Source organism: Engystomops pustulosus, chromosome 4 (genome assembly GCF_040894005.1).
Source record: "Engystomops pustulosus chromosome 4, aEngPut4.maternal, whole genome shotgun sequence".
Lineage (NCBI taxonomy): Eukaryota > Metazoa > Chordata > Amphibia > Anura > Leptodactylidae > Engystomops > Engystomops pustulosus.
The window spans coordinates 222348355-222420443 of record NC_092414.1 but is presented as its reverse complement, the minus strand read 5'-3'; the positions used below and the strand labels follow the sequence as shown (position 1 = coordinate 222420443).

At 41.0% G+C, this 72089-nt stretch overlaps 5 protein-coding genes across 5 annotated transcripts; 3 read left to right on the top strand and 2 right to left on the bottom strand.

Moving 5' to 3' along the window:
- Positions 1 to 7807: 7807 nt before the first annotated feature.
- Positions 7808 to 11410, bottom strand: LOC140128733 (olfactory receptor 1E5-like). The gene is made up of 3 exons (XM_072150431.1): positions 11405 to 11410; positions 9671 to 9805; positions 7808 to 8731 (listed from the first exon to the last, which is right to left on the bottom strand). Exons 1-3 carry the CDS (start codon positions 11408 to 11410, stop codon positions 7808 to 7810), a joined length of 1065 nt encoding a protein of 354 aa, XP_072006532.1.
- A 5503-nt stretch (positions 11411 to 16913) lies between these two features.
- Positions 16914 to 32882, bottom strand: LOC140128732 (olfactory receptor 5I1-like). The gene is made up of 7 exons (XM_072150430.1): positions 32855 to 32882; positions 30980 to 31057; positions 24887 to 24972; positions 24439 to 24501; positions 23373 to 24278; positions 23006 to 23049; positions 16914 to 17088 (listed from the first exon to the last, which is right to left on the bottom strand). The coding sequence occupies exons 1-7, from the start codon at positions 32880 to 32882 to the stop codon at positions 16914 to 16916; spliced, it is 1380 nt and encodes a 459-aa protein (XP_072006531.1).
- Positions 32883 to 40106: 7224 nt separating this feature from the next.
- On the top strand, positions 40107 to 41081 carry LOC140128731 (olfactory receptor 10C1-like). Its single transcript, XM_072150429.1, has one exon. It carries the CDS (start codon positions 40107 to 40109, stop codon positions 41079 to 41081), a length of 975 nt encoding a protein of 324 aa, XP_072006530.1.
- Positions 41082 to 48866: 7785 nt separating this feature from the next.
- Positions 48867 to 60949, top strand: LOC140128730 (olfactory receptor 11L1-like). The gene is made up of 4 exons (XM_072150427.1): positions 48867 to 48900; positions 49903 to 49987; positions 59411 to 59486; positions 60026 to 60949. Exons 1-4 carry the CDS (start codon positions 48867 to 48869, stop codon positions 60947 to 60949), a joined length of 1119 nt encoding a protein of 372 aa, XP_072006528.1.
- Positions 60950 to 64766: 3817 nt separating this feature from the next.
- LOC140125819 (uncharacterized) lies at positions 64767 to 66592 on the top strand. Its single transcript, XM_072144689.1, has 2 exons — positions 64767 to 65544; positions 65735 to 66592. Exons 1-2 carry the CDS (start codon positions 65357 to 65359, stop codon positions 66471 to 66473), a joined length of 927 nt encoding a protein of 308 aa, XP_072000790.1. The 5' UTR covers positions 64767 to 65356; the 3' UTR covers positions 66474 to 66592.
- Positions 66593 to 72089: the final 5497 nt, after the last annotated feature.

The window sequence follows — 72089 nt, the reverse complement described above, 5'->3', positions numbered from 1 at the left end:
GAAGGGGGAGGGGTAAGAGGCAGAGACCACTACAGGCATCAGCACTTCCTGTCCAGCAGCATCGTGCTCAGCAGCATTTCTAGGAGACAGCAGCAGAAGATCGTCAAAAAATATAAGCTCTGTATCCAATGGGAGGAGTGACATAGCAGAGCTGACTGTGTGTTTTATTGATTAGGTGAGTTAGCAGAACTGATGTGTCACTGTGTTTTACATCCATCCATGTGTCAGTTACTAGTACAATGTTCAGAAGGTAAATGAAAGTGTAGATAACCCTGTACCCTTATGATCTAAACACATTGTCAGCACACAGCATCTCATAGCACAGAGGGATCATGAAGTGTCTGCTCAGAGAGTCCCCGCTCACCCTCTGGAATCTTACACTGACAATCACAGAGTGATAGGAGCTAAAACAGCAATAAAACTGAGTAACATTGTAAAGTAAGGGGCTAAAAATTATCTTTAATTATCTTTATTGTGTAAACATAAATAGGGGATTAAAATTTGAGAGCTTTCTTTCATGGCAAACCCCTTACTGAGAATTTGTCATTGAAGTCCAGCTCAGCATGCAATGACTTCAAGGCCTTGCATAGTCTACTAGGGATTCTACGGGGTTAATATGAACATTTTTTTTCCAGGATGGGATAAGGAAAACATTGCGCAAGGCGATCTCCATCATCTCCATTGAAATGTATGGAGCAGAGCGGTCATGGGCCACTCTCTGCTCCATCACTCTCATGAAACGAGGAGGGGACCTCGGGGACCCCATTGCACCCCTCGTTTTTGTGATCTGTAAGGGTCTCATCACTGAGACCCCCTCCAATCAGCAAGTTGGGCCCTAGCCTCACAATATATCACTGCCTTCCTTAGACTGAGAAACATGTTATATACCATGGGCTATAATAACCCCCCAAACACCATGTCCCCCCTTCATCCTGTTCCACATGACCATGTATCCCACCTTATTCCCCACAATCCAATATTTTATAAATGCTTTGGCAATGCTAAATTGTATTTGGTCCTACCAATAAAGCTTCTTTGAATTGAATTCAGTTGATAACTACTGTATATACTCGAGTATAAGCCGACCCGAGTATAAGCCGAGACCCCTAATTTTACCACAAAAAACTGGGAAAACCTATTGACTCGAGTATAAACCGAGGGTGGGAAATGCATTGGTCACAGACCCCCCCCAGTATATAGCCAGCCAGCCCCCTATAATATACAGCTTGCCCCCAGTAGTATACAGCCTGCCCCCAGTAGTGTACAGCACTGCCCAGCCTGCCCCCAGTAGTATACAGCCTGCCCCCAGTAGTATACAACCGTGCCCCCAGTAGTATACAGCCATGCCCCAAGTATACAGCCGTGCCGCCAGTAGTATACAGCCCTGCCCCCAGTAGTATACAGCCGTGCCCCCAGTAGTATACAGCCGTGCCCCCAGTAGTATACAGCCACCCCAGCCTGCCCCCAGTAGTATACAGTGTCACCCCAATAGTATACAGTCAGCCCAGTATAAAAAAATAAACTAATATACTCACCCTCCGGTGGCCAAGATGCGCAGTGCTGCTTCCCCGATGTCATCGCGGCTCCTCTTCTGGCTTCCCGGTTGCTCTTCTTGCTTCAGCGTGCTGGGCGCCGCCATTGTTCTCTCCCGGGCGGCGCCTAGTATGATGCGCCGCTGCTGACGTCATACTAGGCGCTGCCCCCGAGAAGAGCATGGCGGCGCCCAGCACGCTGAAGCAAGAAGAGCAGCCGGGAAGCAAGAAGAGGAGCCGCGATGACATCGGGGGAGCAGCACTGCGCATCGTGGCCACCATTGGGTGAGTATATAAGTTTATTATTTTTTTTGTCCATTTTTAATTAATTTTTGGGAGTATTGACTCGTGTATAAGCCGAGGGGACGTTTTTCAGCACATTTTTTGTGCTGAAAAACTCGGCTTATACACGAGTATATACGGTATATAGACAGGAGATAGATGATGAGCAACTTCACCAGGGAATTCAACCAAGAGCTACTAAAGAAGCAATACATCCTCTGCCCACAAAAGTCCACATGCAGGGGGCCCATTTAGGATAGGGGGCCCTGGGCAAATTCTGTACACATTCAAATACCAGCTCAGCCTTTGTGTTCCTGTGTTCCAGTCTTTATTGGTTGATTTGAATTGGGTTTACTGGACATTGCTGCACTAAATGCCAATAAAGACTAAGCTTATCGTACCAAAGAGTTGGATCAAAAAATATCAAATACCAATAGAAGTATATAGGGCCCAAGATAAATCATACTCAGTACTGCTCAATTCAATGAAATCATTATACAAACTTTATTAACTGGCCATAAAAAAAAAAAAATATTAACACACATTAAAATCCACAAGAACAAAGACGTGGCATTGGTCAACAATATTTCGAGCATTATCCAAGTATCAAAAATTACAGTGTATCCAACTTCGGCTGTAAATAATCATATTACCCACCCGGGTGTTGCATGATACCAAAATTGTTAAACCAATGGAATTTGACCACCGCCACAGCACCCCGACGTACGTTTCGCGGTCCACGACACCCCCTGGAGGAAGCAACGGCGAAACGTACGTCGGGGTGCTGTGGCGGTGGTCCTATTCCATTAGTTTAACAATTTTGGTATCATGCAACACCCGGGTGGGTAATATGATTATTTACAGCCGAAGTTGGATACACTGTGATTTTTGATACTTGGATAATGCTCGAAATATTGTTGACCATTGCCACATCCTTGTTCTTGTGGATTTTAATGTGTTTTTAATTTTTTTTTTTTTTGATGGCCAGTTAATAAAGTTTGTATAATGATTTCATTGAATTGAGCAGTACTGAGTAAGATTTATCTTGGGCCCTATATACTTCTATTGGTATTTTATGTTTCTGATTGGTAATAGGAGCTGTTTATCTAGTATTGGGTTTTCTCTTCTTGGTATTTACTGGATCAAAAAATACTTTTTTTCTTTCAGCGGTCCTGGGTAAATGCCCAGTTTGCTGCTCCCCTAATGCTGGCCCTGCCTCTATCACCCAATGCATCTACAGTTTGTGCGTTTGTTACAATAACAATATTCTAATAATATTCTCATGTACACACATGTTGGATGGTTGAGATGCTATATGTTAATTTTCTGAAGAACAAACAGTAGATGTCCCCAGTAGAGATGGGCGCATTTGTTAAAATTTGTTTCGTCCCGATTCGCCGAATTCTTCGAAAAAATTTGATTCGACCCGAATCGAATCAAAACGTATCACGTTAAAAAAACAGGTATTTCCTTGCTGCAGAGAGCCTGTAGGGTGTTGTAGAACGTTGTGCCATGCTTAAATATGCATAGGGAGCGTGGTTTGGTCTTCAAACAATGCTGTGTTTTAGTATGACACGCACATGACAGCCGCCTCTCTTAGAATCGCTTCACTCTTCACTTCCATGTGCACTTACATAGGCCAACTTCACCAAATAAGTACAACGGGAAAGCAGCCTGACAAGGTAATGTCTGTGCCAGCTCGAAAGGACCGAGCTGAGGGCCAAGATCCCACTATAACATCACAGAGTGCACTCTTTTTACACTGACATCAGATGATTCCATAGATTACGACAGAACCTGTTCTGTTAAACGCAGATACATGTGGAAAGCCCCTAAAAAGAGTGCAGAGGGTGTCGGCAGTAATTTTGCATTGACGTCACTGATCATTTTGCCCTTCTTTTCACTCTATAAACTATGTGGATTTGACACGTGAATCTGGCTGTAAACTAGAGCCCCCAAAAGGTATGGCAATGTGCGTTATACAGATAACCCACAACTGACAGCTCACTACTGCAGATGCATGAATGTCAAACAGATTTCTTCCTATTCGATTTTGTCACTAAGTAGAACTGCTATTTGGGTTAAATAGAACCCCCTTAGAGAACAGCGAGGGATTGCAGCAAGAATCGCACAGTACAATAGCAGCAGCTGGACGCTACAACATGAAGTGTGAAGTGCTGAGACAGAAAATGGCTGGGTTTTATAGGGCTGTGTGCAGGGGTGAACCAAGCCTTTCTGCTGCCTGAGGCGAGCCATAGACCGACGCCCCCCCGCCATATATGTAATATATCAGATACAGCGTAAAAATCAGATACAGCGTGCCGCCATGTAGTGTAAAATGCATACAGTGTGCCGCCATGTAGTATTGATTGTATACAGCGTGCCACCATGTAGTATAAATGCATGCAGCGTTCCGCCATGTAGTATAAAATGCATACAGCATACCGCCACGTAGTATAAAATGCATACAGCGTTCCGCCATGTAGTTTAAATGCATACAGCATGCCGCCATGTAGTATTAATTGTATACAGCGTGCCACCATGTAGTATAAAATGCATACAGCGTTCCGCCATGTAGCTTAAAATGCATACAGCATACCGCCATGTAGTATAAAATGCATAAAGAGTTCTGCCATGTAGTATAAAATGCATACAGCGTACCGCCATGTAGTATAAAATGCATACAGTTTACCGCCTTGTAGGGTAAAATGCATACAGCGTGCCACCAAGTAGTATTAAATGCATACAGCGTGCCGCCGTGTAGTGTAAAATGTATACAGTGTGTCGTCGTGTAGTGTAAAATGCATACAGCGTGCCGCCATGTAGTGTAAAATGCATATAGCGTGCCGCCATGTAGTGTAAAACTAAAATTGACATGGCGCAGAAGCCCTTATAAATATCCCCAATACTGCATAAAAATATATATTCACACACATACAGTATATACAACATCTGCGCACATACTGAGTATACATACAGCAAATACACATATATAAACAGTATATAGAGCAAATATACACACACCCCTATACACAAACACACACACCTATACATGCACACAATTCTATACATACACACACACCTATACATACACACACACACTTATACATACACACACACACCTATACATACACACACATATATACACATCTATACATACACACACACCTATACATACATATACACACACTTACCTATACACACACACACACATATATACACATCTATACATAGGAGTTGTCTTACTTTTTTCTTCTTTTCTTGTTCTGGCCGTTTCTGCCCTGTCCTCCATTCTGGAGCGGATAGCAGACAGAGGAGAGCGGAGACCGGGGAGCGGACAGCGGAGACTGGGGAGCGGAGACCAGGGAGCGGAGACCGTGGAGCTTGGAGCGGAGACCGAGGAACTGGGAGCGGAGACCAGGGAGCTGGGAACAGTGACCGGGGAGCGGACAGCGGAGACCGGATAGTGGAGACCAGGGAGCGGGGTGCTGAGAGCGGGGAGCGGAGACCAGGTAGCTGGGAGCGGAGACCGGGAGCAGAGACCTGGGAGCTGGGAGCGGAGACCGAGGAGCGGGGAGCGGGGACCGAGGAGCGGGGAACGGAGACCAGGGAACGGAGACCAGAGACCGAGGAGCGGGGTGCTGGGAGTGGAGAGCAGGGAGTGGAGACCAGGGAGCGGAGAGCGGAAAAATGTGGGGAAAAAAAACAACTTTGTTCCCCCGAATCAGCATAAACTTCGGCTTCGTGACGAATCGAATTTTTCCTGAAATTCTAACCGAAGTTAGAATAATTAGAATCTATTTGCCCATCTCTAGTCCCCAGCCTTCTACCAATAAAGTCAGGTCTGGTGCCTGATAGTGAAGATACCAATGGTGAAGCAGAAGGTCTCAACTTCAATTTACTATGTAGATACTGTTGCAAGAATTAACACCTAAGGGGCTAATAGTGGAACACAGATGAAATGCAAATACGTTTTATAATAGTATTAATCTTTATATATCGTCATCAGATTCCGTGGCTTTACAGATTATAAGGAACATATACAAATAAAATAAGACAATACAGAGTAACAACAGTCACATGGAACAATAGGAGGGAGGGCCCTGCTAACAAGAGCCTACAGACTATGAGAATGAGGGGGTGACACAAGAGCTTACAGTCTATGAGGATGAGGGGGTGACACAAGAGCTTACAGTCTAGGAGGATGAGGGGATGACACAAGAGCTTACAGTCTAGGAGGATGAGGGGGTGATACAAGAGCTTACAGTCTATGAGGATGAGGGGGTGACGCAAGAGCTTACAGTCTATGAGGATGAGGGGGGACACAAGAGCTTACAGTCTATGAGGATGAGGCGATGACACAAGAGCTTACAGTCTATGAGGATGAGGGAGACACAAGAGCTTACAGTCTATGAGGATGAGGGAGACACAAGAGCTTACAGTCTATGAGGATGAGGGGGTGACACAAGAGCTTACAGTCTATGAGGATGAAGGGGTGACTAAAGAGCTTGTATAATGGTCCAGCCATTTTTGTAAGGGTACGGAATACAAATAATTTAATAAATAAAGACGCTGCTGCTTGAACCAGCCATCAGCCGCCATCTTATATGCAAAGTCCATAGTCCGTGGGACTGCAGAGAAGCATTTCCTGGATAACAGACAGAGTACGCAGAACTGGTTGATAAAGTTGCATGTAGTGAGCGAGATAGGGCTTCCTAAATAAATGAATTTTAAGAGAACGTTTGAAGCATTGGGGGTTGGGTATTAGTCTGATAGACAGGGGTAGGGCATTCCAGAGAATTGGTGCAACTCTGGAGAAGTCCTGGAGACGTGCGTTGGAAGTTTGAATTAAGGAAGAAAATAATCTAAGATCACTGGCAGATTGAAGAGCACGGGTTGGACGATAGACTGAGATGAGACAAGAGAGATAGGGAGGTGTAGCATTATTCAGGGTTTGTGGATGAGGGTTTTCATCTTAAACTGTATTTGTAAATAGACGGGCAACCAGTGCAGGGACTGGCACAGACTGGAGGTATCCGTGTAGCATTTGGTCTGAAAGACAAGCCTGGCTGCTGCATTGAGATTAGATTGAAGAGAGAGTTTAGTAAGTGGAAGACCAATTACTAGAGAGTTACAGTAGTTGAGACGAGAGTGAATCAGAGCGACAATTAATGTTTTAGAGGTCACAATTGTAAAAAATAGTCAGATTCTAGAAATATTTTTAAGGTGCATCCAGCAAGAGCAAGCAACAGATTGAATATACGGTGCAAAGGAGAGGTCAGAGTCCATCACAACCCCAAGACAGTGACCTGCTGCCTTGGGGTTATAATAACATCACAGACAGAAATGGAGAGGTCATAGTTAGGTCGCTTAGTAGACGGTGGAAAGACAACAAGTTCCATTTTGGAAGAATTAAGTTTCAAGAAGAGAGAGGACATGATTTTAGAGATGGCAGAGAGACAGTCACTGGTGTTCTACAGTAAGACATTGAGGCACATGTACTTACCCGTCCCATTGCGATCAATTTGCTTTTTAAATTCTGTGGTTTTTCCGAATCAGTCGGGTTGTCCGACGTCCACGATCTGCGATTTGTGTCGCATGCAAGCTGGCGCTGATGCGACACAATCCAATCACGTGCACCAAAAACCAGGGGCAAATGCGGCGTTTGGACCCTAAGTAAATTTTCTTTTCATTTAATTTCATTGGTGGAAGTGCGGCTCTATATTTGATTCATTAGGAATATCATTTATCCTGCTGTATTACAGACTAGGAGCGTGCATGAGCTGGAAAAATCTGAATGTTCACTAACATTGGAAGCAGCAAGCCAGCATCATCCTGACAGGAAACATCTATTACTGATGTCTGCAGCCATTTCAGGAGGAGTCTGGCAGACATTCATTGTGAGGTTCCTGAGGTGATGGCACCAGTCATGTCCAAATGAAGAAACTATTGGCTGATATTGGTGTTCATATTTCTCCATTTGCAAGAATGTGTTAATTATAATGTTTAACAAGCATCTCCTGTAAGGCTTTCTTAATGTCCTTATTCCTCAGACTGTATATGATGGGGTTAATCAAAGGAGTAAAAACTGTATAAAGCAGGGAGATCATTTTACTCATGGCTGAGGTTTGTCCACTTGTTGGAAAAACATAAACACTGAATATTGTCCAGTAGAAGATGGAGACCACAATGAGGTGGGAGCTACAGGTGGAGAAGGCTTTCTGTCTCCCGGTTCTCGATGGGATCCTTAATACTGTTATAACAATGTAAGTATAAGACCAAACAATAATTGTGGTTGGAATGATTATAGCTGGAGAACCGATAATATATGTCTCTAAGTAAACAATGAATGTGTCTGAGCAGGAAAGTTCTAGCAAGGGTACAAGGTCACAATAAAAATGGTCAATAATATTTGGTCCACAATAACAAAACTGTGATGGTGTTATGGTCATAATAAATGAAGAGCTAAAACCCCACATCCAACTCATAGAAATTAACTTTCTGCACAATCCATTGGTCATAATAGAGGTGTAGCGGAGGGGGTAACAGATGGCCACATATCTGTCGTAGGACATCACAGCCAGAAGAAGACCTTCACATGCCTCAGAGGCACAAAAATAATAAAATTGAGTGAAACAATCAGTAAAAGTAATGGTCCCCCCATTACTCAGTAGGATGTGGAGGAGGTTGGGGACAATATCTGTAGCTACCAGAATGTCACTGATGGACAGTTGTGAGATGAAGAAGTACATGGGGGTGTGGAGATTCCTGCTGGTGGACACCAGGGCGATGATCAGGAGGTTCCCGCTAACAGTTGCACCAAAAACAACAAGAAATAGAGAGAATAAAACATTTCTGTAAGATGGACTTCCTTGAAATCCTAAGAGGAAAAACTCTGTGACCAAGGTCCGGTTGGTCTGTAGGTGGAATATGAAAGAACAATAAAGTTATAAAGATCTAAGAGCTGTTGGAGATACTCATGATAATAATGGTAATGATAACAATACAAAGAAAAAGAGGATCTCCAATGACTCAGATGTTTCCATTTTTCAACCACAAAATTCTTCTTCTGTTTCCTTAAAAATCTATTTCCCATTGATCCATAAATCAACAAATAAAAACTAATAAATCTTCTCCTTTACACCCTCTATAATTTAAGAAACCTGTGCCGGGCAGAGGAGTATAATATACTGTAGGCACACAGCAGAGGCAAGGGATTGTGGGAGGTAAGTTGTTGCCATTACCTCTGGTGTCTCCTGTGTTTTAGTTAACAATTATTGTCAGGAGATCACAGGAAGTTTCTTCAGGAACAGCTAAAATTTATTTATTACCTTTGAGGTATATAAAAAATGTTTTCCCATGGTGCTTTGGATAGGGAAGGTTTGAAATCTAAAACTTTCTATAATATATTTGATTAATAAACAAAATAAGATAAAAAAAGATAAAAAGATATAAAGATTTAATAAACAGGATCTGGTAGATGACCATTCCATGAGGTATCGGTGAATCTGTTTTGCCCAATCTCCTCTGTTTATTCCTATTTTAAAATTTAGGAGATCTTCTCTGTACGAAGAGTATGATGGGTGTTTATTAGTTTCTTTTTGTTAAGTATTTTAGTAAAATTATAGTTAACAGGAAGGAGAGAGGACGAGAGGGTCAAGGTGAACATCAATGAAAGCTATGAAGGTATGTACGTAACTGGTGACACACCATAAGGCGGGTGGTCTACAGAGTCTCCCTGCATTGGTAACTTGAGGGGTCTGTTAGGGACATCTGGATTGTAAGAAAAGCCGGATAAGAGCCATTGTAAAAAGAGACTGATCACACCCTGTGGCCTAGTACCAAACAGGAATTACCGGTAGTAGTATAGCATCTATACCACTTGTCTGACTGTCCATGCCTCTGAGGGTGTGACCCCTGTTATTTGTGTGGAGACAGATGGTCATACCCCCTACCCTTCCATTGCTCTTAGTAAGTTCCTTCTTAGGAAGCTAGTGTGCGATGAAGTAATTATTTTAAGTCTAAATTTAATATGATTTGAAATGTACAACATGTACAGAGAATATCACCCACTGGATTTCAAGACCAATACCTTAACCGCTCGGACATCCTGGGAAAATGCTCATCTCCATCATCTCCAAAACCATTGGCGTTGACCCCAGGAGTCTATAGTGCACTGAGATTATGCAGCGCTACACAGAGCTTACCAAATTAGTCCCCGTCCCTATGGGGCTCACAATCTAATCAACCTACCAGTATGTTTGTGGGAAGAAACCGGAGGAAACCTACGCAAACAGGGAGAGAACATACAAATTCTTTGCAGATGTTGACCTGGATGGGACTTGAACCCAGGACTGCAAGGCTGTAGTGCTAACCACAAAGTCACCATGCTGCCCAAAATGATCATTCCAACCCACTATACAATAACAATTTAGCAGGAATAGAGTCCTGTTATGTTGGGGAACACCATGATGAGCTTCTATTTGTGCCACCACGAAATTCCCCAATGTCATGGGGATCGTGCAGGCTCAGAAGTATAGCCTGTGCCATCCATGCAGGAGGACGGCTGTATGTGACAGCCGAGCGTCCACTCAAGCAGCCGGGTTCATGATAGTTGCGATTCAGGCTGTTTAACCCTTTAGGTGCCGCAGTCAAACATGACCACACGCCTCAATCACCCACCCACCTCTTTAACCGGCAATCGACAGCCCCTGCGTCGAGTATGGGGGTAACGATTGTCTCAATAGCAGCCCTGGGGTCCGTTGAAGGACCCCAGAGCTGCTTTACGTGACTGCCTGCTGGGTCGGACCTAGCAGTGCAGTTGTCAGCCTATGAATTTGCACAGGCTGCCTTTTATAATAGGCTGCCATACATCAGTGTATTAATTTGATCAGATGATCACTTGTTCAAGTCCCAGTGAGGGACAAAAAAAATTGTAAAAAAAGTTTAAAAAAAAGTTTAGTTAAATTTTTTTTATACTAAATAAAAGGCCCTAAATAGTGTGCAAATCCCAAACACAATAAAACTTGAAATTCGCACAAAAACAGCACATATTGCATATCGCCACATCTGTAACAACCTGCACAATAAAATTAAATAATTGCTGAACCCGTATGGCGAACGCCTTAAAAAAAAGAAAAAAAAAAACTAAATTATTATTTTTGCACATCCAACCAAACAAAAAAACTAAAAAAGTAATCAGAAAGTCACATTTACTGTATGTTACCAATAATAAGTACAACTTGTACCACTAAAAAACCTCTAAAACAACTCATTCAACAAAATAGTAAAAACATTATGCCGCTTAGTAGACGGCAATGCAAAATTGAGGGATTTTTCTCTTCAAATGAATTTTTATTGTGTAGAACGGGTCAAACATAACAAAGCTACATAAAAGGGATAGAACATAAGTAGCATGTTACCTATGCTATTTGTTGTATAAAACACAAAAAAATTTAAAAATTAATTACTAAATAGATATTTTTTAGACCCTCCTCCAAAAAAGCTAATAAAGGTAAAACAATGGGGTATTTTGCCCCCAAATATAGTTTTACTGCGATCCTTGAGGGGTTTACATTTTAACCCCTTACCGACATGGGTGCGGGTGCATGGAGAGGGCTCACGGGCTGAGCCCTCTCCATAGCCGGTAAGTCTTTGCTGCATATTGCAGCAAAGGCTTACCGGTAACACTCGCTATCGGTGCCAACACGGATCGCAGATGTTTTCCTGCTGAGTGCCACCAGCTAAGCTGCCGTCAGCTTCAAAAAGGATGCCGAGGATCTCGCTCCCAGTGACGTCATTGGGGAGCGGCAATCCGTTGCCATGACAGCCTCGGGTCTTCGGGGTGCTTCGGGTTAAACTATTGTTTCGGGTTAACCTATTGTAATGAATGGTGAGTAAAATCCCCATATACTGCCATATTCTAGTAAGGCAGTATAGGATAGGATCGTACAGACAACCTGGGGTTAAAGTACACTGGGGAGTATGAAAAATAGTTAAAATTAAAAAAAGTTTAAAAAAAATAAAAAAACCTAAAAACTCAAATCACCCCCCTTTCCCTAGAACTGATATAAATATAAATAAGCAGGCTGTGCATAAACACATAAGGTATCGACGCGTCCGAAAATGCCCGATCTATCAAAATATAATAACGGTATTTCACTAAGTTTAGACCCGCAACGGGAAGTCAAAAATGGCACTTTTTTGCAATTTAAAAAAGTTCTTACAGTCTTAAAAATGATAACATTGTAAATGTCATCAAAAGCCGCAAAAAATGACACCTCCCAAAGCTCTGTATACCAAAGTGTAAAAAAGTATTAGCGCCAGAAATGGCAAAATCTAAAAAAACATTTTTGTACAGGAGGTTTTAATTTTTGTAAATGTACGAAAACATTATAAAACGTATACAAATTTGTTATCCCTGTGATTACACCAACCCAAAGAATAAAGTATTTGGGGCACACAGTGAAATCCATAAAATCAAAGCCCACAAGAATACGGCACAAATGCGTTTACCAATTTCACTGCATTTGGAATTTTTTTTCCTGCTTCCCAGTACACGGCATGGAAAATTAAATACCACCATTTTGAAGTGTAATTTGTTATGCAGACTACATAAGCCATAACACAGCTCTCTACATGGAAAAATAAAAAAGTTAGAGATTTTTGAAGGTAGGGGGGTTAAAATGGGTACAGACTTTGGAGGTTTTTACTGTCCTACTATATTAGGGGCTCAGCCAATGCAACATATCACCTGAAATCTAGCAAAACCCACCAATAGATGCTCCTTCCCTTCCGGGCCGCATAATGTGCCCATACAGCAGATGTGATCACATGTGGGATATTATTGCTTTCAGGAGAAACTGGATGTTAAGATTGGGTAACACAAAAGACAGGGGATAGTGTGCCCTCAGCTTGCCCCAACCTCTGTCCCTTCCTATAGCCCCCCCACGCTAAACCGTGGGGCGACTACTTGAAGACTCTAAATACACTGGATAAGTGTGGGAAGGGAAACACAAACAGACTGACAAACATAAAACACAAAAGAATGGTAAACTAGCCGGATTCACAACGAGAGGGTACGTCAATAGCAAAATCAGTAGGCAAAGAGTCAATGTCAAAAACGAGCCGAGGTCACAACGATACAGATACAGAGCAAGTCAAACCTAATGCTGAGAGCGAGTGGAGAAGGGATTTCAAACACTGGCACAGGTGACTAGTGAAGCTGCAATTTATGCAGCCGGAACCCCACCTCCAGAACCTGATAGGAGCTGGACAGCATCTGGGAATTAACCCCTCATGGTGCAGAACAACCAGGCACCAAGCAGAGGTACCACAAGTCCCAGCAACTCCTAGACAGCGCGAGATCTTAGCAGCCGCTGCCCAGGACGAGGGGTGGAGTTTGCGCAGATACGCGCCTAGCGAACCTGACACAGGATAACAAACTATGGGAGCGTTTACATCTTGAACTTCTTTTGAAAATAAAAATTTAGGGGCCAAAGCAAGTTTTTTTTGGAAAAAAGATTTTCACTTGCATGAGCCAATGCAAAAACATCTGTGGTGGTAAAAAGCTCAATATTAATGTAGATAAATTCTCTAGGTGGTGGAGTTTCCAAAATAGGATCATTTTTTGTGATGTTTCACTGTTCTCGTAGCTCAGGAACTTTTCAAATATATAATGGAATTTGAAAACATCATCAAAATCTGCCCTCTCAAAGCTCAATAGCTCCTTCCGCTCTGCCCTCTGCTGTAGCCCCTAATGTAGTTTACTTTGACATGTGGGGTATTTCCGTACTCTGCACAACAAAATCCGAGATGTGTTTTCTCATTTTATCCTGCATGAACGGGTACATTTTATGACTAAATAATCATTTTATTGTCAAAATAAAAAAATTCCAAATGAAACCTCCATTTTGTTTTAATTCTTGTGAGATGCTGGAAGGGTTAACAAGCTTCACAAACACTGGGGCAGATTTACTTACCCGGTCCATTCGTTATCCAGCGGCAAGTTCTCTGCGGTGGATTCGGGTCCAGCCGGGATTCATTAAGGCAGTTCCTCCGACGTCCACCAGGTGGCGCTGCTGCGCTGAAGAGCATCGGAATGCACTCAATTTCACCAGCCTATTCCTAGTGAAGGTAAGTGCAAGCTCCGCGACACTTTTTTTTTTTTTTAAATGCGGCGGTTTTTCCGAATCCGGCGGGTTTTCATTCGGCTACGCCCCCTGATTTCTGTTGCGTGCATGCCAGCGCCGATGCGCCACAATCCGATAGCGTGCGCCAAAATCCCGGGGCAATACAGGGAAAATCGGTGTAAATTGGAAATATTCGGGTAACACGTCGGGAAACCGCGAATCGGGCCCTTAGTAAATGACCCCCACTGTTCTGAAGACTTTGAGTGGTGCAGATTTAAAAATGGGGCGATTTGTCAGGAGTCTAATAAATAGAACTTTAAAAACCCTTACAAAAGATGAATAATAATAATAATAATAATAATAATAATAATAATAATCTTTATTTATATAGCGCCATCATATTCCATAGCTTTACAAATCATACGGGACAAATACAAATATAATAAAACATGACAGAGCACAAATATTTGTATGGAACAAGAGGAGTGAGGTCCCTGCTCACAAGAGCTTACAGTCTATGAGGATGAGGGGGTGACACAAGAGGTAAAAAGTTTATATAATGGTCCAGCCATTCTTCATAAGGGAGTAGAACAAAATATAATATAATAAATAGAAATACTGTCACTTGACACCATCATGACCCGTCATCTTATATACAAAGTCCAGGGTGAATGGGACTGCAGAGAAGTCTGGTGCCTGCTGGTTGCTGGATAACAGATGGGAGGAGGACACGGGACGGGTTAGTGAAAAAAAAAAAAAGTTAAAACTTCATGCAGTTAATGAGTGTTATAGGCTTGCCTGAAGAGATGAGTTTTAATAGCACATTTGAAATTTGGAGGTTAGGTATTAGTCTGATAGTCCGGGGCAGAGCATTCCATAGAATGGGTGCAGCTCTAGAGAAGTCTTGGAGATGCGAGTGAGAGGTTCGCACTAAGGTAGAGGTTAATCTAAGATCACTGGCGGATCTAAGAGCACGAGTTGAGCGATAGACTGAGATAAGAGAGGAGAGGTAGGGGGGTGCAGCATTATACAGAGCTTTATGGATGAGGGTTATTATTTTTAACTGTATTCGAAAGGAGACTGGCAGCCAGTGCAGTGACTGGCATGAACTGGAGGCATCCGCGTAGTGTTTAGTCTGAAAGACGAGCCTGGCTGCTGCATTAAGAATAGATTGTAGAGCAGAGAGTTTGATGAGTGGAAGACCGGTTAGTAGAGAGTTACAGTAGTCTAGGCAAGCGTGGATCAGAGCAACAGTTGGCATTTTACAGGTTTCAAATGTGAGAAATGGGCGGATTCTAGAAACAGCGAGCCTGCTGCTTGTGGGTTATGGTGACCCCACAGACATTGTATGGAAGGATAGGCTCTGTTAGTGGATGGTGGAAAGACAAGAGGTTCGGTCTTAGAAAGATTAAGTTTCAGGAAGAAAGAGGACATTATAGTAGAGACAGTCACTAGTGTTCTGGAGTGAGGTAGGGGTGATGTTACATGCTGACGTATACAGTTGGTTATAATAATAATAATAATAATAATAATCTTTATTTATATAGCGCCATCAAATTCCGTAGCTTTACAAATCATAGGGGACATATGGGGTATCATCAGCATAAAGATGATATTGAAAGCCAAATCTGCTGATGGTTTGTCCAATGGGGGCAGTATAGAGGGAGAAGAGAAGAGGACCTAGGACAGAACCCTGAGGAACCCCGACATATAGAGGAACAGGAGAAGAGATAGATCCCGAAAAGGAGACACTGAAAGTGCGGTCAGAGAGATAGGAGGAAAACCAAGAGAGTGCAGGGTCCTTTAGGCCAATGGAGCAAAGTATCCTGAGGAGGAGCTGGTGGTCCACAGTATCAAACGCTGCCGAGAGATCCAGAAGAATGAGGAGAGAATAATCCCCTTTGGATTTAGCGGTAAGGAGATAATTGGAGACTTTAGTAAGAGCAGTTTCAGTAGAATGCATAGAGCGGAAACCAGATTGTAGGGGGTCAAGTAGCGAGTTAGCTGAGAGAAAACGGGAAAGTCAAGAATAGACCAGGCGTTCCAGGAGTTTGGAGATGAAAGGGAGGTTAGAAACTGGTCGGTAGTTAGCAGCACTGGATGGGTCCAGGGAAGGCTTCTTTAGTAATGGGGTAACAACAGCATGCTTGAAAGATGAGGGAAAGACACCAAAAGAGAGAGAGAGAGGTTGAAGATTTTAGTGAGGTGAGAAGTGACTGCTGGGGAGAGAGACTGTACCAGATGTGAGGGGATGGGGTCACTGATGCAGGTAGTGGGGCGAGCAGAGGAGAGAAGCCTGGACACTTCCTCCTCTGTGACTGGCTCAAAGGAAGAGAGTGAACAGGGTAATGTACCAGAGGGAAGGGGATTTATGGAGTTAGTGGACTGAGAAATTATTTCCTGGCGAATGCAATTGATTTTATTTTTAAAATAGGTGGCCAGATCTTCAGCCACAAGGTCTGTGACAGGTGGCTGCACCTTTGGTGTTAGTAAGGAGTGAAGAGTATCAAAGAGCCTTTTGGGATTGTTAGAAAGAGAAGATATTAGATTAGTAAAATAGACCTGTTTAGCAAGATGAAGGGCGAGGTTATAGCATTTGAGCATAAATTTACAGTTAAGAAAGTCAGCGGAAGTTTTCTCCACAGACGTTCGGCAATCCTGGAGCACTTACGAAGGAAAGTGTGCCGTGTGCCAAGGTTGCCTACATTTGTGTCGAAAGGCTCGAACTGACAGTGGTGCCATCTTATCTAGGGCACTTTTGAGAACATCATTATAATGATTAGTAGCCAGGTTAGGGCAGGAGAGAGAGGAGATGGGGGACAGCGATGGCTGCACAGATTCTACGAGGTGGGGAACACTAATGGCACGTGGGTTCCGGTATGTGTGATAAATGGACTTATTCTGTATAGGACAAGAACTATTTACAGTAAAAAAGAGAAGGTTATGGTCTGAAAGTGAAAAGTCCGTGTCAGCAAAGTCGGGCAAAGACCAAGTCAAGGATGTTTCCCTCTTGGTGGGTAGGGGAATCAGAGAATTGTACGAGTTCATGAGAGGTCGTAAGTGATAAAAGCTGAGAGGCTGATGAATGAAATTTACTTAAGAATTTGGAAAATCGATGTTCGAACTGTGAGCCTTCTAACGTCCTAATAAAATAAATTGACATATAAAAACTATGTCAGCATAAAGCAGACATATGGTTTATGTTAGTTAGCAACCAATTTAGACTAACTGTATGATGAGTGTAACATTTAGAAATCCTTTTTCAAAATTTTCACCAAATTTCAATTTGTTTTTACATATAAGTGCAATATATTTCAACTAAAAATAGCAATAATGTGAACTACAACATGTCATGAAACAACAGTCTAAAAATAAACTGGGTAAGATATACTGTTCTAAAGTTATAACTGGGTTAAATGCGTAATTATACAATACAATTTGCAATATGAAATAGTCATTAATTCTTCAAATGTGTAATTCTTGTTGAAAATTAAAGAGGAGATCTGTTGATTTGTTTATTCATTGGATTATATACCATATATACCTCAGTATAAGCTGAGTTTTTCAGCACAAAATTTGTATTGAAAAACCCTAACTCGGCTTATACTTGAGTCTATAAAAAATGAATACCCTACTCACCTTTCCGACATCCCCCGTAGGTCCTCTCCTGCTTCCTCGGGTCCTGTTCGGCTTGTTGCGTTCCTCTTTGAGTCCCCTCGCGATGCCAGCGGATCACAAACAATGACGTCGGCAAGCGGCTGACGTCATTCTTTTTTTTTTTACCAAAGGGGGGAAGGCAGGCTATCTACTATGTCGCTGGCAGGCTATAAACTAGAGGCTACTGGAAGCCTATATGCTAGGAGGCTGGCAGGCTATATACTACAGGGGGCTGGCAGGCTATACACTACAGGGGGCTGGCAGTCTATATGCTACAGGGGGCTGGCAGGATATATGCTACAGGGGGCTGGCAGGCTATATACTACAAGGGGCTGGCAGGCTATAAACTAGAGGCTGCTGGAAGCCTATATGCTAGTGGGCTGGCAGGCTATATACTACAGGGGGCTGGCAGCCTATATGCTACAGGGGGCTGGCAGGCTATATACTACAAGGGGCTGGCAGGCTATAAACTAGAGGCTGCTGGAAGCCTATATGCTAGTGGGCTGGCAGGCTATATACTACAGGGGGCTGGCAGGCTATATAGTACAGGGGGCTGGCAGCCTATATGCTACAGGGGGCTGGCAGGCTATATACTGCAAGGGGCTGGCAGGCCATAGACTAGAGGCTGCTGGCAGGCTATATGCAAGGGGGCTGGCAGGCTATATACTAGAGTCAACTGGCAGCCTATATACTACAGTGGGCTGGCAGGCTATATACTACAAGGGGCTGGCAGGCCATAGACTAGAGGCTGTTGGCAGGCTGTATGCAAGGGGGCTGGCAGGCTATATACTAGAGTCAACTGGCAGCCTATATACTACAGTGGGCTGGCAGGCTATATACTACAGGGAGGCAGGCTGGTTGTATACTATGGGGCTAGCATTCTATATGCTACAGGGGGCTGGCCAACCTGGCCATGGAGTAAGGGCAGCACAGACAGATGTACGTGCCCAGGGAGAGCAGACTGTTCCAACAGTGCCAGGACCAGGAGGCCACCGAGGATGAGGTCCACTTCCTTCTACACTGCTCAAGATCCTCTGCAGTGAGGGACACTCACTTCAGGAGACTCTCAGATCTCCTCCCGGGCTTCTACTCCATGGAGGAGAGAGAAGAGGAGACCCCAATGGCAATAGCCTCACAATAAATCACTGCCTTCCTTAGATACATGTGATATAGCATGGACTTTAATCACCCCCGAAGCCCCATGTCCCTCCTTCATCCTGTCACCCACATGACCATGTATCCCACCTTATTATAAATGCTTTGGCAATACTAAATTGTTTTTGGTCATGCCAATAAAGCTTCTTTGAATTGAATTGAGTTGATCCTATATAGACAGGATAGAGATGATAAGCATCTTCACCCGAGAATTCAACCAAGAGCTACTAAAGGAGCAATACATCCTCTGCCCACACAAGTCCATGTGCAGGGGGCCCATTTAGGATAGGGGGCCCTGGGCAAACTCTGTACATAATCACCATATATACATATACATATACCAGCTGACACTTTGTGTTTCAGTGACTTGAAACGTCCTGAGCATGGATCCCCCTTGCTGTAATGTGTTATCCAATGAAAGGAACAATAAGTAAAGTCTTTATTGGCTGTTAATGTGGCATTAAAAGCATTTTCCAGTAAACGAAATTCAAGTTGATTTGAATTACTGGACATTGCTGCACTGACTGCCAATAAGGACTATGCTTATTGTACCAAAGAGCTGGATCAAAAAAAAAAATTCTTTCAGCAGTCGTGGACAAATGCCCAGTTTGCCGCCCCCCTAACGCCGGCCCTGCCTCCATTACCCAATGCATCTACAATTTGTAAATTTGTTAAAATAACAATATACTAATAATATTCTCATATACACACATGTTGGATGGTTGAGATGCTTTATGTTTGAAGAAAGTGCAGTAGATGTCCCCAGCCTTCTACCAATAATGTCACATCTGGTGCCAATGGTGAAGGAGAAGGGCTCTACTGCTATTTACTATGTAGAGACTGTTGCAAGAATTAACACCTAAGGGGTTAACAGTGGAACACAGATAATAGTATTAATCTTTATATATCGTCATCAGATTCCGTGGCTTTACAGATTATAAGGAACATATACAAATAAAATAAGACAATACAGAGTAACAACAGTCACATGGAACAATAGGAGGGAGGGCCCTGCTCACAAGAGCTTACAGACTATGAGGATGAGGGGGTGACACAAGAGCTTACAGTCTATGAGGATGAGGGGGGACACAAGAGCTTACAGTCTATGAGGATGTGGGGGTGACACAAGAGCTTACAGTCTATGAGGATGAGGGGGACACAAGAGCTTACAGTCTATGAGGATGTGGGGGTGACACAAGAGCTTACAGTCTATGAGGATGAGGGGTGACACAAGAGCTTACAGTCTATGAGGATGAGGGGGTGACACAAGAGCTTACAGTCCATGAGGATGAGGGGGTGACACAAGAGCTTACAGTCTATGAGGATGAGGGGGTGACACAAGAGCTTATAGTCTATGAGGATGAGCGTTGACACAAGAGCTTACAGTCTATGAGGATGAGGGGGTGATACAAGAGCTTACAGTCTATGAGGATGAGCGGTGACACCAGAGCTTACAGTCTATGAGGATGAGGGGGGGACACAAGAGCTTACAGTCTATGAGGATGAGGGGGGGACACAAGAGCTTACAGTCTATGAGGATGAGGGGGTGACACCAGAGCTTACAGTCTATGAGGATGAGGGGGGGACACAAGAGCTTACAGTCTATGAGGATGAGGGGGTGACACAAGAGCTTACAGTCTATGAGGATGAGGGGGGGACACAAGAGCTTACAGTCTATGAGGATGAGGGGGTGACACAAGAGATTACAGTCTATGAGGATGAGGGGGGGACACAAGAGCTTACAGTCTATGAGGATGAGGGGGGACACAAGAGCTTACAGTCTATGAGGATGAGGGGGGACACAAGAGCTTACAGTCTATGAGGATGAGGGGGTGACACAAGAGCTTACAGTCCATGAGGATGACGGGGTGGCACAAGAGCTTACAGTCCATGAGGATGAGGGGGTGACACAAGAGCTTACAGTCTATGAGGATGAGTAGGTGACAAAAGAGCTTACAGTCTATGAGGTTGAGGGGGTGACACAAGAGCTTACAGTCTACGAGGATGAGGGGGACACAAGAGCTTACAGTCTATGAGGATGAGGGGGTGACACAAGGGCTTACAGTCTATGAGGATGAGCGGTGACACAAGAGCTTACAGTCTATGAGGATGAGGGGTTGACACAAGAGCTTACAGTCTATGAGGATGAGGGGGTGATAAAAGAGCTTGTATAATGGTCCAGCCATTTTTATAAGGGGCATCCAGCAAGAGCAAGCAACAGATTGAAAATACGGTGCAAAGGAGAGGTCAGAGTCCAGCACAACCTCAGGACAGCGACCTGCTGCCTTGGGGTTATAATGACATCACAGACAGAAATGGAGAGGTCATGGTTAGGTCGGTTAGTAGACGGTGGAAAGACAAGAACTTCTGTTTTGGAAGAATTAAGTTTCAAGAAGAGAGAGGACACGATTTTAGAGACGGCAGAGAGACAGTCACTGGTGTAAGACATTTTCTTTTCATATGTGGTTTTTAATTTTTGATTTCATCTGTGGAGGTGCGGCTCTATATTTGCTTTATTTGGAATATCATTTATCCTGCTGCATTACAGACTATACCGTATATTCCGGCGTATAAGACGACCCCCCTACTTTCCTGTTTAAAATATAGAGTTTAAGATATATTCGCCGTATAAGACTACCCCTTTTCCAACGCATACAAAACTTAAAAAAAAACAGATTTGAATTTAACATGGTCCTTTTTTTAATTTAAATTCTTCTGACATGCAGGTATATAGCAGGAAAACTGTCGCTCATAAACATAAGGCATACAACAACAACATTACCATCGTCCATGTTACTGTAAATGTTACCATACTGTACCTTAAATTTTTATTTTATTAAATATTCCATGCCATGTACTCAGAAGCGGGAAAAAATTCCAAATGCAATGAAAATGGTGAAAAAACGCATTTGCGCCATTTTCTTGTGGGCTTGGATATTACGTCTTTCACTGAGCGCCCCAGATGACACGTCTACTTTATTCTTTGGGTTGGTACGATTAAGGGGATACCATATTTATAAAGGTTTTATAATGTTTTCATACACTTACAAAAATGAAAACCTCCTGTACAAAAATAATTTTTTTGATTTTGCCAAATTCTGGCGCTAATAACTTTTTTATCCTTTGGTGTACGGAGCTGTGAGTGGTGTCATTTTTTGCGAAATTTGATAATATTTTCAATGGTATCATTTTTAGGACTGTACGACCTTTTGATCACTTTTTATAGATTTTTTTATATTTTTCAAAATGGCAAAAATATTTTCCGTTACGGGGTTAAACGCATTGAAAAACCGTTATCATATTTTGATAGATCGGGCATTTTCAGACGCGTCGATACCTAATGTGTTTATGATTTTTACTGTTTATTTATATTTATATCAGTTCTAGGGAAAGGGGGGTGATTTTAAATTTTAGTTTTTTTTATTATAAATTTTTTTTTTTTACTTTTTTTTATTTTTATTTATACTATTTTTCAGACTCCCTAGGGTACTTTAACCCTAGGTTGTCTGATCGATCCTATCATATACTGCCATACTACAGTATGGCAGAATATGGGGATTTTCCTCCTCATTCATTACAATGTGCTATCAGCACATTGTAATGAAGGGGTCAAAACGAAATAGCCTCGGGTCTTCGGAAGACCCGGCGCTACCATGGAGACGGATCGCCACCCCCGATGACGTCACGGGGAGCGGTGATCCCAGGTAAGATGGCGGCGCACATGCGCCGCTATCTTTTTGAGGCTGCAGGCAGCTTTGCCGGCAGCCATCGCTGGGAAAACACCCGCGATCGGTGCTAGCAGCGATCGCGGGTGTTACCGGTAAGTCTTTGATGCAATATGCAGCAAAGACTTACCGGCTATGGAGAGGGCTCAGCCCGTGAGCCCTATCCATGCAGCGCGACCCGACCGCCGCCGTGAATACACGGCGGGCGGTCAATTACCGGCGTATAAGACGACCCCAGACAAGACAGAAATTTTCTGTCTTCAAAAGTCGTCTTATACGCCGGAATATACGGTACTTATTTGGCGCGATTAGAGGATGTTTTTCCTCTGGTTCACTAAATATCTCAATGCAATTACCAGCATGGCTGTGAACTAAAACTTATAATGTTTATTAGATATGCCTTAAAACAGATAAAGTCACATATAAAATCATCAATCCGTACTATAGTAGCCAACCTGGGCAACTATACTAGTTACCACAACCCCCAATGGTTGTAGACAAAGCAATGGGGATACACACGTACCTTTTGATTTCAAGGTGCCGAGCACAATGCTCTATGACAAACACCTTGAGAATAAGACAGAAAGATAGTTCTTACCACGTCTGATGTGCATTACAGACCAGGAGCGTGCATGAAACGTGCGTGAGCTGGAAAAATCTTTTTGCACTGTTCTCTAACATTGGAAGCTGCAAGTCAGCATCTTCCTGACAGGAAACATCTATTACTGATGTCTGCAGCCATTTCAGGAGGAGTCTGGCAGACTTTGAGTGTGAGGTTCCTGAGGTGATGGCACCAGTCATGTCCAAATGAAGCAACTATTGGCTGATATTGGTGTTCATATTTCTCCATTTGTAAGAATGCGTTAATTACTATGTAAAACATTTCTTACAAGCATCTCCTGTAAGGCTTTCTTAATGTCCTTATTCCTCAGACTGTATATAATGGGGTTAATCAAAGGAGTAAAAACTGTATAAAGCAGAGAGATCATTTTACTCACGGCTGAGGTTTGTCCACTTGTTGGAAAAACATAAACACTGAATATTGTCCAGTAGAAGATGGAGACCACAATGAGGTGGGAGCTGCAGGTGGAGAAGGCTTTCTGTCTCCCTGTGCTAGATTTGATGTTTAATACTGTTATAACAATGTAAGTATAAGACACCACAATAATTGTGGTTGGGATTATTATAGCAGGAGAACCAATAATGTACATTTCCAAGGGAACAATAGAGGTGTCTGAGCAGGAAAGTTCTAGCAAGGGGACAAGGTCACAATAAAAATGGTCAATGACATTGGCTCCACAATAACAAAACTGTGATGGTGTTATGGTCAGAATAAATGAAGAGCTAAAACCCCACATCCAACACATAGCAATTAACTTCATGCACAATCCATTGGTCATAATAGAGGTGTAGCGGAGGGGGTAACAGATGGCCACATATCTGTCGTAGGACATCACAGCCAGAAGGAGACATTCACATGCCTCAGAGGCACAAAAATAATAAAACTGAGTGAAACAATCAGTAAAAGTAATGGTCCCCCCATTACTCAGTAGGATGTGGAGGAGGTTGGGGACAATATCTGTAGTTACCAAAATGTCACTGACGGACAGTTGTGAGATGAAGAAGTACATGGGGGTGTGGAGGTTCCTGCTGGTGGACACCAGGACGATGATCAGGAGGTTCCCACTTACTGTTGCACCAAAAACAACAAGAAACAGATAGAATAAAACATTTCTGTAAGATGGACTTCCTTGAAATCCTAAGAGGAAAAACTCTGTGACCAAGGTCAGGTTGGTCTGTAGGTGGAAGAACAATAATGTTATAGAGATCTAAGAGCTGTTGGAGTTACTTGCATATTACCAATAATACTGTTAGAAAATGACTACAGGATATACTAATGCTTGGTAATGATAAGAATACAAAGATATGGAGGATGCCCAATGACTCTGCACTTACATCAGATCTTCCCATTTTACTGTCGCAAAATTCTTCTTCTGTTTCCTCAAAACAATTCTTCCCCTTGATTCATAAATCAACAATTAAAAACGAATACATCTACTCCTGTATAATGTAAGAAACCTGTGCCGGGCAGAGGAGTATAATATACTGTAGGCACACAGCAGAGGCAAGGGATTGTGGGAGGAAAGTTTTTACCATGACCTCATGTGTCTCCCGTGTTCTAATTAATAATCATCGTCAGGAGATCACAGGAAGTTTCTATATGAAAATCTAAAACTTTCTTAATTACCTTTGAGTTCTTCTATAAAAAAAAAGTTTCCCATGTTTCTCCAGATAGAAAAGGTTTGAAATCTAAAACTTTGTATAATATATTTGGATATAAACAAAATGAGGGAAAAATACAGATATTAAGAGTTAATAAACAGGATCTGGTAGATGACCATACCATGGGGCGTCGGTGAATCTGTTCTGCAAAGTCGTCTTTGTTCTTTACTAGATTTCTTTGACCAAGAGTAAGATTTAAGAGATTCTCTATTGGGAGAGCATGATGGGTGTTTATTAGTTTCTTTTTGTTAAGTATTTTTGTAAAAATATAGTTTACTGGAAGGAGTTGGGGCAAAATGGTCAAGGCGAACATTAATGGAAGCTATATAGGTACGGAACTGTTCAATCCCTGTGTATAAAAGACTTTGCTCCAAATATAAAAAATAGTTACACACTATAAGGCAGGTGGTCTACAGAGTCTCCCTGCATTGGTAACTTGAGAGGCCTGTTAGGGACATCTGGATTGTAAGAAAAGCCTAATAAGAGCCATTGTGAAAAAAGACTGATCACACCTTGTGGTCTGGTACCAAACAGGAATTAGTAGTAGCATCTATACCACTCGTCTGACCGTCCACTTCCATGACAGGTACTATGCCTCTTAGCTATGACCCCTGGCATCTGTCTAGAGACAGATGTCATACTCTCTATGGGAAGGAAACCGCAATGTTTCAGACTCCTGTGGGGTACGCAAGATCTCTTAGTTATCCTTTTATAGACACTCCCAGAACGCACAGGTTTTGAGAGGCGCAGGAAGTGATTTAAAGTTGTCCCAAAAATTCTGGATATGGCCCAACAATAAATAACAGCCCTCAATGGCTATAAGATCCCTTTCACTAGCCTCAGTAAAAAAGATTCTTATCAACCCAAGAAGCTGCCACCAGTTCTCCTTTAATATAAGCCCAGCATGTATATAAGCAAGACTCGGACATTAGGATTCGTGGATTGAGAAAAAAAATAAACACAGGTTAAAATTTGGATATAATTGCCTTAAGGGCACACTAGACAAAACAATACAAACAATAGATATTTATACAGTTAGCAGAGTACAACATACCAAGGTACCACTACAAGTATCAGTAGTTGAGTAAGTCGGTTACCTAATGGAACCTGATAGTCCACACCTATCTGCCTTGATGGTATAATGGGTTCCCAGAAAAAGACAAGGCACATTCAGAGGTGTCTGATTATATCTGTCCACCCCCTTCTACCTGGTATCATGTCCCCAACCCTGGAGAAGCCATAGCTTCTCAAGGGGAAGTCGTATGGTCACGGTTCTGGTATCATTGGATCTGGGTGAATCCCTGAATCCCATTGATACCAAATCTGAACCATTTTCTATGATCCTATCTGGAGATATTTATATCTCTTGACACAAAGGGTGCTAGAGCCTATAAAGACATAACAAAAGGGATACTATGGGAACATAGTACAGCAACTGCTGTATAACAAACACATTGTTGATCTATACCATGCATCAATCCTCCATTTGAGTGTCAAGTTATCATAAGAAAAAAACATGGGTTCTTCCCACTAGCCCCGGAGTAGGTTAGCATAGGTTGGTGCATAAGGCCAACCCATCGCCCTTCTCCGAGCTATTGGGAGAATTTTCCATTAAACAGGAAGTAGTTTATAAGACAGAATTCCAATGCTTTATGAACAAAGGTATAATGTTTGACTTGTTGACTACCCCTCTATCTTAAAAAATACAGTGAAATACGGAAACTATTCAGACCCCTTTAAATTTTTCACCTTTAAATTTTTTGCGCTCATCAATAAACACTGATCTTGAAAGAAGAAAAAGCAGAAACGTTTATATTTTTGCAAATTTATTAACCAAGAAAAACTGAAAATCTCATCTGAAGATAAGTATTCAGCCTCTGGTGATAAGTATTTGGCCCCTTTGTTCAGTGTTGAGTAGAAGCAGCACATGGAGCTGGTGCAGCCAGGAGTCTTCTTGGCATTGATGCAACAAGTTTTTCACCCCTGGATTTGGGGATCCTCTGATTCTTCCTTGCAGATCGTCTCCAGTTCCCTCAGGTTGGTGGAGGCCATTTTCATGTTTCTCCGGGAATGCTCCATTGGGTTCAGGTCCAGGCTCTGGTTGTGCCAGTCAGGAATGGTCACAGAGATGTTCTGGAGCCTCAGCTGTGTCATTCTATCTGTGGGCTTAGGGTCATTGTCTTGTTGGAAGGTTTGGCCCAGTCTGAGGTCCAGAGCTCTGGAAAGGTTTTCATCCATGATATCTCTGTACTTGGCCACATTTATCTTTTCTTCCATTACAACCAGTGGCCTTGTCCCTGCCCCCACCATGTATCACTTCTGGGATTGTATTTGGCAGGTGATGAGCGGCCCCTGATTTTATTCACACAAACCACTTAGAATTAACATCGAAAAGTTAAATATTTGCTTCTTCAGACCAGATAATCTTATTTCTCTTAATCTGGGATTCTTCATGTGCCGTGCACACTGAATGCGGCTTTCAGATGTCTTGCAATGAGGAGAGGCTTCCATTGGCCCATTCTGCCAAAAAGCCCTGATTACTGGAAGCTGCAGTGATAGGTGCTCTCATCTCCCCACTGCATCTCTGGAGCTTAGCCACAGTGATCTTTGGGGCTCTTCTTTACCTCTCTCACCATGGCTCGTTTCAGGGGAGTAACTAGGAGAGGATGGACCCCATAACAGACTGCTGGTTGAGACACCCTCTACCCCATGAAAAAATATAAATACTTGTACACTCACACATTTAAACACTTATGGAGTTTATGCACTAATGTATCCATTTATACACATACACACATCTTTCCCAGTACCTGTATACTGTGTAAGATGTTTATTGTTATAAACACATTATTCGGTAGAATGTGAAGAATAATATGTATATAATGGTGCACTTCCTCCATTCTTTAGAGTGTCAGGCCGGATGCCAGGTCCACTGACACTATGGGCCCCATAGAAGATGCTATAGTTTCTACAACTGTGGTTATGCCCATAACTCTTCAACCATGATTGCTTAGTTTGTCTGGATGGCCAGTTCAAGGGAGAGTTATGGCCATCCCAAATTTCTTACATTTAAAGATTATGGAGGTAACAGTGCTGATAGGGACCTCAAGTGCTAAAGAAATTCTTTTATAGCCTTAGCCAGATCTGTGCCTTGCCACAATTCTGACTCTCAGCTCCTTGGTCAGTTTGTTAGATCTCATGATTATCATGTTTTCCGACATGCACTTACCAACTGCTGAGACAATGGGATAACTCCTAAGAGGGGAAAGCCCCCTTTGTACGTTAGACAAACTATGAAAAGATACTACTATTGGATTGGGTGGAAAAGACATTTATGTTGAACTTCATCAATAACTTTATAAGATTTTGCCTCATCAAGGAATCCTGAGTTCTGGGCAGATTCTTGAAATCTTGTATCACAAAATATTTATGTCATTTTAGAGGGGTATTCCCATGAAGTTTATTTAATATTAAATATATTCAGGGTGTCACGGGTGCCCCTGCGATCCATGTCACACCCGTGCCTCCCTCTGTGGCGGTGTGCCCTCTGGCCCGCACTTACCTCTCCACGATCCTTCTCCCATCCTGGCTAGGCCATGTGCGCGCACACCAGCAATCTGAGATTTAAAGGGCCAGTACAGTGCTGGCCACTTTCTATTTTCACCGGAGGCTCCCATCACTCACCATCGGATCTTTTCTTTGAGCTACCAGCCTTAGAGAAAGCTTTCTTGTAAGTTTCCTGTGTTCCCATTTCTCCTTTGCCTGTATTTCTGTTGTGACCTTGGACCTGACCTGTGACCTTGCATCTCTGCCGCCAGCCCTGACTACTTGCCTTTCTTAGACCTCGAGCCTGGCTGTACCTTGACCTTGGCAGCCACTGCAGGCTAGTCGCACTCGTGGAACGACCTGGTGGCACCCCACTGCAGCAAGACCATCCTTTTTGTGGCAGACTCTGGCGAAGACCAAGTGTCACCTAGATGCTTGTTTTAATAACCACATATACTATGTATATGTGCAAAGATTGTGCTGAAAAGACTTAACTTGGCTTATACTCGAGTCTATAAAAAAATTAACATTGTACTCACCTTTCCGACTCTCACCGCAGGTCCTCTACTTACTTCGGGTGCTACGGCTCCTCTTCGGGTCCTCCTGCTCCTCTTTGGGTTCTTTCACAATGAAAGCATGGCTGACATCATTGTGTGTACCGCCAGTGCCCAGGGGCCCAAAAATGGAGCCAGAGGTCCTTAAGAGGAGCCATAACACCAAAATAAAGAAGAGGACCAGCAGGAGGTGTTGGAAAGATGAGTACAGTGTTAGTTGGGGGGGATGGACTGACTATATACTGCAGGGGCTGGCAGGTTATATAATGGAGGGGCAAGAGCGGGCAGGCTATATTCTGGGAGGGGCAGGGGCTGGCAGGCTATACACGGGGGGGCAATGGAGGACAGGCTGTATATTTGGGGCAGGGGCTGGCTTTATACTGGGGAAGCAGGGGCTGGCTAGCTGTATACTGGGGGGCAGGGGCTGGCTAGCTGTATATTGGGGGCAGGGTTGGCTAGCTGTATAGTGGGGGGCAGGGGCTAGCTAGCTGTATACTGGGGGGGGGCTGGCTAGCTGTATACTAGGGGGTAGGGGGGTGCTCAGTTGTATACTGGCTGGAATGCTGTGACCAATGGATTTCCCATCCTAGGCTCATAGTTTTTTGTGTTAAAATTAGGTACCTCTACTTATACTCGAGTATATATGTTACATATATAAATTCTGCTTCTTTGATAATTTGGGTACACGTGTGGCATCATACCCTTCCGTGGCTGTGAGAAGAAAGGATATGTCCTATCTTCTCTTGGCATACGACGCCGAGTGCCATATATCCCTATGAAGAGGGGCAGGGGTGAGCAACGCTCACCTCCTACTCCTCTCCCTGGCGTTGATGTGTGTCTGAATGCAACCTTAGATTTTAGATTCCAGTAGGTTATAGTGTACTGAATAAACGGGAAAGGCTCAAGATTCCATTCAATGTTTTGCAATCTTTTTATTTTCATAAATTAAAAAAACATATTTAGGTGCTCAAGACATAGGGACAGATTTACTTGACGAGGATTCAGGTCTGCTGGGATTCACTAAGGTCGTGCACCCAATATCCAGCAGCTGTCGCTGCTGTGCCAAGGTCCGCCGGAGTTCACCTTCTTCTTCCTGGTGCATGTGAGTGCTTGATCTTGCGACACAAATAGTTTTTTAAATTGGCCACGTCCCCGATTTGTGTCGCGTGAAAGCCGGCGCCGATGCGCCACAATCTGATCGCGTGCGCCAAAATCCTGCGGAAATTCGGCGCAAAACGGAAATATTCGGGAAACCCGACGAAAGTGCGGCATTCAGACCCTTAGTAAATGAGCCCCATTGTCTATGGCCGCACTGTGGTTGCTCTAAAAAGGATTAATAAATTCAATTTAAAACTGGAGAAATACACTGACTGATTGATTAGAACTATGTGAGGTCTTAGTACTAGTTTTGCTTTGTACACAAATTTAAACAATAAGTAGGTGGTAGAAACTTAGACGAAGCAGATAAATCGGTAAAATAGCGCTAAAACTTTTTGGAAAATAGAGAAGTTCTGCACCAGGAGCTTGGTACCTAAGCAATAGGACTGAGGAATTAAATACAATTTTATGATTGGCTTAGAATTTTTTTAACATTTATTTAAGTTTTTGTACATAAAAAAATCGAACCGAGAAAGTGACTGGAAAGATAAAACTCTCCAATGCTAAAAATCAGAATTCTTATTTGTATGATCTCATGTTATTTCAGGTCTCGGGCTTATAATGTTATCATATAATAAGACTAGTGCAACATAATAATAAAAGACCAGAACTGTTAACATCCAAGGATAAAAAGTAAAAAATAGAAGTAGAAAAAGGGTAGTGAGACTATAGTAGAGAGCTGGAATTCATGGTCTGTGGAACTCAGAACAGAGAGGCTAGATAAGGGTGGTCTTCTCATACAGGTGGTCTTTTAGGGAAGTTTTAATTCCATATTGTTTATTTTTTACTAAATGTAACATGAATTCCAGGTGCAGGACACATGGAACAAGGAGTTCAATAAATACCGTAAGAAAATACTGACAAATGGAATGAACAGAAATCAATAAAATGGCTGATGGATACAGTAGAAGTGGGATCCCTGACCCATAGAGCTTACAATCTAAAAATAATATCACCTCCATCTTCCTTCTGGGATTTCCTAATCTTAACCACAACTTCACATTTCTCTTCTTCTCCCTTCTGGTTCTTATCTTCTGTGGGACAATATCAGGAAACCTTCTTATCGTGGTCTTGTATATAGTGAGTAAAACCCTTCAGTCCCCCATGTACTTCTTCATTACACAGCTGTCATTGTGTGACCTCCTGGTCACTATGGATATTGTCCCCGTCCTTCTTCACACTGTCCTGTATGGAGGAAGTTCCATCTCTCTCATTGAATGCATCACCCAGTTTTTTGTCTATGCCGCTTCAGACTCTTTCGAATGTCTCCTCCTGTCGGTGATGTCCTATGACCGGTATGTGGCCATATGTGACCCCCTCCGTTATCCCTCCATCATGAAACATAGATTTTGTGTGACTTTGGTAATAATAATTTGGTTGATGGGTTTTATGGTGACACTTTCTTATCTAATTTCTATATGTAATCAGTATTTCTGTGGACCACATGTCATTGACCATTTCTACTGTGACTTAGATCCCATCCTGCAGCTCTCCTGCTCTGATACATCCACGATATATAACCAGACTTTAATCACTGGATTCACATTTATAATAACCCTTTTCATAGTAATAGTGACGTCCTATGTGTACATTGTCATCACCATCCTGAAGATCCAATCCACTACCGGAAGACATAAAGCCTTCTCCTCTGAAAAATAGTAAAAATAAAAAAAAATGTTAAAAAAAAAATGATAATAAAAAAACCTAAAAATTCAAATCTCCCCCACTTCCCTAGAACTAATATAAATATAAATAAACAGTAAAAATCATAAACACATTAGGTATCGACGTGTCCGAAAATGCCCGATCTTTTAAAAATATGATAACGATTTTTCACTGCGTTTAACCCCGTAATGAAAAATAGCGCCCAAAGTCGAAAATGCCACTTTTTTGCCATTTCGAAAAAATATAATAGAAATCTATGAAAAGTGATCAAAAGGTCGTACAGTCCTAAAAATGATATAATTGAAAACATTATCAAATGTCACAAAAAACTACACCCCCACATCTCTGTACAACAAAGTATAAAAAAGTTATTAGTGCCAGAAGATGGCAAAATAATAAAAAAAAAAATTTACAGGAGGTTTTAATTTTTTGTAAGGTATGAAAACATTATAAAACCTGTACAATTTTGGTATCCCCGTAATCATACCGACCCAAATAATAAATTAGACCTGTCATTTGTGGCGCACAGTTAAAGTCGTAATATCCAAGCCCACAAGAAAACATCTTAAATGCGTTTTTTCACCATCTTCACAGCATTTGGAATTTTTTTCCCGCTTCCCAGTACATGGCATGGAATATTCAAAACCATCACTATGAAGTGCAATTTGTTACGCAGAAAACAAGGCGTCACACAGCTCTTTCTGTGTAAAAATAAAAAAAGTTATAGATTTTTGAAGGTGGGGAGTGAAAAATGGAAATGAAAAAAACAGGAAAGGGCCTGGCCCTTAACCGGTTAAAGGAAACCCACCATCTCGGATTTGCCTTTTAAGGTAGATCCGGCAGCAGGTTCTAGTAATGAATGGCATTGGAGCCCTTTTTAGGGCTAATCCTTGAGTGCCCACTAGGCCGGGGCTCCTATAATGTATGTAAAAAGGTAATCTGAATGCATCCACACTATAAACAGGACGTACAGTATTAGGACATTTGTCTTTACAAAGTTGATCTGTAAATTTAAGAGGTAAGAATCAGTTTTATAACAATTTAATCATAAAATTGTGTCCAATTTTTGATAAAAAAAAAAAAAAAATCCACCCCCAGAAAAATATTAGTCTGAAGAATGCTCCTAAATGTTCAATGATTGCATGTTGCCAGCAGATTATTCTAACCTGAAGCTAATTTATAGGATTTGTTCATCGAGATTTTTTATAAAAAGTTGCAAAAATATGAAAAAATCTTAAAAACAAGCCGCAAGAATGAACACATCCCTCTATACATATTTTGACGTTAGATAAATATGGTGCAAAATAGAGAGGATTTAGGTTCAATACCCCCTCCCACCCCAAAAAAGAAAAAATCCTCCCCCATTGTGTTATAACTATATTATCTTACATATCAATAGAACCAGATTGTACATGTATCTCCCTGTGGAATATTGCCTGGAAAGTTCTTCTGTTACATAACAGCTCATTGTTAGAAGGGAGGGTAATCATTACAAATAATTATCACTCTGTACTGTAACCAAATAAGCAATTTAAGATCCTGATTACAAACAACAATCCCCAGATAATCCCGGCACGGAGTCCTAATGGGATCTCACAAGACAAAGATTGTTTATATGGAGCCACCATGAAGAAGGTTCCCCCAGGACTTCTCTCATGAACTGCACCAATATTTCCTATGTAACTTATTGTGTAATTCTACTGTGAATGTGGGGAATATGTTTGAATCAGAAAAAAGAAGAGCCAAATTTTAGGGGGGACTAAAAAATAATGTTTACCAATCACCAATACCCCCAAGTCCTTTTCTGCTCCAGTTTTACCAAGTAACTGACTGTTTAGAACATAATTATACTTTTTGTTTCCATGGCACAAGTGCATAACTTTACATTTATCTACATTAAACCTCATCAACCATTTCTCTGCCCACTCCTCAAGCTTCCACAAATCCTTCTGTAATGCTAAACTATCGACCTCAGTATTTATTACTTTACAGAGCTTAGTTTCCTCCGCAAATATTGAAACTTGACTGTGTTAACCCACTACAAGGTCATTAATAAAAATATTAAAAAGAAGTGGCCCCAATACTGACCCCTGTGGCACTCCACTGGTAACATCAACCCAATCTGAGAATGTGCCATTAATGACCACCCTCTGTTTTCTATCACTAAGCCAATTACTTACCCAAATACACAGATTTTCCCCTAGTCCCAGAAGTCTCATTTTATATACCAACCTTTTATGTGGCACGGTGTCAAATGCCTTTGAAAAGTCCAGATATACAACATCTACAACGTCCAATCAGATTAGTTTGACAGGACCGATCTCTCATAAACCCATGCTGACGCTGGGTTATAAGGTTATGTACAGTGATATACTCGATGATAGCATCTCTAACAAACCCCTCAAATGTTTTTCCCACCACAGAAGTTAGACTCACAGGTCTGTAGTGTTGTGGTGTTGGAGGTTTAGGAGTAATAAACATGGTGTTCCACATTGTGATCCTTGTGGCTTACTATTTTGTAACTTTATGACCTAGGAATTCTTTTAATTTCTTTAAGAAAACGTATCCCTTTGTGGGGTTTATCAAACCAGTTCTTGTGCATTCATTGTGGGATAGTTGAAGCCAGCTGAAAAGGTCAATGTTTCACTATAAAATTGACAGCAGCACTGTCACATTAGTGCCACCATCTTGTGTCTGGCCAACCGTGGCATCATTGGACCCTGTGCCCAGTTGCTATGACACCTGGGACTCTTACAGCGGGCTCCATATCTATCACATCAGGACCTGTGAAAAAAAGGTTACTCCCAGTGATGAACCCCATAAAGGAAAAATGCAATTTGATTAAAATGACAAATATGTGTCCCATTCCACTCTCTCTCCCTTTTTTGACCATCCTCTGTGGGGAACTAAGATTATTCTTTAATATCTTACATTATATGTTAGCTTAAACGACTCAGTTGCATAAGGCGGAAAGCAAAAATTGTTTGGATCATCATTGAGACATAAATGATGTGTTAGGAGAATCCGACACAAGTCACTCAGATTCGTCTACTTGGATTCCGAGGTCTGTTCAGCTACAAAACTCCTCTTTTCAATGTGTTTCTCCTGACTTACACATTTATATTGTCTGGAAATCTTATAGGTATCCTCCTGGTGTCCTATAACCCCAAGACCACAATGGTCTTCGTTCTGAGGATGTCCTACTAGCCACCAATGTTATTCCCATGATATACATGTAATACTTGTAGAGGAGGGCATGTTACTGATATGTTGCAGTTGTATCTCTCTGGTATATTTGGATTTGTTTAATGTCTTATGGTTGCTCTTTTGAAATTTGATTGATATTTATTGCCATTATCCATCTATAATTTTATTCTTCCTGCTTCCCAGCACCAATCAGGGGCATTAACAGCAGGATGGTTATCTTGAGCCGCACCCGGACTCAAACTTCCAATGAAGGCTACTCAAATCTGCAAACTCAAATTTTGTGTTTTCGGTCTGCTCAACACTACAAACTACATTTCCACAGACTTACGGGGTATGGAAGTTTTTCAAGGACTGAAGAGGAAGATGCTCTACTGAGGTTTTATACATTTTCTCAAGGGAGGAATGTAAATAACATGTACTGACCCTGCTCTTAGCATTAGGGAGACTGCCTCCTCCTAGGCCAAAAGAAGCAGAGCATGTAAACTACTTTATGTTTGGTCCACCACTCAAAAATTGTAAAAAAAGAGAATAATGCATGGTGCAACCCAAACCTGTGTAAAAATGCACATTTCCAGCATCATCCAACATTTCTGAGATGCTCACACATCTTCTTTCTCCTCCATGCGTGTTCAGGCCATAGAAGGACTCAACCAGCTGGCCACTGGCAGAGATTGGAGGAAGCTCCTCCCAAAATGGGAATGTAACTGGATGCAAGGGTATCATAGTATCATAGTATATAAGACTGGAAAAAGACGCAAGTCCATCAAGTCCAACCTTTAAGAATTAAATAAATGTTTTTTCCCCATAACCCGTGATATTTTTGCTCTCCAGAAAGGCATCCAGGCCTCTCTTGAACATGTACATAGAGTCCCCCATAACAACCTCCTGTGGCAGAGAGTTCCACAGTCTCACTGCTCGTACAGTAAAGAACCTTTGTCTATGTTGATGGTGTGTTTCCACATTCAGTTTTTCTTTAAAAAAAACTAAGTTTCTTTGTTCACTCAGACACAAACAAAACAACTCAGACCTGAAAAAGGGGAAATTCTCCCCGAAACGCGTAGTCCATATTTTCTCTGTCCCTAAATATGTTACTTGAGCATTTGTAAAATAAATATTTTGTTGAGAAATTTACGTAAAACATGCACTTATTCTGTCAACATTGTATATTATAAATAGCAGTGCAATCCACAATCTGGTTGTCCACACACTATCTTGACACCCGTGCTCTGCTGCCGCGGTCCCCGCTCCCCCAGCCCTCACTTACCTCTCCTGGCTCCTGTCTGTGCTCCAGCTCCCGGCGTGTAGGCCGCAGGCCTCCTTGCCTGCAGTCGCATGCTCTCACCACTAGAGGGCGCGCGCAGACTTCTCAAGCCTTAAAGGGCCAGCGCCCTCCTGATTGGCTGCTGCTAATCCGGCTCGCCCCTTATAACCCAGCACCTCCCTTCTATCCCTGCTGGATCTTCTCCTAGGATCTCCCATGGTTTCCATGCCAGGCTTCCCTAAGCCGTTCCTGTGGAAGAGAAAGCCCATTAGCGTTTCCAGATGCTTTCCTGTTTTTCCTTTGTGTCTCCAGCGTTCCCATACGCTCCTGGTGTGTCCTGTCTTCCAGCATTTCCAGACGCCTCTGTGTCTCCTGTCTCCAGCGTTCCCATATGCTTCCTGCTGTGCCTTCCAGGGTTACAGTCCAGCAGTGTCTGCAGTCCGTGCCAGCGTTACCAGTGTTCCTCTGTGTTGCTGCTGTCATACCAGGCTTGGACTGTTCCCTGCACATCCCTGTACCTTGGCTGCCACCGCGGGCCTCATACCATCTCCTGCGGTGGTCCAGAGGGTCCACTGGTCCACAGACTCCTCCCTCCAGACTCTTTCCATAGAGACTTTTAGTTCCGTTGTCTGTGTGACCCGTTACATTGATCAGGAAACTTTTCCTGTACACCAGTATCTGCAGCAGCAGATTACCCAACAAAAGTTACCCTTCAATATTCCTGATCGCCGTCCATTCCTGCACAATCACTGCTGCATTTTGTCACAATTTGTTGTTTTTTGTTTGTCCACCCGTCTCTTGATGATTGACCACAAGTTCTCAATGGGATTAAGATCTGGGGAGTTTCCAGGCCATGGATCCCAAATCTTTATGTTTTGTTCCCTGAGCCATTTAGTTCTCACCTTTGCTTTATGGAAGGTGCTCCATCATGCTGGAGAAGGTATTGCTCATCACTATCTGCTCTTGGAGGGTTGGGAGAAGTTGCTCTTGGAGGACATTCTAGTGCCATTCTTTATTCATGGTTGTGTTTTAGACAAGACTGTGAGAGAGCCGATGCACTTGGCTGAGAAGCCGCCCCACACATGAATGGTTGAGGGATGCTTTACAGTTGGCATGAGACAGTTGGCATGAGGTGGTATCGCTCACCTTGTCTTCTCCGAACAAGATGTTTTCCAGATGTTACAAACAAACGGAAAGGGGATTCATTAGAGACAATGACTTTCCCCCAGTCCTCAGCGTCTACTCTCTGTAACTCCTGCAGAATATCAGTCTGTCCCTGATGTTTTTTCTGTAGAGAAGTGGCTTCTTTGCTGCCCTCCTGGACACCAGGCCTTGCTCCAGGAGTCTCTGGAGTGTCACAGTGCGTGCAGATGCCTCACACCTGCCTGCTGCCATTCCTGAGCTCTGCACTGCCGAAGCTGAAACACTTTTAATAGACAGTCCTGGCGCTTGCTGGTCCTTCTTGGGTGCCCTGGGGCCTTTTTGATAACAATGGAACCTCTCTCCTTGAATTCCTTGATGATGCGATAGATTGGTGACTGAGGTGCAATCTTTCTAGCTGAGATACTCTTCCCTATTAGGCCAGTTTTTGTGCAGTGCAATGATGACTGCACGTGTTTCTCTAGAGATAACCATGGTTAACACAAGAGAAACAATGATGCCAAGCACCAGCCTCCTTTAAAAGAGATCAATCACTGACACCATGTTAGCTGCTCCTTTTAAGGCGCCTGCAATGAAGTTGAAATGTGTTTTGGGAGAAAAAGTTCATTTTCTAGGCAAATATTGACTTTGCAATTAATTGCTGTTAAGCTGATCACTCTTTATAACATTCTGGAGTATATGCAAATTGCCATTATAAAACCTGATGCAGGAGACTTTGTAAAAATTAACATTTGTATCATTCTCAAAACTTATGGCCATGACTGTAATTTGTTTTCCATACTGTAAATCCTATAAGATTTTCTCTCAGATGATTAATTAGACCTTATTCTTGTCTGTACGTGGGGGAGACTGTTGGAGCCTATCTGGGATCCCCAGATGAAGATGTTTCCACTTATGAAGGTATAAAACGGTCACGTTCTGGACCTTCATACATCCTCTTACTAATATCCTGACTGCACATCAATGGATGTGTCATAATTTTGTATGAAGCACAAAGTCCACATGAAGCAGTAATTGAGGTGAGCAGCTCAGATATTATCATAGTCAGATAATCTTTCCCTTATGTGGAAGTGTCTTAAACACTATACCATTCTTCAAGATGTCCAGAGGAGTTTAGTCTTCTGAAATCTTTGGTAACCTGTATCCTCATCACACAGATATGTGTCCCTCCTGCTCGACTTCTCCCCAGACTGTGTCTCCAGGACAGACCATGGACAGTAGGAAATCTACAATAGGATCCACATAAATCACAGCCCGATCCCTCACTCACACATTATAAAAATATTTGGATAAAATCTATATGGATAAAATACATGAAAAATCTTAAGAAAAATATATTTTTTAAAGAAATAATTTGATTTTGAGTTGCTATTTACGAAGGACCATAATTTTTTTTAAATGTTGTGGTCAATGTATCCAAAACGGAACTTGTTGCTGGTGGGATGGGATATAGTTTTTATTCATACTACTGTTCGATGAACTGAAATTATTTATTAGCTTTAATTTGTCTTTTTATGGATGCAACAAAAACTTTCACTTTAGTCTTTACTGAAGGGGATGTATAACATTTCATTTTTTTGTAGCTTTGAAATTTGGATACCAACCACTTAACCACTTGACCATTTTGCACCTTCCCGACACAGCCCATTATTTCAAATCTGGCAAATATCACTTTATGTGGTTATAATTTTCAAACTTCATGTTAGTTTATTAATAAAATTTGCCATTTTTTTTTTTTACTTTTAAGATTAAAAATGTTCTGCTTTTTTTAAAGATACAGTGCGGTGCAGTGCTCCTACCGGTTCCTCCTGGTAGGACCATATTGCAAATGGCGGTGGATTAAAGGGAAAAAAGTGGAGCTTCCTCAGTGCGTTGCTATATCAATTTCAGGCTCAAGCGATGTTTGATCACATTTTATTCACAACGTATCGATTGATGCACAATGCATTTCGGGGGCGGACCGCTCCCTTCGTCAGGTTATTAAATATTCTTGATCTAGTTGGAGGAGGAATATTGCTTGGAGAGAGAGGGTTTGTTGCTGCAGTGGAACGTGGTACCCCGCACCAACTCATCAGCCACCCTATATTACCACTGATTTTCAGTCAGCAATATTCCTCCTCCAACTAGATCACGAATATTTAAGAACCTGACGAAGGGAGAGGTTCTCTCCCGAAACGCGTTGTGCATTAATCGATCAAAAATTGGTTGTGCCTGAAATCGACATAGCAGCACACTGAGGAAGCTCCACTTTTTTCCCTTTAATCCACTGCCAAATGATCTATGTTGGCATGGATATTTATCCATTCCCTCGTTTTAGTATAATGTTAGAGGCTTAGGAGGCTAAGAACTGTGTGAGATTTTTCATATTTTTAAGAAAATTGGTAAGTTTATAGTTTTGAGGAAGCAGTTGAGCTTATAAGAGGCTTTGAGAGGTCTAACTAAAAATAAAAAAATATAGTTTTTTTCCTCTCATTTGTTTTAAGATTTACTATAAGAAAATCAGACTATGAAACTTTTTATTGAAGGACTCACGATATAGGTGATGTAGAAAAGTATCTTCCAAGTATGATTAGAGCTCAATGCAGGTCTGATGACTACGGAGTAGACGGTAGGCAGGTGTTAATTATTAGCCTTGTTCTAGGCTAATTGTTTTCCAGCAGACCCAAATATATTAATAATATTATTATTATTATTATTTATTTATTTATTTATTTTTTTTTCATTTTAATGTGGCATTAAACTTTCAGGTCTCAGACATAAGAAGTTAAAAAAAAATGAAAGCTGATTGGATGCCAGACTGGTATAGAAGAACAGAAGACCCTGACCATGAGGGCCTACAATCTACCAATAATATCACCTCCATCCTCCTACTGGGATTTCCTAATCTTCAAAATTACAAATTCCTCTTCTTCTCTCTCCTGGTTCTTCTATACTGTGGGACGATATCAGGAAACCTTCTTATCATGGTCTTGTATCTAGTGAGTAAAACCCTCCAGTCCCCCATGTACTTCTTCATTACACAACTATCGATTTTCGACCTCCTGCTGACCACAGACATTGTCCCCGTCCTTCTTCACACCATACTGTATGGAGGAAGTACTATCACTCTCATTGGATGCATCACCCAATTTGTTTTCTTTGCTAATTCTGTGTTCTCAGAATGTCTTCTCCTTGCATTTATGTCCTATGACCGGTATGTGGCCATCTGTAACCCCCTCCGTTATCACTCTATCATGAATCATATGTTTTGTGTGACAATAATTTGTATCATTTGGGTGATGGGTTACATCGGGACCTTGATCTGTGTAATTTCTATATGTAATCTGTATTTCTGTGGCCCACATGTTATTGACCATTTCTACTGTGACATGGAACCGATCCTGCAGCTCTCCTGCTCAGATACATCCCTGATTCATATCCAAAGTTTTATTATTGGAATTTTTTTTGCAATTTCACCTTTCACAATAATAGTGACGTCCTATGTGTACATTGTCATCACCATCCTGAAGATCCCATCCAATACCGGAAGACATAAAGCCTTCTCCACCTGTAGCTCCCACCTCATTGTCGTCTCCATATATTACGGGACATTAATCATGGTTTATATCTTCCCAAAAAAAGAGCAATCACTTACTATAGGCAAAATTCTGTCCCTGATTTATACTGTGCTGACCCCACTGCTCAACCCCATCATATACACCCTGAGGAACAGAGACTTTAAGGAAGCTTTTCATAGGCTGAAGCTTATTTTTTGCTTTGACTGATTAGTCTTTTAAAAATATTGGTCTGACCGTAAAGTCTGTTACTTGCACAAGCATAGCTTTTGGTCAGACGGTACGTGTGGAAATCTTTCAATTTTTTTGAGAATTGGATGGCCTTCAATTTAATATTTTAACTGAGCTTATAGATGTGTCTGACAGCCACTTAGCTGCAGTAAGGGTTAGGGATGAGCCAAACCTGGACTTCAATCAGAAGTTAGGGTTCGGCATTTGGGCTTACCCCTTCCGGTAACACACATGGTCAGTTCTGGCCTGTTCCTTACAAGAGATAGAAATTTTATCAATTGTTTGAAAACTCTAGAGCAAATAGCTGTCACTTAGGATGTATCAAATTTCCTCTCCTAAAAAGGAGGAAAGCAAAGTCCTGCCATTATGGCAAAGAAGACATCTTGAATCCACAGATCATCTTATCAGGCGTAGGACTGGGCATGAGGTTATTATTTTATGGTTATAACTGATATATTGACTAATTCTTGATTTTTATCTTATACATCTTGGAACGATAAGTAGGACGCCAAGGATGGTGCCATACATACGCTAGCCAGTACATGTAGCTCCAGGAATTTTTCCCTTTTTCCTCTTTTAAAGGTGTTTAGTTTTTCCATAGAGATTCAAGAAACAACCCAAAATAATTTAGCCAATAACTTAAAACTCATGTTGTCTTTATTAAAGGAAACCTACCACTTGAAGTGGCAGGTTTCTGATGGAAATACCGGGCACCAGCTCAGGGTGAGCTGGTGCCGGAGCTTATTTTCGTTACTGTTTTAAACCGCGGTATCGCAGTTTAAAACACTTTTTAAACTTTATAGCCGGCGCAGGCAGGTACGCGCTCGGCGCTTACCGTGCGCGTGGCTACATAGGAAGTGAATGAGAGCCGCGCGCATGGTAAGCGCCAAGCGCGTACCTGCCTGCGCCGGCTATAAAGTTTAAAAAGTGTTTTAAAACACTAACGAAAATAAGCTCCGGCACCAGCTCACCCTGAGCTGGTGCCCGGTATTTCCATCAGAAACCTGCCACTACAAGTGGTAGGTTTCCTTTAAGGTAACTAGAAAATAAGTAAATAAGGAGCACTTGTAGGGTGGGATTAATATCTGCTTTATTGGCAATATGATACAAGGTTACAAGTGCTGCTGGATGCCCCCGATGTTTCGGATCTCCCTCATGGTAAGTGAAAAATATAAAAAAAAAAATGTATCCAAAAAAATGCACATACAATGCCGGAGTCGTTCTACACAACGCACATTCAATCCTATTCTAAAGTTAAGACATTGCTTCAAATTATTTAAAACCTTCAGATATTAAGGAAGTATGACTGCCTCTTCCTCTGGCTTAATAACATGTCCATGTTCTACTGCACTGTCATATTTAAATTTGAGTAAATTGGCGCCAAACAAGGTCATGTGATGTTCTTACAACCCTATGGTTACAAACTATATTCATTCAGAATATAAGTCCATCATTGATACATTTTAGACCATTAATGACCACAGAAAAACAAGTATATTCCTTCTTCATTGGTTGTGTCAATTTTTTGTAAGGTTTTCTGCTTTTGTTCTGCTCTATTTATACAGTAAATTAAACAATAAATGAATAGTTATAATAAAATGTCCAATATTCTTTTTATTTACTTAATTCTATTTTCTTTAAAACTGTTTACATTTCTCTTCAATCGGCATCTGTAGATACCCAGCCGATCTATGGATGCCGATTGAAGGATCGGTTCTCTCAATCTTATGTGAGTTCTTAATTTTTGTTAATTATTTTCTCATATAATTATTTCTGCCATTTCATTCAGTCAGTCCTTGTGGGGTCAGAGTTTTTAATTTATATATCCAGAACATTTTGTGTTTTTTGAGTTTTTTTTAAAATGATCACATGTATTATCCTCAACTTTTGTCTATTGGGGTAATTTTATTCTGATTTTCATTGTTATGATTCATTTTTATGTGTTTCATGTTTATTATATCCCGATTTAAAATGACATCTATGCGTATATATTCTCTTATGTAGATCTTGTATTGTCCTTTGCTATTGTTTATTGCAGGGACATGTAAAGACATATATTTTAAGTTCTGATTTGCATGATGGTTTGGGTAGTTTGTTTGCATCAGATACAATTCCTTTGATTACACTTGTAGGCTCCTTTTTTACATTTTTTCTTTGCTATTATGATATTGCCTACTGTTTTTTTTGTCTTTATTAGAGAAGAGCGAGTATACTCGTCCGAGCTTGATGCTCGTTCGAGTATTAGCATGCTCGAAACTGCTAGTTGCTCGGACGAGTATCTCGCCTGCTCGAGATCGAGCATTTACTTAAGAAAACACAGTGAAGAACAGTGAAGAATACAATGAAAACAGTGAAGACAGTGAGCACAATGAACACAGGATCATTTACCTGAAGAACACAGTGAAGAACACAGTGAAGAACACATTGCAGATGTTTCCATACATCTGCAATGTGTTCTTCACACATATTGTTCTTCAAATACTATTGTGAAGAACACCGTTCTGCACTAATGTCTTCGGATAAGTGAGCAGATCTGCAATGTGTTCTTCACTGTGTTCTTTCAATGTGTTTTTTCAGTGAAAACATCTGCAAACATCTGCAACGTGTTCTTCTTCACTGTGTTCTTTCAATGTGTTCTTTCAGTGAAAAATGCTCGAGTCTCCCATTGACTTCAATGGGGTTCGTTATTCGATACGAGCACTCGAGCATCGGAAAAAGTTCAACCCGAGTAACGAGCACCCGAGCATTTTAGTGCTCGCTCATCTCTAGTCTTTATTTTTATTTTTTAACCTACTTGGAGCTAGTAGATTTTTCAAGGCGATGCCTCTCCTAAACATGATGAGAGGTTTTTTCTGGGAGATTTTTCCCAAGTATGGGATTGTCATATTTAAATTTGAGTAAATTGGCGCCAAACAAGGTCATGTGATGTTCTTACAACCCTATGGTTACAAACTACATTCATTCAGAATATAAGTCCATCATTGATACATTTTAGACCATTAATGACCACAGAAAAACAAGTATATTCCTTCATCATTGGTTGTGTCAATTTTTTGTAAGGTTTTGTGCTTTTGTTCTGCTCTATTTATACAGTAAATTAAACAATAAATGAATAGTTATAATAAAATGTCCAATATTCTTTTTATTTACTTAATTCTATTTTCTTTAAAACTGTTTACATTTCTCTTCAATCGGCATCTGTAGATACCCAGCCGATCTATGGATGCCGATTGAAGGATCGGTTCTCTCAATCTTATGTGAGTTCTTAATTTTTGTTAATTATTTTCTCATATAATTATTTCTGCCATTTCATTCAGTCAGTCCTTGTGGGGTCAGAGTTTTTAATTTATATATCCAGAACATTTTGTGTTTTTTGAGTTTTTTTTAAAATGATCACATGTATTATCCTCAACTTTTGTCTATTGGGGTAATTTTATTCTGATTTTCATTGTTATGATTCATTTTTATGTGTTTCATGTTTATTATATCCCGATTTAAAATGACATCTATGCGTATATATTCTCTTATGTAGATCTTGTATTGTCCTTTGCTATTGTTTATTGCAGGGACATGTAAAGACATATATTTTAAGTTCTGATTTGCATGATGGTTTGGGTAGTTTGTTTGCATCAGATACAATTCCTTTGATTACACTTGTAGGCTCCTTTTTTACATTTTTTCTTTGCTATTATGATATTGCCTACTGTTTTTTTTGTCTTTATTAGAGAAGAGCGAGTATACTCGTCCGAGCTTGATGCTCGTTCGAGTATTAGCATGCTCGAAACTGCTAGTTGCTCGGACGAGTATCTCGCCTGCTCGAGATCGAGCATTTACTTAAGAAAACACAGTGAAGAACAGTGAAGAATACAATGAAAACAGTGAAGACAGTGAGCACAATGAACACAGGATCATTTACCTGAAGAACACAGTGAAGAACACAGTGAAGAACACATTGCAGATGTTTCCATACATCTGCAATGTGTTCTTCACACATATTGTTCTTCAAATACTATTGTGAAGAACACCGTTCTGCACTAATGTCTTCGGATAAGTGAGCAGATCTGCAATGTGTTCTTCACTGTGTTCTTTCAATGTGTTTTTTCAGTGAAAACATCTGCAAACATCTGCAACGTGTTCTTCTTCACTGTGTTCTTTCAATGTGTTCTTTCAGTGAAAAATGCTCGAGTCTCCCATTGACTTCAATGGGGTTCGTTATTCGATACGAGCACTCGAGCATCGGAAAAAGTTCAACCCGAGTAACGAGCACCCGAGCATTTTAGTGCTCGCTCATCTCTAGTCTTTATTTTTATTTTTTAACCTACTTGGAGCTAGTAGATTTTTCAAGGCGATGCCTCTCCTAAACATGATGAGAGGTTTTTTCTGGGAGATTTTTCCCAAGTATGGGATTGTCATATTTAAATTTGAGTAAATTGGCGCCAAACAAGGTCATGTGATGTTCTTACAACCCTATGGTTACAAACTACATTCATTCAGAATATAAGTCCATCATTGATACATTTTAGACCATTAATGACCACAGAAAAACAAGTATATTCCTTCATCATTGGTTGTGTCAATTTTTTGTAAGGTTTTGTGCTTTTGTTCTGCTCTATTTATACAGTAAATTAAACAATAAATGAATAGTTATAATAAAATGTCCAATATTCTTTTTATTTACTTAATTCTATTTTCTTTAAAACTGTTTACATTTCTCTTCAATCGGCATCTGTAGATACCCAGCCGATCTATGGATGCCGATTGAAGGATCGGTTCTCTCAATCTTATGTGAGTTCTTAATTTTTGTTAATTATTTTCTCATATAATTATTTCTGCCATTTCATTCAGTCAGTCCTTGTGGGGTCAGAGTTTTTAATTTATATATCCAGAACATTTTGTGTTTTTTGAGTTTTTTTTAAAATGATCACATGTATTATCCTCAACTTTTGTCTATTGGGGTAATTTTATTCTGATTTTCATTGTTATGATTCATTTTTATGTGTTTCATGTTTATTATATCCCGATTTAAAATGACATCTATGCGTATATATTCTCTTATGTAGATCTTGTATTGTCCTTTGCTATTGTTTATTGCAGGGACATGTAAAGACATATATTTTAAGTTCTGATTTGCATGATGGTTTGGGTAGTTTGTTTGCATCAGATACAATTCCTTTGATTACACTTGTAGGCTCCTTTTTTACATTTTTTCTTTGCTATTATGATATTGCCTACTGTTTTTTTTGTCTTTATTAGAGAAGAGAGAGTATACTCGTCCGAGCTTGATGCTCGTTCGAGTATTAGCATGCTCGAAACTGCTAGTTGCTCGGACGAGTATCTCGCCTGCTCGAGATCGAGCATTTACTTAAGAAAACACAGTGAAGAACAGTGAAGAATACAATGAAAACAGTGAAGACAGTGAGCACAATGAACACAGGATCATTTACCTGAAGAACACAGTGAAGAACACATTGCAGATGTTTCCATACATCTGCAATGTGTTCTTCACACATATTGTTCTTCAAATACTAATGTCTTCGGATAAGTGAGCAGATCTGCAATGTGTTCTTCACTGTGTTCTTTCAATGTGTTTTTTCAGTGAAAACATCTGCAAACATCTGCAACGTGTTCTTCTTCACTGTGTTCTTTCAATGTGTTCTTTCAGTGAAAAATGCTCGAGTCTCCCATTGACTTCAATGGGGTTCGTTATTCGATACGAGCACTCGAGCATCGGAAAAAGTTCAACCCGAGTAACGAGCACCCGAGCATTTTAGTGCTCGCTCATCTCTAGTCTTTATTTTTATTTTTTAACCTACTTGGAGCTAGTAGATTTTTCAAGGCGATGCCTCTCCTAAACATGATGAGAGGTTTTTTCTGGGAGATTTTTCCCAAGTATGGGATTGTTTCTTAGGATGTTCCCATTTTTTGTCCCATTATCTTTTACATTTTCTCATGATATCCATAATATATTATGAAACTTTATTTATACTTCTCTAGTTTGTTTTGTTCACTTTTGGTAAGAAAAGGGCTTCTTATGTTGTTTGTTAGCTTTCTCGTAAACATTTTTTATTAATGCTGATGGGTAATGTTTGTTTTAAATCTTCTTTTTATATATTTGGTTGGTTTTTTTTAAGTTTTTTGTTATCAGTGCAGTTCTCTTTCAATTTTTAAGAACTGATTGTATGGATTGTTGTTTCTTAATGTGGGTACTTTATAGTCCAAGTAGCTTTCTTAAAATATGTCACTGTCTGAATTGCTCAGTCATCATAATTTTTCAAAATGTCAAAGAAAAACTCATGGCCCCTCTTATAATACACTGTCCAGGAGCCACTACCCCCTTAAAATATACCAGGAGTCATTATCCCCTCCCCCTTATTACATACCAGTAGCCATTATTTCCCCCACAACCCTTTATTATTTTGCCACCCCCCTTAATACATACCAGTAGCCATTATTATTCCCCCCATTACATACCAGTAGCCATTACTATTTCCCTCCCACCCCCTTTATTACATACCAGTAGCCATTATTATTTCCCCCCTCCCTCCATATTACATATCATTAGCCATTTTAACCCTCACACTCCCCCTTATTTAATACCAGTAGCCATTATTAGTCCCCCCCTTATTACATATCATTAGCCATTATTATTTCCCATCCACCCCCCTTATTAAATAACAGTAGACATTTTTATCCCCCACCCGCCCCTCACATTACATACCAGAAACCATCTTTACCCCACCATCCTTTATTACAAAATAGGAGCTATTATGTCTCCCCCCACCCTTACTATATACCATAAGCAGAATGAATATATATATATATATATATATATATACTCATCTGCTCCTTTGCACCAGCGGCAAACGGTTGTAGTGCATGGAGTAACGTGCCCAGCATCGGCAGAGTAATGACATCATTAAGCTGCCGGCGCAGGGACACCTTCCTGTGCTTCTCCTGCTGTAAAGAGTGACAGTGCAGGAAGTATCAGTGCGCATCACTTCCTGCTCTGTCTCGGCTTGCAGCTTCATCGGAGGACATCTCCTATACATACAGCTGAAAGCTTCAACAGGAGCCCGATGGCTGCCCTGATTTTATTCAGCGACAGCCGGAGGTGGGGGCCCTCCACAGTGATCGCCAGCATATTCATTACAGGAGGACGAGGGCTATCAATATACTGCCGCACAGTAGGCAGCCTATGACAGACGCGACCCGGGCCCTTCTCTTCCAGGGGCCCAGTCGTTAGGCCCCTGGCTAGCACTGACTGGACTATATCAGCACGCCCCTGGACTATATCACCAATGAAGATCACCGCACATAAGACAAGAGGACAAAGTGCTGGATTTAGTTTCTTTCCAAACCTTCGCGTAGCGTCTCATCTATATCATTCAATAGGCCCATAATCCTGTTTAGATCTGACTTACATTTCTATTTCCAGTTATTTGTTTTCCCTACTGTAAATCCTTACAGATTTTCTCTCAGAAGATTAATTAGACCTTATTTCTATCTGTACGTGGGGGAGATTTTCGGAGCCTCTCAGGGATCCCCAGATATAGATGGTGTCACACATGAAGGTATAAAATGGTCAGATCCTGGAGCTGCATACCTCCTCTCACTATTCTCCTGACTGCACATCACTGGACGTGTCATCATTTTGCATGAAGCATAAAGTCCACATGAAGCAGTAATTGAGGTGAGACGCTGAGATATTATCACATAATCTTTCTCTAATGTGGAAGTGTCTTAAACTCTATATCGTTCTTCGAGATGTCGAGAGCGGTGAAGTCTTCTGAAATCTTTGGTAAACTGTATCCTCGTCATACAGATATCTGTCCCTCCCACTTCTCCCCAGACTGTGTCTCCAGGACAGACCCTGGACAGTAGTAAATCTACAATAGGATCCACAGCCCAATCCCTTCACACTGCATAAAATACATATAGAATTTTATATTTTTCGTTTTTTTACAGAAATAATTTGATTTTGTGTTGCTCTTTTCTAAGGACCATATTTTTTTTTCTTTTGCATTTTGTATATATATAGTTTTTATTCATGTTAATTTTAGAGGAACTGACATTATTTGTTATCTTTTAAGATTTACTTTTATTAACCCCTTACTGATCAAGCTCATTTGCGCCTCGATGACCAAGGTCTATTTTTCAAAACCACCAGGTATCAATTTATCCAGTAATAACTTTTAAAGGCTTTAACTTACCTCAAGTGTTTTTGAGTTTATTTTTCCACAACATTTTGTACTTCACGATTTCAAAATGTAAAATGTTATGTTTTTCAAAATGAACGTCTTACTACGCAAATTAGTTACTACTATTTACCATATCTCAGCTTTATGTAAGTGACATTTTACAAGTGTCCTATTTTTAGTTTTATTACGTGGCTAAAAATATCACAAATCTAAAAGCAAGTTTTGTTAATAGAACTCCCCCCCCCCCCACATATCACCCGTTCTATTACCTTCACCCGTCAAACTATTAAAAAACAGCAGGTAAAAATCTTGTTAACCCTTTATATATATTTACAGAACTTTAAACAAAATGAAAGTTTGATTTAGAATTCACTAATATTTTTTGATTAATATATTCATTTAGCCCTATAATTTATCCACATACACAGAATAAAAGTTAAAAATACAACTATGAACATATGGAGCAGTTTCTTCCGCGTAAGAGGACCCCCCACCTGTGGATTTAACCCACTCTCTGGGCACTTGGCTGGCGCGGAGGGGAAAGAGCACCATTGATCTTTTGTAGGGCAGGATAGTTTTCAGGTGTTATGACGTGTTTGTAGAGCCCCTGAGGCCACATTCACAAGTGGAATTTCAGTTGCATTTTGAAACACAATACAAAGGCTTCACCTGCAATCTCACGTTAAGGTAAGATTGCATTCAAACTTCGTTTAGTTAACTAGTTGGAAACAAAATGTTACCAAAACATTTGATCACCAGTGTAACCTTTAGATTATGTTTCCAAAAGCAACCAAAATTCCAAGTGTGAACGTGGCCTCAGGTTTCACAAACCTTTATCCCACAGAATTTGTAAACTTTTTATCATATGATATAGGGGGCATATTGAACCCTTGTCCCTGATGGGCTTTTCAATTTCACTTTCTGTTTATCGCTCCCCATATTCAAAAATCAATTACTTTTTCCATGTACAGAGTGGGGGCTTGTGGGGGCTTGTTTTCTGCTAAAACAAATTGTACTTCCTAGTGACATATTTTATATCACATGCCTTGTACTGAGAAGTGGAACCCACATTTGCGCCATTTTCTTGTGGGCTCTGTTTTGACTTTCACTGTACATTCCAAATGACATCTCTAATATATTCTTTAGTTTGGTACGATCACAGGGAGACCAAGTTTATATAAGTTTTATTAGATGTTAATAGATTTTAAAAATTAAACCTTTTGTACCAAAAAATTATAAAGTTTTAGATATTCTTGCTCCAAAGACTTCTTCATACATAGGAGCACAGTGTTTTTTTTACGTTTTTTATGTGTTGCAAAAGGGCAAAAAAAAGGGTGATTAGGGCATTTGACCACATTTTTCCATTATACAATGGTTAGGGAATAACCATTGTTATGTTTTTATAGATTGGGAATTTTGGAGCGCTAATATGTTTTGTTTTTTTACTTTTTTACACATTTTTGGGACGTTTTAATGAATTTTATTTTTAATTTTGTAAATTTTAATTTTTTTTTTTTTTGCATAGGCTGACAGGCTAGACCATGAAGGCTCTGCCTCAGACAGACATCTTTCCAACAGAGACAATGGCGGGACCCCTCCCTCTGCATGTATGTAGATCCCGCGGTCACAAGCTCTAACTAGTTAAACAGGCCAGATCGGGCTCTTCCCTGCACAGGGGGGGCTCCATCAGCCTACCACCCTTTTTGTATCTGGGCACCAGCTGCACCCAAAATTTATTTCCAAGGACTGGACTGGGTAACCCTCTTACCATGGTTCCTGGAAAATAAAATTGTGTGCACCACAAATAGTTCATATCTAACCCCAATCCATAAAATCTGCCAGTCCCATATATTCTGCAGTCCCTGGGAAAACTTACTGTCAAGTATAGGCCTAGAATGGGGTATGCAGCAGCGGCCTCCTTCAAATTAATAATTAATAAAACGTCCAGCAGCAGCCTCCATTCACTAATAACATGTCCAGCAGTGGCCTCCTTCACGAATAAAATGTCCACAACAACCTCCAAATATAATCCCTGAAGCAGCCTTCCAGCCATTAATAAAATGTATGCAGCACAGCCCCCAATGCACTGTCCCCAACAGCGTTCCCCACCCCATAAAACGTCCCCAGCAGTGTCCCCCCCATAAAATGTACCTAGCAGTGCTGCTCTCAATGAAATGTATGCAGCAGAAGCCCACTAAATTGTTTCTAGCAGTGCTTCCCCTACTAATGAAATGTCCACAGCACAGCCGGCTGATGACATCATAGCACGATTAGGAGAGCATGGACGTGAGCTGCAGGGTGAAAAGGAGTGTTAGTAGCTATTTTTTTTACCAAGTTTTATATACCAGTGGTCTTCAATAACCAGAAAGCGGCAAGAGTTCAGTTGTTCCCCAGCCAGGCGGTGGAAGGCAGCTGCCCTTGGTGACCGACGGAGAAATCAGTAGGGAGAGCACTAAGGGGTGGAAGGAAAATTTTTATTTTATTTTTTTTTTTGGATGGGATGTGTTACATTTCATATATTTTAGTTGTTTCCGCTGTGGCAATACCTGGCATGTGTATTTAAATGTTTTAGCATAACAAATAAAAATAATTTTTAAAGGTTTGTATTATTGGCAGTCCACAAAGGTTCTTTGAGGCCTCCAGCTGTCATAACAACCCTAGTGCAAGTAGAGGGAGACCCTCCTTTCTCATTAAGATGTTGCCAGTGTAAGGATTGATAAGTGGAATCAACAGGGTAAAAAAGTCAGTTGGAAATTCGTTGAACTGATTTGTCTGCACTGTTTTGGGAATTGTTTTCGGATTCTTACATTATTCCAGCGTAACCGGTGTTGTAGGTCTGGTTACTTAATTTTACAGCAAGAACATTCTGATTTAGCTCGTTTTGAACATCCACTGGGAAGTTGTAAACAGTTGTAAATTCTTTTTCTCGAGATGGGCAGTTTTTATTGCCAATGTCCAACAAATTCTTGGAGATAGTAGCTAAAGCAGCTCACGTATCTTGGTGTATTGATTCCCTAAGTTCAGCATGTAGTGCTCTCATGCTGGATTCATCTAAGGCCCCTCATTAACTAACATTTTTTTTTATGGGCATTTCAATGATCCATCCATCTGAATGGACATATTTCCCAGCATAACCTACTGTACATGGAAAAAAGCTTGCTTTATCACCCGTGCTATGGCCCAGGCAAGCATACATTTATTTGAAAGAGACCCAAGTTAGTATCGCCGTTTTGTGCATAGGGTGAGGAGGTGGCAATGGAGGGTTGCACTGACCTGGGATCCTCTACATGAAGAGGTGAGCTTTGAGTTGCTGCTTCTTATTACCTCCATCTTACTGTGTGCTGAGTGCAGCCTCGCATGGCTGGTGTGCGCCGATGTTATCTTGGATTTCACTGACTGCAGGATAGAAGGAGGTCAGCTTCCAGGGGCCGAGCCATCCTTCCTCTTCCTTTTGCCATAACTGGCATTGGGTTGGTCACTGGATATGCCCGGCGGTGGGTGCAGGGGTATTCATGTGCCCTAGGTTCCTGCTATTGCAACTTTTTCTTTTTATCATTTTTCAGAAATGAAGTCAAGAAAATAATCAATTAATTATTAACATCCTTTTGATTAATTTTGATTAATTAATTCTCTATTCCAACCAATCCTACTATGTATCATTATTTTTTTAATATGCCATTAATTATTCAGGCTTTATACAAAGGAAGGTTAAAAAAGAAGATAAGCTGATTGGATGCCAGACTTGTATAGAAGAGGAGAGGACCCTGACCAGGAGGGCCTAGAAACTACCAATAATATCACCTCCGTCTTCCTATTGGGATTTCCTTATCTTCAAAATCACAAATTCCTCTTCTTCTCCCTCCTGGTTCTTATCTTCTGTGGGACAATATTAGGAAACCTTCTTATCATGGTCTTGTATCTAGTGAGTAAAACCCTTCAGTCCCCCATGTACTTCTTCATTACACAGCTGTCATTGTGTGACCTCCTGCTGACCACAGACATTGTCCACGTCCTTCTTCACACCGTCCTGTATGGAGAAAGTAGAATGACTCTCACTGGATGCATCATCCAGTTTGTTTTCTTTGCTGACTCTGCATTTTCAGAATGTCTTCTCCTGTCGGTGATGTCCTATGACCGATATGTGGCCATCTGCAACCCCCTCCGTTATCACTCCATCATGAGTCATATATTTTGTGTGACGATATTGTACATAATTTGGGTGATGGGTTTTATCGGGACCTCGATCTACGTAATTTCTATTTGTACTCTGTATTTCTGTGGACCAAATGTCATTGACCATTTCTACTGCGACTTAGAACCAATCCTGCAGCTCTCCTGCTCTGATACATCCCTGATTCATAAACAAAGTTTTATAATAGGATTTTTTTTTGCAATTTCACCTTTTATAATAATAGTGACGTCCTATGTGTACATTGTCATCACCATCCTGAAGATCCCATCCACTACCGGAAGACATAAAGCCTTCTCCACCTGTAGCTCCCACCTTATTGTCGTCTCCATATATTATGGGACTTTGACCATGGTTTATATCTTTCCAAAAGAAGAACAATCACTGGCCACAGGCAAGATCCTTTCCCTGGTTTATACTGTGCTGACCCCACTGCTTAACCCCATCATATACACCCTGAGGAACAGAGACTTTAAGAAAGCATTAAAGCATATACACTCGAGTATAAGCCAACCAAAGTATAAGCCGAGGCCCCTAATTTTATGACCAAAAACTGGGAAAACCTATTGACTCAAGTATGAGCCAAGGGTGTGAAATGCATTGGTCACAGCCTCCTAGTATATAGCCAGCAAGCCCCTAGTAGTTTAAAGCAAGTCAGCTCCCAGCAGTTTAAAGCCAGTAAGCCCCCAGTAGTGTACAGCCAGACAGCCCCCAGTAGTATATAGCCAGCCCTCTGTAGTATACAGCCAGCCACTTGTAGTATACATCTAGCTAGCCCACTGTAGTATACAACCAGCCAGCCCCCTGTACTAAACAGCTAGCCAGCCCCCTGTAGCATACAGCTAGCCCCCTTTAGTATACAGCCAGAACCCAGTTTGCCTAGCACATAAAAAATAAAATTACACACTCACCTTCCGGCAGTCCCCAATGTTCGGCGCGGCACCCCATGCTCCCATCCATGTGGCTCCTCTTCTTTCTTCTCTCTGCTCTATTAGCTGGCAGAGGTGTGGCCATTTGCTCTGCTGGCCCGCAACACACTATGATGTAATCACATCACAGCCGCATCATAGTGTGTGCCTGCTGGCATAGCACATGTCCAAGCCTCTTCCAACTAATACAGCAGAGAGAAGAAAGAAGAGGAGCCGTGTGGAGCCGCAAGAAGCATTGAGGAGCTGACCTGGGCATCTGGGGGCGCCGGAAGGTGAGTATGTAAGATAATTTTTTTATTGATTTGTGTATAAGCCAAGGTGAGGTTTCTCAGCACAATTTTTTGCTGAAAAAACTTGTCTTTAACACACGTATATACAGTTGGCTGAAGCTTCTACTTTGCTCTAGGACATTAGTCTTTTAAAATATTACTCTGACCTTAAAGTCTGGCTTGATACAAAATCTTAAGTAACATCCCTTCCATAGCCTTATGGTAATCTTGCATATCTTGGAAGATTTGGATACCCTCTACACTTACCGAGCTACACTATAGGTCTTATAGATGTGTCTACCATCTGCCTAGTTGAAAATGGGTAAAGGTTAGGGATGAGCGCACCTTCAGCCAGAAGTTTGGGTTTGTCATTTGGGTCACCCCTACCAGTAATTCACCAGATCAGTGGTGCCCTCTTCGTTACAAGATATAAAAATTCTATGGTACAGTTTGAAATACTAATAAAATAAGATATTACAGATGATCTACATGGCGACATAATGAGTGCTCTGAGAGTCTCTGGAAAGTAGGGCTGGAAGGATAAGTTAGTGTATTCTCATGGTTGCTATTGAAGGATTGGAGATGTTGGGGACACAGTATGGGCTATGGAAGAAGCCTGCTATTAAAATAATGATGGATAGGCCAGCAAATGATAACAAACACCTCAATGTGCACTGCCGCACAAATAGACCTATTTACGATATCACAGACCCCTTCATGAAAACTGCAATCCACCCCATAATTGACTCTCAGTGCCCAGGAAAGATAACGTTGGACCCACTGGGGAAGATTTACTTACCCGGTCCATTCGCGATCCAGCGGCGCAATCTTTGCGGTGGATTCAGGACCGGCCGGGATTCACTAAGGTAGTTCCTCCGACGTCCACTAGGTGGCACTGCTGCGCTGAAGTTCCCCGGAATGCACTAAAGTACACCGGCCTATTCCTAGTGAAGGTAAGCGCGAGTCCAGCGACACTTTATTTTTTTAAATGCGGCGGTTTTTCCAAATCCGGCGGGTTTACGTTTGTCCACGCCCCTCCCGGTTTCCATGGCGTGCATGCCAGTGCCGATGCGCCACAATCCGATCGTGCAAATTGGCGCAAATAGGAAATATTCGGGTAACACGTTGGGAAAACGTGAATGGGGCCCTTAGTAAATGACCCCCACTGTTGTCCTCCCTAAACGACCTGAGTCTTCAGACATGTTATCTGGAAATTGACCTCTAACCTACTCTAGGGAGTGTCTGATTGTCCTAAGGAAACAAAAAAATCATAGGACTTAAAGTCATATTGCCACAAGATATTTGTCAACCATTTCATAGATGGAATTCATAAAGGAAATATAAACAAAAAACAGATGCAAACCAGCGCTGCCATCCTTCATTAGGCATAATGTAAGATAAATAAACAAGATGGAAGAGGTTCAGACTTTACTTCACTTTTACTTTACTTTAAATTCAAATCAGCCTTCAAAGTTCTGTTGTCTAAATAGCACTATCTGTATAGGTGGATGGGGCTCTCTGGCCCAGAGGAGCTCCTTTATCAGGATGTTTGGTGGTGCTCCCCAGTGGTGCTGACAAACTCATACTTGACTCTAATGACCAGAGTTTTTTGTTCTGTTGTTGGAGGAGGCAGAGGATCCTGACCAGTATTAAATGAGATTGCCTGTGGCAGTAAGGAGCAAGGGGGATAAAATGTGGCAGGGGTGCAAGTTTTAACATTTGCAACAGAGAAATCATATTTATTAAAGTTCCCATCATGATCTTACGCACATTGGAGGCACATCTTAATAGAGGTGTTTCCTGAATAAATCACAGAAGATAAATTTTGATTCCAAAAGTTTTGAAGAAGCACATTTCTACAGCTTGTAATCCTTGTATCTCCTAGAGCAGTGGTGGCAAACCTATGGCATGGGTGCCAGAGGTGGCACTCGGGGCCCTCTCTGTGGGCACCCAGGCCATCAACCCGCACAAAGGTCACCATTCAGGACTCCTCCTGCAGTCACAGGCAGCTCAAAACGTGCCATGTTCAGCACTATTTTAAAGTGACTTGAAGTACAGGAGGAGCAAGGAGGAGTAGACAGAGCTGGATTATCATTGTAGCCCCTTCTCAGGGCCTGTGAATCATTCTGTTAAGGGGACCTTAGAGGGAAGCTACAATAATAATCCCAATTTCTCCATCCTGCTATTGTGCTGGTTTCTTCATGGCGCCAATACATCGAAAATATGTGGCTTTCGGTTGTAGTTTGGGCACTCAGTCTCTAAAAGGTTTGCCATCACTGTCCTAGAGGCAGTTACATTTTTCCTTATTGGGGCTGGTAGCAATCTAACTGACTGACTTACCCTGAGCACATGACGTGGTGGGTTTATATAAGGAACATGCGGAACATGTTTGAATGTTCTATAGTTTAGACTTATAGGGAATCATTTGTCACCTGGATACAAAAAAGGATGCAGATCCTTAAATTACCCACAACTCCTGTCATCTACCTATCAAGCCTCTCAAACCTCTCATTGGTTGACAATCCCTACAAAAAAGAAATATTAAACAGGATAAAGCCCACTCTTGCAACATTCCAAGGTTTGGCAGTACAGATCCAACAGTACTGTGATTGGTATCCCACAGATACAGTGAGTAAACCTGTTGAACCACCAGGGGTATCTAATTATAGAAAAATAGGAATCCTAAAACAAGTTCTTTTTTATTCTTGCAGTTTAAAATTACTTATCCTCGCAGAACCTAAGTCAGTTTTTGTGAGTATACAAACTCCCTTAGTCATAGCAACAACTATCCTATGACGAAGGGCGTTTCTATGTTTGAAACTCATAAGCTGACTTAAGTACTGCCTGGATATGTCATTTTGAACTACAAAAATAAAGAGGTTGTTTTGAAGAGTGTCAGAATTTCCTATTTTTCTGCAATTTAACTATCACTACACTGAAAGACTGCACTGCAAAGATAACAAAACATAGGAAGGCAAAACAACAGAGAGGACAGGCAACTGAATTCAGGCAACAGGGGTCAAAACAATGATGGCAGTAAATCAAGAGATGGTTAAGTAAACATAGCAGAGGTCAGATACTAAGAATAGCAAAAAAAATTAAATTATCAAGTGAAATAGACAATAGGACTATATAAGATGTGGATGACACTGGATGTGGCGGGGTATGTTGAAGAAGCAAAGTGAGCATGGCCAAATTTTAAATGCCATGTTCACTTCTTTTTTCATCTATTTTTGGATGGGGCGCATACTACCAGGAGGCAGAATGTGACTCACATGGTGTGATATCTGTCCAGATGTCTCCTGGTACAGAGGATGAGTCCTCCCTATTAAATTTCTGGATAGGAAAATTGTACAGATGTCCAGAGCTTGCCCTGTGTGTCTTGCCAGTGCTCTCCTCTGCCCTGCGGCAAGTGCACAGTCTGAGCGCATGTTTAGCACCACATGTGGTGTCATCGATGACAATAGGATCTGCCTTCCTAAATGTAACGTGGGTATCCTAACATTTATTAAGTTGAACAAAGCATGGATCCCCCACAACTTAGTTTTGCCTGTAATTGAATAAGATCCGCATTCCCAGAACATTAACTTCACATTTTTCAATTCTGCATTCCCTCGACTTCAATTTGAAATTCTGCATTCCTGGAACTTCAAATTAAATTTTTTTTTCAATCCCATATTAATGGAACCTCATATTAAAAAAACATGTTTTTTAAATTCCATAGTAATGGATCTTCAAAAGTTAACAACATTTCACTCCATATTAAAGAGATTTTGAATAAAAAATTTTAATTACACATTGATGAAACATCAAATTCTAAACTTTTAATAAAATAAAAGTTTTTCAACTTTGTATTAATGAAGCTTCAAATTAAAAAATGTTTAAATTCCACATTAATGGCACTTGAAATTCAAATTTTCTTTTCTCTATTACAGAACATCAAACTAAAAGATTTTTCAATTTCACATTTGAATAACTGGGTCTGAACCCCCAGGGATTTGACCACCCAAATCACCTTTAAGCGCTGTGTTACATATTTTTATATTATAGTTTTATTTTTTTTTTTGTTCTTCAATAGAGTTCGTGTAAAGTCTGGGTCCCAAGCTGAACATTTTTGTAAAATTTTGACGAACGCATCAAACCCAAATTTCAACCAACCTGCTCATTTCCATTTGGTACAAGCTCAGCAGTTATATACGGTCGAAGAGACCTCAGTGGATCATGAAGCTTCAGGTGACCACAGTGGAATAGATCTAAGTAGCCTGATGTGAAAGAATTGGCCTCTTGTCGGATAAACAGCAGCTGACATCTATTTTGGACACAATTAGAATTCTACTCCTAAGTTTTTAAGCCACTTTTAAAGAAAACATTTAACTTTTTGCCAAACTACGGAAATGAGAGGATTTCGGAATAAGTGGCTTTTAGGAGGTGTCAGCCTATTGTGTTTATCCCACTGCCATATAAAAGACTGTAATAATCAATGGACTTTCATATACAAATTACAAATTGAAAAAAAATAAAGCACCAATTTCTAAGAAATAATTTTGTTTCATAAAAGCATAAAATGTATCTATTAAAATAATTTCTACCAAGTACATGGAGAGAAAGGTCCCCAAAGGACTGATACCAGGAGACTTGGCGAGGCATAAATAGTCAGCTCAGGTCTTTGTACTGAGCCTCACCCTGCCGGTACAGGCTCTACGTATTACACTACGTTTCACAGTTGTTATTTTATGCCTGGAAATTTCTGGACAAGTATTAGTGACGATACATCTCTGCTGGTGACTCTCCCTGAGATGGTGAGTTCTGAGGCTGATAGGTGTTGTGCTTATGTATTTTATGAGAAAAATAAAAAAAAATAAAAGAGAAAAAGAGAAAAATGGGCACCTTCCTTCATATTAATAATATTCAAAAAAAAATAATAAGAATTTAAAAGAATTATTAAACACTGCTTTAATGTTTTATAGGACACCATCATGCTGGGGCAATGTAAAATTATTTTGTTTTTACTGTACTGTACTTTTAGTTTGTACTTTGTTATTTTTTGTATATTAAATTTATTTTTTATTGCAAAGAAAAATATCCCTTTAATACTTCTACTTCTAAAATCTCAAACTGTTATACCATATTTAATTTAAACCTCTAGGAACATTTTTATATAAAACATGCAAAAAATCATGCATTATCATCATATTTTTACTTAGGAAACCTTTTTGTTTCCTGCTGGTTCTCAGAAAAACATATTAACAAAGGATCTGACCAGGGTTTCCTCAATTTTAAACATTTTGTTTCATATAATATATTTTTTTATATTTTTATCTTTTTTTTTTGTCTCAAGGTTCAGTTCATGCTCAACATCTCCAATGTCCATCTTATGGGATTCCAGGGTCTCCAGGACCTCAAGTATCTGCTCTTCTTCTTTCTGCTCCTCATGTTCTGCCTGATCATGGTGGGAAACACTTTGATTATTGTTCTGATCTATCTGAGCAGAAACCTCCACTCTCCCATGTACTTCTTCCTCACACAGTTGTCCCTCTCCGACATCTTACTGGCCACAGATATCATTCCCAATACACTTAGCGTGGTTCTTCATGAAGGGGCCACCATGTCCCTCGGGGCCTGTCTTGCACAGTTCTATTTTTTTGGCATTGCAGAATGTACTGAGTGTCTTCTCCTGACTGTGATGTCCTATGACCGCTATATGGCCATCTGCCACCCTCTCCACTATAATATTACTATCAATGAGTCATTTTGCATGAAATCTGTTGTTTCAGCCTGGATTGTCAGCTTCTTTGTAGGTCTGATGGATGAGTTAGGCTTCTGTAGGCTTCAGTTTTGCCGAGCCAATGTCATTGACCATTTCTTCTGTGAATATGGACCTATTGTGGGGCTTTCATGCTCTGATACATTCTCACTTAAGATCCAGACTTTGATATTAGGTTTTCTTTTAACTGCTTGTCCATTTGTGCTCATAGTGGCCTCATATGTATATATTATATTCACCATCCTGAAAATCCAATCACAAAGCGGCAGACAGAAAGCCTTCCTCACCTGCAGCTCCCACCTGACTGTGGTCTCCATATTTTATGGAACATTGATATCAGCTTATCTGTTTCCAACAAGAGGAAAACTGCTAATATTGGGTAAAATCACTTCTCTTCTCTACACGGTGGTGACTCCATTGCTGAACCCATTGATTTATAGTCTAAGGAACAGGGACTTCATGGAAGCATTCAAACATTTTAAAAAATCCATTGATTGATTGGAGAGTCTTAGTGATACAAGACAATTATAAGGGTTTGGTAGGAGTAGATCTTTCCTCAGTTTGTCTTTGAGAACCCTGGGTTCAACCTTTGATCAGTATTGTTTATGTCTGTTAAAGCATTTCTACCACAAGGATCAAGGATTGTAAACCAGCCATGGGCCTTTCCGAATTTCTGAACAAGTTTTTTTGATCTGTGAAAAACACCCACCTGTCACCCATGTGCCATCCGTATTTGGGGATCACTTATTAGGTAACACAATTATGTGAGATTTCCCGGGGTTGGGACAAGTTTCTGAGTTTAATTTTCCAGCACTAATTTTTTTAGCAGTTTCGCAAAAACGGATGAAGCATGGGTGACACGTGGACCTTTTTGCAGACATCCAGCTTAAATACTTAAAAAGATACTGGAGACACAATGGCCCACATTTACTATTGTGCAGCTGACGAAAAATTTATGAAGATCGGAGCCCGGTGTAGAGCTTAGTTCAAGTGGCTTGCGCCACATTTCTGTTGGACAGCCTGATATAAATGTGGCGGCCAGTTCAACATCCCTTTCTGTGCACGGGATTGTGTTGCGGCATGCACTGCGCAGTTGGATATAATACTAACCAGTTTGCACATGTATTTATGTGCAGTCTACGTCAGAATTCTGGCACAGACTGCATCATAAGTGTTGCCCACTGACCGCAAGAATGTGACCGCAACACATTCTTCCTGTGGTTTGTGGGAAGAGGGAGAACGTGTTGATGTGCAGGTAGCCTTAGGGCCTCATGCACACAACCATATGCGTTTTGTAACCCTGTTGTAACCCTTTATGGGCTTTTGGTGCGCAAAATGGACTGTGTGCCACCCGTATGCCACTGTAAGTGAATCTTACCCATAAAAAGCCATGGTGGAAGGCACCAACATCATCGAGAACCCACTACAGAAACAGGATGCCCTCTGTGGACAACATGATATGTTGACCGATTAGACTTTGATGTAGAAACTGTGCCACAAAAAATATGTCAAAAAATAGGACATGTTCTATTTTTTGTGTTGCCGTCTCACAGTCACTTCATAAAGCAGTAAGAAATACGACTATCCTAATGATAAACATATTTCCAATTAAAGTAAATGGGGCCTTGCTATAGACAAACAAACAAGGGTGCGTGGACTGTTTTTGTGTCTACAAAGAACAGTTGTGTGAATGAGGCTTATATTGTATGCTATATACTGTATATTGTATACTGTTACAATTATGTATTGGATCGGTGAAATGAGAAATTGGTGACTTTGGAAGTCTTTTTTTATTCATCTTATTTATCACTTTGCAAGGTGAAAACTTTACACAAGATTTTGAGGTTCTTTTTGTGTCACAATGTTCCTTTTCTTCGTGGTAAATTACAGGCGGTCGCCGACTTACCAACAACCCCTAGTTACAAACTAACCTCTGAATGTTGATAATTTACTGTACTTTAGTCCGAGGCTACAATAAACAGCTATATCAGTAATCAGAGGTGTCTGCAATTAAGTTGTAACGTTACTGCTGGCTCTTCTGACAATCCAACATTTTTGAAATCCAATTGTCACAAAGAACAAGAAAGGTTTGGCTTTGGCTACAAACCTATAGAACTTATCTTGTACATAACCCGAGGACTGCCTGTTTGATCAATTTCTTTTGCTTTTATTTAAATAAAAATAATTTTGACTGTGAATCTTCTCATACCAAATAATAAAAAATCTAATTCGCAGCTCAACGTATCCTCAACGATTCCCTTGAGGACTGGTAAAATGTGGATGTGGAAAAATCCAGCAATACAAAAAGATACTAAGAAATAGGCAATATCTCTGCATTAACAAGGACATCCAGGAGATGAATGATAGATTCTTCTTCATTTTCAAATTTGAAATATACAGCAACCATAAATGATCAACAGAAAGAAAGCCACCGCTCACTCACATAAGCTGCATCCTCAATATAGACGAGGTCCTATTCCTCCTTAGCTCTCGGTGCACGGAAAGGCAGTCCTGCCGGTTGACTGAATGATGCACAATGAAACGAAGGTATTCCAGCACTCAGAATCTTCTTTAAAAAAATATTTAAATTTTATTTTGTAAATATTAAAATTGCAAGGTCACATCCTGGCATATCATCCAAAAAAGAAAAGATCTACGCGTTTCGGACTAGTGTGCTTGCGTCCTTATTCATGATCTAAAAAATCATTGTGATCCTCCATCTTAAAAAAGAGGAGGAGGAAAAAGACCAGGTGAATTGGCTTGTAATCAGTTAACCCTTACATAACGGCAGCAGAGATACATTCCATGACAAAACATGCTAGTTCATCAAAGTATGCAGATAAACATTCGGACATAATTTGCTTTGTGTACAAACCTGCTATTAATGCAACCACATGAAAAAATATATACTAAAATGAACTAAATACACTTGAATATATGTTAACATATACTATGTTAACATATATGTTAACATGTATGTTAACACATACTGTTAACATCACATGGACGGAAGATTATTTTATGATATTCAGAGCTCATCATGTTGTTTATAACATAGATATTCTAACACTATTCAAAAAAACACCATGACCTCTTTATTGTATAGACCCAGCGTTATATTTGTGTACGCTATTAGACTATGTACCTATCCATGACTGCATGGGTCAATGGCCGATGCGTTATAGCACAAAGTTAGAGCAAAAGACTCCAGTAATAAACCCCATTGCATGTGTTTTGGGAATTCTCAATATAGATATAACGTATCTGTTTTATTATTTAAACCTGTCGGCATTCGGGTATTTAATGTTAAAATCCAAAACATCTCGCGGTTGCGCAGTTTGTGTGTTCTGTTCCCTCCTCTGATTGGGATAGTAACCCTCTCTATGCCGGTAACTTCCAAAGAGGAAAAATCTCCTTTGTGTGTATAATAAAAATGTCTGGAGAGACTGGAAATGTTTTTGTCTGTAAATTTGGAACCATCAGTTACATGTTCTGCAATTCTCTTCTTGAGGGAACGTATAGTGCTCCCGATATACTGTATTCTACAGATGGTACAATAAGCCAAGTAAACAACATATTTAGTGTTGCAATTTATAAACGACTTGATATTTCTAGGCTTATTGTCTTGATCAGAAGAAAAAACTTTTTTGTTGGTCATAAATTTACATACATTACACCTATTTCCACCACAGGCATAAGAGCCTTTTGTATCTAGCCATGTATTTGTTTTGCCCTGTGGTATAGAAGAAAATGTGGAGGGTGAAACTAAATTCCCTATTGTGCACGCTCTTCTAGAAACAAACTGACACCCTGGACGTAGGATATTTTTAAGTTTATTATCTGCTTCCAATACCGGAAGATATTTTTTGATTATTTTGACAATGTCTTTGTAATCCTCGCTGTACGTTGTGGAAAAAAACACTTTCTGCGCAGTCGGATTCTGTCTATTAGTCTCATGTTGATTTTTAAGGAGAGACTCCCTAGTCCTTTCACTGGCTATAGTCTTTGCTCTCGCTATATCCCTGTCTGAATATCCTCTGTTCTTTAATCTATTTGTCATGATAGAGCATTCCTTTCTGAAGGTGTCAGAACTGCTACAACTTCTTCTTGCTCTAATAAATTCTCCTACAGGGAGATTGCGAATTACATGTTGTGGGTGACAACTAGTGGCTTGAAGAATTGAATTGCCACTAATTTCTTTTCGGTATAACACCGACTCAATGTTACCCGTGATATTGTCCCCCCTTAGGCCCCTTCTACACTGGCATTTTTCACGCGCGAGTTCTGCGCGTGCATTTGACGTGCAGAACTCGCATTGCACTCTGTCCCATTGTATTCAATGGGTCTTTCTCCATTTGCGTGGTTTTCAACGCGCGTGCTTGCGTTCGTTTGCACGCGCGTCAAAATCGCAGCATGCTCTATTTTTGCGTTTCACGCGCGTTTTTCACGCACCATTCAAGTCTATGGGGACGTATCAAAAACGCATTGCACTCGCGAACATTGCGATTTCAATGCGAGTGCAATGCGTTTTAAACGGATGGGTTGCTAGGTGATATAAAAAAAAAAGTCAGGAAGTAGACAGGAAGTAGTGTCTGGGACATGTGCCATTCCACAAGTGTGCTGCTTTTACACATCTTCTCAAGATGCCACGCACTTTGGATGTAGAAAAGCTTATTTCTTTGGTTCAGGGCCATCCTGCAATTTGGGATAATCGCCGCAGCGATTATCATGATCGCTGCAAAAAAGAAAAAATCTGGGTTGAAATCTGCAAGGACCTTGTGGGCCAGAAGTGGTCTAAGATGTCCCCAGATGAACAAAACCTTGCATGTAAGTTTTTTCACCTTTTTTGTACAATTTCAAATTTTCATTTTAAAAGTTTGATTTATCTCATTGTGTAACTTTGTTATGATAATGACTTTGCCTCTGTTTAAACTAGGCAAGGACGTGCAGCAGAGGTGGCGGAGCTGCCGCGACCAGTACAAAAAAGATCTGCGGGCACAAGAAGGGCAGAGTGGCTCTGGACGCTCACGAAAGCGGCCTTATTGCTTTCGTGAGCAGATGCGTTTTTTAGCAGACATCTTTACCATTGGGCCGTAAGTTACCCTTTTTTTTTTTTTTAAAGTGATCTTGTCTGTCTATGCATGTGCCTTTTTTTGGTTGGTGTAACCACAAAGTTTAAACATTGTTTTACACTGCGTCTTATTTTTTTTTTTTTTTTTTTTGGGGGATTTATCTGCATGTTTTAAATAATACATTTAAATTTGCTTTTATCATCATCTTTAGTACTGAAGATAATTTAGAGACAGAGGCAGAGGATACCGACATTAATCCCCCTGTTGTGGCGGCAAGTGATGTTGCGACTGATGATCTTGAAACGGCCGCTGCAGCAGAGGACGCCACTGCAGGCCCAACCTCGGACAACCCTGAACAACTGCAGGTGGGGGAAGCACAGAGTCCTTCTCCTGTCCCCAGAGGACGGCGGGCAAGAAGGGCACCCCCAGGCAGAGTTATAGATGAGAATGTGCTAAATTATTTGGGCCGCAGGGCACAGGAGGACACTATAGTGACCTACCTGCGCAGTCTGGCCGACCATATGCGGCGTGTGCCGCAGGAACACCTCCTCCGGTGTCAGGGGGCTTTTTCCATCATTCTGGAGGCCTGCTGTCCCCCAAACAACCCGACGCCGGTCTTTGAGGCCCTCGAACAGTGGCGGCTGTATGGCCATATTGTCCCCCGACCACAGCCGCTGCCACCACCACCACCTCCTCCCCCACAGGCCCCACCGAGTTTTTATTCAGGGACATACCCGGCTTCCGAATTACACCATTCGCAAAGCCACATGTTTTATGCTGCGGGTGGTCATAATCAGCCTCAAGGACACCCGCAGTATGCGAGTGCTAGCCACATTTATCAGGGCCGGCCATCCGCGGGGTTAGCTCCCCCACCTTCCCCTGCACCTCATTTTCAGGCCCAAAGAGGTGAGAGGCAGGATTCCCCAGCACAGCATTTTCTAAATTTGTAATTTTTTTGACAAAATTAGTCTTATTTGTGTTTTTGATGGCTCTTCGGCCTGTTTGTTTACATTTGTATAGTTGCTTGCAAAAATGATGATTATTCCTTTTTTGAAGGAATTATATTAAAAATGTATATAGTTTTTTTGACTTGATTCATTTATTTCATCAATCTACCATTCAATACATTTGGGCATTGACACAAAAGAGGTTACACTTTTATTTATTTACATACGTTGGATAAACGGAAAGTCCAATCAAACATTTATTTTTTTTTTAATCCTTTTTAAAAAAAAAAAAAATTAATCCACAACATTATGAAAAAAATAATCTGCAAATTGATTTCGAATACGCATTCCTGCCAAAGCAGGCCTTGCATGATGAGTGGGTGCAGTAGTAGCAACATCTGCATACATTTCTGTCTGTGGGTTCTCCGGCGGGTCATACATGCGACAATAATTATGTAAAATTACACATGCTTTGATGACACAAATGACATTTGATGGAGAGAGCTGCATTGATGATTGGAAAACCCTCCATCTGCTAGACAATATACCAAATGCGCACTCGACAAAACGACGAGCCCGGCCCAGACGAATATTAAAATGTCTGCACCTTAAATCCAAGCGACGTCGTGGGAAAGGGCGCATAACATGATATGAAAGTGCAAATCCCTCATCTGCCACTATCACAAATGGTAAAGCGGGGCCAGAAGAACCAGGCAAAATACGTGGTTCCGGAATATCAAGCTGACGGTCTGATAAACGCTTTGACATTCTAGAAACACGAAATATACCAGCATCAGCAGCAGAACCATGGGCACCAATATCTACAATTATAAAACGGTAGTTATTGTCAGCTAGTGCTAACAAAACAACGGAGAAATAACGTTTATAATTAAAATATCGTGATCCTGAGTTTGGTGGCTTCTGTACACGTATATGTTTTCCATCCAGGGCGCCAATACAATTTGGAAAATTAGCTTTTTGCTCAAAGCCATGCGCAATATCAAGCCATTGCTGAGCATTTGGCGGAGGCATCATGGTGCGTCTCAAATGTGACCAAATAACAACACAGGTGTGATTCACAATCCTTGCAATGGTAGAAGTTCAGAAAAGTAAAATGTAGTGATGAAAACGAATTTCCAGTAGCCAGAAACCTAAAATGTTAAATTCAAAAAACAAATTAATACACATTAACAAAACAAATAAAAAATAAAAACATATAAAACATACCTCAGGGTAACCAGAAGACGCTCCTCCACAGAAATACATTTCCGTAGCCTGGTATCCTGAAATGTGAGTGCAGGACGAAGCTCCGCCACCAATTGGTCAAACAAGGTGATTGATAAGCGACAAAAACTAATAAACTTGTCAGGGTCTTTGCGGAGGGCAAAATACAAAGTATGAAAGACACCTTTGGTCAAGCGCTGAGATACAATTGGATGAACCCATCGCCTACGCTTACGCCGGGGGTGGTGGGAACGCCAGAGATCACTTCGCTCACCATATTTCCGCGATACATACCAAGACAAAATTACATCTTCCAACGTATCCGAATCAGACATGGTTCAACCCAAAAATGCTCCAAGCAAAATCAAAACGGCAAAGCTAAGCAATGGAGACCATGTGCAATCATGTGACTCCATTCAAAAAACCCTTTTATGTGGAATTCTGGGACATATGGGTACCAAAAAAAAGAATCATGTGATTTAAAAACGCGCGTGAAAAACGCACCAAAAACGCAAAAAAACGCTAACAAAACGCGCAAAAAACGCGCGTGAAAAACGCAAAAACGCAAATTACTCCAAGGAAAAATGCAACAAAAACGCAGCAAAAACGTCAGTTTTTCACGCATTGCACCCACACGTGAAACGCAACGCTAGTGTGCAAGAGGCCTTAGGGTCACATCTAAGAAAGTAATCTCATTTGTACCTATATTGTGTGTAAACTCCAGGTTATAATCATTGTTATTAATGTACACAATAAATTCAGATATGGATGTAGGGGTGCCCCTCCATATAAGCAGACCATCATCTATATAACGGCCAAAAAAATATATAAGATCTCGAAAAGGCTTATTATCAGAATAGATAAATTCCTGTTCCCACCAGGAGACGTAAATATTTGCCAGTGACGGAGAAAAACAGGAGCCCATGGGGCATCCTTGTGTTTGTAAATAATAATCATTGTTGAAAGTAAAAAAATTATTCTTCAAAAGAACATGTGTCACTGTTAGGATGTATTGTTGTAATTCTGTACTGTAAGATGTATATTTTTCCATGTGATACTGCAGAGCCTCTAATGCCTTGTCATGGGGTATACTCGTGTATAACGCTGAAATATCACATGTAACCCATATACAATCTTGATGCCACTTTATATTGGACATAGTCCTGAGGACTTGTTTTGTATCCTGTAAGTGTCCAGGTGTCTGTCTAACTATTGGTTGAAGATGCAAGTCTAACCAGTTACTGAGGCGTTCTAGCAGAGAGTCTACTCCAGATATGATAGGGCGTAAGGGGGGCGGAAAAATCTCCTTGTGTAATTTGGGGAGAGCATGGAATATTGGGCATAGAGGATGTTCCGGTATAAGGAACTCTGCCTCTTTGTCGTTATGAATGCCTAATGTGACACCCCATTTAATTGTATCTATAAGTGTTTGTTTGATGTTTTGTGTGGGATCATTCCTAAGATGTTCATACACTGTTTCATTGTGTAGCATGGTCATTATAGATTTCTCATATAGCCCACTGTCCATAACAGTTACCGAACCCCCTTTATCTGCCATCCGTATCGTGATATTTTCATTCTTCTGTAACATCCGTAGTGCATTTTTTTGTGGGCGAGACAGATTAGATTTAACCCCTTCCCGACATTTGACGTAATAGTACTGCATCGCGGGAGGTGCGTTCCCGCAAAATGCAGTACTATTACGTCAAGCTTCTGGCCCCGGCTCCTGAACGGAGCCGGGGCCAGAAGCTGCGGGTGTCGGCTATATGTTATAGCTGACACCCGCCTCTAACACCCGCGATCGGAGATTTCTCCGATCGCGGGTGTTAACCCCTAACACGCCGCGGTCGCGCTGACCGCGGTGTGTTAGAGGCATTTAAAGATCTTTAAATGTGAATCGGACCCCCCCGCGGCGCTTACCGGGGGGGTCCGCTCCTCCGATCGCAGCCCCGGGACTGCCGGTGCCCGGGGCTGCGCGATCCTCCTCTCGGTGCCGGGTCCCTGCCTCCTGGCAGGACCCGGCTGTAAGACACTGGGCATGCGCAGCATGCTCAGTGTCTTACATTACACAGTGCAATACATCTGTATTGCACTGTGTAACCTGTAAAATAGCTTGAACAAGTGATCAGAAGATCACTTGTTCAAGCTAAGATGTCAGTAAATGTAAAAAAAGTAAAAATAAATAAATAAAGGTTTTTTACAGTAAAAATAAATAATAAAAGAAAGTGAAAGTCCCCCCAAACACCACATTTCCCTTTACACAAGTAATAAAGTATAAAAAACACTAAATCACGAAACAACCCCACTTATTTGGTATCGCCGCGTCCGTAACAATCTGTACAATAAATCCTAATCATAATTGGACCCGCTCGGTGAACGTGGTAAAAAAAAAAAACCAAAAACTTGCCAAAAATTAAAACTTTTTATCAAATTGCTTTACAAAAAATGTTCTAAAAAGTGATCCGAAAAAGTTACAAGCACCAAAATGATACCAATAAAAAGAGCAACTTGTCACGCAAAAAATAAGCTTACAACCAGCTCCGTAAACCAAAAAATACTATAATTATGCTGCTATAAAAATGGCAATACTAAAACAAATGCAATTTTTTCTATTCCAGTTTTCCTTCAATAAAATTGGACAAATATAAATAAAACTATATAAATGAGATATCACCGTAATCGTAGTGATCCGTAGAATAAAGATAATATATTATTGTTATGCTACAGTGAACACCCCCCCCCCAAAAAATGCTAAAAATCCAAAACAAGAATTGATGATTTTATTTTCCTCCACACGTAAAAAGTTAATAAAATTTCTTCAATAAGCTAAAAACCCACTAAAATTAAGTTTTTTTTTACAGTGCATCTCGTCTCGCAAAAAATAAGCCCTTATTTGTCTAAATTGCTTAAAAAATAAATAAAGATTGTATAGCCTATTCCCAACGAGCGTTGTTATAGAACGGTGCGGCGGGTAGTGACTTTCCAACACCGGTCAGGGTAAGACGGCGGCTGTTCACTGATCGGGGTAAGACGGTGGTTGTTCCTGACAGCCATCCATCCTGCCCCATGGACCAGAAGGGTTACGTCCCCCCCCACACACCCCCAGTTTATTATCGCTGCTACTGGCTCATCAATTCAGACGAGCCAATAGCAGCGAATTTACTTATGACGTCAGTAATACCGGTCACCATGTCTATAGACACGGTGATCGGGCAGGGTGGCGGCTGTTCCTGACAGCCACCGATTTTACCTTGTGGTTCAGAGGGGTTTTGTTGCCCCCCTCTGTCCATGTTTGCCGCTATTGGCTGGTCGATTTGGTCCAGCTAAAAGCAGCAGTATTCGTCACAATGGGCATTGCTAGGGTGAATAAGAGCAACACTTGGCGATAATTTCCCTACGAAAAACGAAGATATGGTACAAAAGCGCTGGTCGTGCACATTGTACAGATTACGCTGTACAACTCTTATGTGCTGTTCCAATGTGCACGCCCTGCCGTATCATTTCTCCGTTTTCAAGAGGAAGATATTAGGAAACTAATATTGGGACAAGAAGGACGGGACCCCAGTACCTCTGGTTTAGATGTTCCTGTGTTTTGCCAGGACAGCATTTTCCCGGTGAATTCTGCTGCTTCTAAAGATAAAACTCAATAAAGAGTCTGTTCCAAAAGAGAATTTAGGATGGACATTATGTACTAAGGATGGACACTATATACTAAGGATGGACACTATATACTAAGGATGGACACTATATACTAAGGATGGACACTATATACTAAGGATGGACACTATATACTAAGGATGGACACTATATACTAAGGATGGACACTACATACTAAGGATGGACACTACATACTAAGGATGGACACTATATACTAAGGATGGACACTATATACTAAGGATGGACACTACATACTAAGGATGGACACTACATACTACTAAGAGACCTGCGACACCTCCAGAGTGACAAAAGTTTAGTTGGTCCCCTGGTATATTCTACCTCCTTATACACTAGACATTCACAATTCACGCCCAACCTATTGTGAATTAATTTCGGTAAAATGAATAATTGTAACAACTGTTAGGTCTCTTTGCTCCCTATACCCCTCCATTATTTCATAAGGGGCGCCACATAACGGGCACTGAACTTTCCAGAAATAATTGCAATTTCCATCTTGGACTCCGTTGCACATCATATTTGGAAACCACCTATATGTTCAAAATGCTCATTTCACCACGTGTATTACACTACACCACATATTACACCTTGCTATATTCCCCAAGGGGTGTACATTCAACAATTAGGGTAACTTTTCGGGTTTTCCTCTGTTTTGGTACCACTACGGCTCTCCAAATGTATCCTGACACATGTGAAGGATTTCTTACAAATTTGGCCTCT

Coding starts and splice junctions, on each gene's coding strand:
- LOC140128731 (XM_072150429.1), top strand. CDS start 40,107: ATGCCAGACTGGTATAGAAGAACAGAAGACCCTGACCATGAGGGCCTA.
- LOC140128732 (XM_072150430.1), bottom strand. CDS start 32,882: ATGAACAAATCCTATAAATTAGCTTCAG. Junction 24,279..24,438: donor GTAAAATGGGAAGATCTGAT/GTAAGTGCAGAG, acceptor TTCCACCTACAG/ACCAACCTGACCTTGGTCAC. Junction 17,089..23,005: donor CGGCACCTTGAAATCAAAAG/GTACGTGTGTAT, acceptor TTATTTTATTAG/GACGTTAGAAGGCTCACAGT.
- LOC140128733 (XM_072150431.1), bottom strand. Junction 8,732..9,670: donor TAGATGCTATACTACTACCG/GTAATTCCTGTT, acceptor TTCCACCTACAG/ACCAACCGGACCTTGGTCAC.
- LOC140128730 (XM_072150427.1), top strand. CDS start 48,867: ATGTCGAGAGCGGTGAAGTCTTCTGAAATCTTTG. Junction 48,901..49,902: donor GAAGTCTTCTGAAATCTTTG/GTAAACTGTATC, acceptor ACGTGTTTGTAG/AGCCCCTGAGGCCACATTCA. Junction 59,487..60,025: donor TGGTGACTCTCCCTGAGATG/GTGAGTTCTGAG, acceptor TTTTGTCTCAAG/GTTCAGTTCATGCTCAACAT.
- LOC140125819 (XM_072144689.1), top strand. CDS start 65,357: ATGATAATGACTTTGCCTCTGTTTAAACTAGGCAAGGACGTGCAGCAG. Junction 65,545..65,734: donor GACATCTTTACCATTGGGCC/GTAAGTTACCCT, acceptor CATCATCTTTAG/TACTGAAGATAATTTAGAGA.